The sequence below is a fragment of the Aythya fuligula genome, chromosome 2, assembly GCF_009819795.1.
Source record: "Aythya fuligula isolate bAytFul2 chromosome 2, bAytFul2.pri, whole genome shotgun sequence".
Taxonomy (NCBI): domain Eukaryota; kingdom Metazoa; phylum Chordata; class Aves; order Anseriformes; family Anatidae; genus Aythya; species Aythya fuligula.
Window position 1 is genome coordinate 92,351,404 of NC_045560.1, and position 62,048 is coordinate 92,413,451.

The 62,048-nt window shown below is 44.4% G+C and overlaps 1 protein-coding gene across 1 annotated transcript; it reads right to left on the reverse strand.

Annotated features, from left to right (window-relative positions):
- Positions 1 to 967: 967 nt before the first annotated feature.
- On the reverse strand, positions 968 to 31,339 carry TERT (telomerase reverse transcriptase). Its single transcript, XM_032182159.1, has 16 exons — positions 31,112 to 31,339; positions 28,533 to 30,378; positions 25,725 to 25,920; positions 21,999 to 22,188; positions 18,198 to 18,380; positions 16,717 to 16,878; positions 16,244 to 16,339; positions 14,502 to 14,587; positions 11,310 to 11,423; positions 10,643 to 10,714; positions 9,096 to 9,281; positions 7,742 to 7,868; positions 7,356 to 7,417; positions 5,229 to 5,353; positions 4,734 to 4,871; positions 968 to 1,071 (listed from the first exon to the last, which is right to left on the reverse strand). The coding sequence occupies exons 1-16, from the start codon at positions 31,337 to 31,339 to the stop codon at positions 968 to 970; spliced, it is 3,915 nt and encodes a 1,304-aa protein (XP_032038050.1).
- Positions 31,340 to 62,048: the final 30,709 nt, after the last annotated feature.

Here is a 62,048-nt window from a genome sequence, read left to right on the forward strand (position 1 = left end):
TGCAAGCATTACCCTTTACAGATTTCTTTACGAATTATCATAATAAAATGGCTCTCATTATAACATTGCAAATTCAACATGCAAGCCTGGAGGAGAAAAAAAAAACACACGTGTGGGCTTGAGAGAGCAGTCACTGAGCAAAAGTCAGCCCTGCACAACACACCAAAATCAGGGCTAGACAGTACTTCAGTAGCATTATGGAGTGAAAGATAAGCCTAAATAAAGAACAGGAAATACAAATATACTGAGCAAATTACTCATCTATTATCTAATCAATAACTCTGACTCCTCTTGGTTTTGTAGTTATAAATTCATAACTGCATTAAAATATCAGCAAGCTCTCAAAATAGATTACATATTATACGTAACCAGATTAGATGTAGAAATTTTGGAATGTACTTGTGCTCTCCAAAGCCTAAAATCTCTAATCTGTACATCTTGCTAGGCACTGCCATAAAATGCACTTGCCCTGTGCCAATAAGTGTCTTTCAGGACACAGAACAACTGGGATGAGGAACAAGGTTGGATATGTTGAAGATTACTACAAAATAAAGGTACTGGAGACAAGCATGAATTTTGCAACTATCCAGACAGTTTATTATAAAATAGTCTGCAACACAGCAGCAAAGAACAGTTCTTCAGGAACAATACTCAATAAACAAAGTCAATCTGTTTTTACAGACAACTTAAAGATATCTTCATCAAAAAGATGGAAATTACTGAAGGAAACCAAGACACATTCACAGGCTGTATTTCAACCAGCCTATGAGCTTACAGGAAAACCCAAACACAAAGAAATTAGCAAAATAATCTACTCTTTTAAAGCTGTTGTCTGGTATCTGAGAAAAACACAAAGTTTCCCAGTAAACTTGCTTTCAGTCCACTCTACCAAAATAAACTACAGAAAAGTCATCTAAAAACACAGCATTTACTTTTAAACCTGGAAGGATTATGAAATAAACCTTTATCAGTCCAGGATAGATTTGAAATCTTGACAAATAGATGGTTCTGCCACTGTCTTCAGTAGTGCCTTAGTATCCTTTGGGATCTTCCGGAATAGCCGCGTCATACCTACGAGAAGGGCAGAAATAATACATAATACAATGCAGGTAACTAACAGTTTTTTTCTTAGGCAAAATGTTAGTAAGTCATGAAATGAATATTAACTCAATCCAATAGAAAAGTTGGAATACAAGGATAAAAAGGCCATAGTAAAATGTGCTCTTCTTCTTCTGCCCTTAAACAAGGCAGATAACTGCTAGTAAATAAAAAGGTTAAAAATCATTCATTAAAACATTAACAAACTATGGAAAACCAAGGAGTAAATTCCTCCTAGTATGTCCTTAGAAAACTTGCTTGTATCTAATAATTTTATTTAATTAATTTATTTATTTATTTTGAAAAGTACAAGACCAATTACTCAACAACTATATCCACAAAAAATATCTTTCATCAAAGAAGTGTTAGTCTGAAAGACCCTATTTTAAACAATGCTCATGTCAAAGGACAGGTCATTATCTAGCTGTTAATGTGTATCTACAGGAGGAAGGTATTCCCAAACTGTTTGCTGTTTTTTTTTTTTCCCTGTACTTTCAGATACAGCATGAAAGTAGCCTATGTTTTGAACTAACATATATAAAAAGAGGAAAAAAAACAAATAAAATCATGGAGAAAGCACCTGTTCCTCTAACAGTGACCACAGAGATTCTCCCCCTACGTTCCCTTGTAAGACCAGATATGTTAACTGGGAAGCCGCACTTAAGGTGGAAGATTTTGGAGACTAAACAAGGCTTTTAAATCAGGAACAAATTTTTTACAACAGTACACAGCAGTTTTGAAATAGAGAAGATCATTGAAGGCTACAGTCAATAGAAGTAAAGACAATAAAAAAAGACTTTTTAAAGATTAGAAAGAACATACAAAATCCTAGCAACCTAGCAATCCTGGTTTAGGTCCGTTACCTAAACGGTTGGTGAAATTGTCAATGGTGCAGAAAGGCAGAAGTGCTCAATAAACATTTGCTCTGTATTTAGAAAGGAGATAGATTACGTATTCCTATCTTATCATGAAAAGAAAAGACTCTTGCTCCTTTCCCAACTGGTAATAATAGGAGGGATGTTAAACAGTAACTATGTTTTAAGTGCTTAACTCTGAAGAATGACGACAACTTGTACTGATAAGTCACTGATGTTGATATTTAACAGGTTTTGGAACCCGGGGAAGAACCTCCTCCCAAAAACCCGTAAGCTCAATATTGATTGCCAAGGAGAATAATGGAAATGCATGTGCAGGGACACAAGTAAAAAATTAAGTGTATATCAATTTCCATCAATTGACACGGTCTCACAGGTGCTGTATGTTTTATAAGGCTGATACAACTCCAAAAATGTCATCAAAATGTGTAGTTGTTCAGTCAACACAGGTGCTATTACCAGCCTTAGTTATCTCCGTGCTGAGATCTGTGCCAAACAGAGATACTGAGCTAGCTTCACCTTAGAGGAAGGCACCTGAGAACCAGTGATTGTGCTGTCACGGCTCCTCTGAAATCCACACATGCTGCCTGCTTTCCAGAAGTAAGACAAAACTTTAAAACATGGTGTTTAAAATTAGCTCTAGTATTTCTATACTATGCTCGGCTCCAAATGTCATTACAGCCTGGTGTTCTGATCACAATTACAATGTTATGCAGAAATAAGTCTGATGTAGGCAAAACAAAACTAACCTGTGAGACTGGAGCAGAAAGCTACCTATCAATGTCTTTTCAAGTGTTTTTTTAGTGGGTTCCAGGACATTCAGTATCTTAATAAACTCATTTGGAAGAGTATAGAAATATAAACAACATGTACACTCAGGTGAGTGAAAAATAAGCCTTTAACCTATGATCAGAGTTCTCAGAGACAAAGAGATAAAGATGTACATTCACATCAAGATTAAGCTATGCCTTATCACCACAGATCACAAGGCATCTTTGTACACCTTTGCAGTACCAACACGCTGATGCCTCACCTACTGCTCATCATCAGGTGCCTTCTCAATTATTTAAAAAAAAAAAAAAAAAAAAAGTTTGAAACCTCAACCAGCTCTTCAAGAACGGGAGAAGGAAGGTGGGAAGCAAATAAATACCTGGTCAAAGCACCACTCAATTTGCAGTCACTGGTACGGAAGTATTCAAGCTGCACGACAAGCTGACCCCCAAACAGTAGCCCTCCTGCCCAGTTACCTGGTAGCTCTTCTGGGGGCTTTTCAAATAAACAGCAACTACAGAAGTGTTTCACCAAGCAGTGTACGAACCCTTGCTGCTTAGAAGGTGGAACAGGGCTACTGGAAGAACAGGCAAGACCCCAGGGGGCTATAAGCAAAGGGAGACTTCTCAGAGTTGGCAGACAAGTTACCTGGGCCCCAGTGATCTGCTGACTGATCACAGCAAGTTTCCATCTTACAAGTTCCATAGTAAAACCAGCTCACAACCCACTATCTGTTTAGGTAGCTATTTGGAAAAAATCTCTGAACCCTTTCAGCACAGTCTTTCAGCAGCATACTTAAAGTCTGATATTTCCAAAAGAAACTGTGCCTTGTAGCTACAGAGTTGTTTTGACATTAAGGATGTGAAAAACAGGTTCAGCCTTGGAGAATGTCAGGTTTATGGAAGAACAGGTGGAAATTACTCTTAAGAATGCCACCCCTAGCTTTCCACTTGCCTTTGAACCTTTCCTGCTCCACCTCCACAACACTCAGCAAGTGCATTAAACAGCTCTCTCCAGGAATTTAAGAAACAAGGTCATTCAATTTCTGCAAGGGCAATTCTCACTGCCAGAGGACTGATGGTGATAGATGGTGAGCTTTCCCTTCTTAGGTTAGAACTCCTCCAAACAGAGTGCAGAGGACACATCGATAGCTGCCAGGAACATGCCAGGTACAGTCCCAGCCATCAGCTCGTTTCCTGTGAATGATCCAGTTTCTTTGTCACACTGTTCCACCAAAACCAAGCCTGTGTGCATTCAGGCTTTCCCACAGGCCTTTGGTATAGGAAGGAAATGCCTAAGCAATGTCTCAGAGTGAGAATTATAGTCAGTGCTGAGATGGTCTGTAGCAGTGGCTATACCTGCAGTACTGACCGCTTCACAAAAAGCTTCTGATGTTCACTTTTAATATCTTAGAATTGAAAGTCGCATTATTTCTGTGGCTCACCTGGGTACAGGCTACAGAACTAGTCAAGGAGATGGAGTTGCTCAGAGGCCAGGCACACAGACAACTTCTTTCACCATGTAAAAGGGTCAGAGATTTGCCAGTGCTATGACCATGTGACAGCAAGTGCTTCTGTTTTAAAGCATCCCCAGTGACCTTTTTAGGGGTAAGAGTTTACATCATGAGAGTAAATTTTGTTGGAGTTAATCTACATTTAAAAAAAAATAAATCTGAACCTTTGTATTTCATTTAATTAAGCCTGCTGAGAATAAGATCTACCCAGTAGTATTAAGGTTTTTGAACTGTACAAACTCGATGGACACCAAGTAACAGCAGCTGCCCCTTAAGGCTCTAGAACATCATAACAAAAACATACCAAAATAACTTGCCTATTTAAATGTAACAGATTTCATTAAGATCAGCAAGCTTGTTACTTGTGCATTTTAGAACAACATTTCACTATAAGAAAACTTAGAAATCCATTAGATCACAAGTTTTAGTACAATTAACCAACCACATTTAAACTGTAAAAGCAACTGAATACTTACAGAACTTCAGGGGCTTAAGCAAGCATTTGTAAACAACTTTGTGGTTTGACAGTTTGACAGTGAAGGCATGATAGCAGAGCCACTCTGCTGCCTCAGAAGGGAACATGCCAGATGCACCTCTGTTACCTAAAGTAAACCCTAGAGACAGAACAGGAAGATACTGAAAATTATGTGTATTCAGAAATATGTCTGACCCTCCCCCTTCTTTCTATAAAAAGAAAGTTTTGTTGTTGTTGTTTGTTTATTTACTAAAAGCCTATGCAGTCAATGAAGTGTGCTAGGTCAGCAGAGGACTAAAAACTGAAAGAATTTAGTATCTTTAGAAAATGGAGTAAAAAAAAAAAAAAATGTTTTGTGATCCCTATTATGCACTATATATTTTTCACTATTGATCTTTATCTCAGAATGAAATGATCAGAATACACATTCAAGGCTATCTATTTATCTTTAAAAAAAAAAAAAAAAAGCTACTTCACTGCAATTAACATACTGTACCTGGATTTTTAGCTTTTAGCATAGAATAGCAGCATGATGCATTCTCAGCGATGACTCTGAGGAAGAAATCAGGATTGTTCCTAACTTTCTGGTTGAATGGAAGTTGAATAACACAGGCATGGAACCTGTTTGCAAAAACAGCCTGTTTAATCACAAGTCATTTCCAATTTCAAATGAAATTATGACCATGTACCTTAGGCACTATACAACATTTAAAAGCACCAAATGGCCTTTAGCCAAATCAACATTGTCAGCATATGGAACATCTCCTATATACAAATCCCTGGAGTGTCACATACTTAAGATGTTTGTTTGTAAATTCTGTGCTGAAACAAGAGGTTAAGTCACCTCTTTCAGTAACAGAATTATCTTCTCAACACAACAATTGTCTTATGTGGAGGAAAAGTTAAACGCACATCCTCACCAGTTCCATTACCACAAACCACTCTGCCAGAGAACACACATACAATTTGAGAGAGGAAGGGGAGGAAGGAAAAACAAAACCACCACCACCAAATCCTGTTCTTCAGGAAAACAGACTTCCAAATGATTTAGTGTACCACAGATCAGGATACTCATGCTTGTCTATTTTGAAACTAATTCTAGGGAAATTAATTGTATTGTATGCTCCCTCACACCTTAGTTTGGACATATTTTAAAAACTGTTGGCTTTACATGGATTATTTTGAATAAATACAACACCTTTTTTTTTGTAATTACTCAATGTATATACTCAGGTAATTTATTAAATTAACACAGCAAAAGCATAACTACTTCAAGAAATCTTAAAATGCTTAGGATTTGAAGTGTTTACTTATAAATATTTAAAGGATGAACTGCACTGTGCCACACTGTTAGAATGGCAGATGGTTTTGTAAACATATACTAAGGTAAAGACCTTTGTTAGTGTGTCACTGTAACAGCAAACAGAATTAACTTTAATTAATCATGTGCAACAACTTAGAAAATCTTAAATCAGTCAAAACAGAAGTGTTAAGAAGATTTTAAGGTGTCGCTGCTGCGCTAGATAAGCCCACTTCTTGGACATAGGAATGATACAGATGGGGTGATGCAGACCAAGCTGACTTTAAGAACAAAACTAAAGTGTCACTTCCTAACAAGTACAAGCCTAGCAAAAGAGCAACATGATGTTTGTGAAGAGGGAAACAGCTCTTCTTTTTTTTTGGTGTGCTAAAACAATGAACAATAATTCTTAATGGACTAACTCTTCAGTCACAAATCAGAGGAAACAAGAAACTGACTTTTTCATTGTTTGTCATTCAGAAGCTGATAACAGGCTTAAACTCAATCAGAAAACAGTACAAACACAAGCCTATTACCTCCTGTTGTCACCAACATGGTTGTGTTTAAGCAGAAAAAAAAAAAAAAAAAGACTTAGAGCATAACAATCCCATGGCAACAACATAAGCGTCCACCAGAAAGAGTCTAAATAAAGGGATTTAAGACCTGTGAAGCAGGGCACTACTTGATCTTTATGATACTTTTTAGTCCAGGGATTCTCCTATCTCAGTTGAAGCAGCCACTGAAAAGTTCTTGACACACAGAGATGACTGTTTTCTCCCAACCTGCTTATGAATTGTGATTTCTTTCCCTTCATCCTAGTTCAAAGCATTCATTTCCTCTGCCAGTCAAGAAAAGCTCACAAAAACCAACAACATTTTTATCAGCTAAGAAGTAATTAAGGCATTATCAACATCTAAGAAACTGCAATTAACTTGTAAGGACGAAACTTCACTTAAGGCAGAGCTATATAGGTCGAAGTTCAGCATGATTTTCACAGATAAGAAGTTCTAAATATAAATTGGTTTATAAGTAATATGGCTTCTTATCATCTTCCTGGGGCAAAACAAACTGTTCTTCTTGAGATCAGCTGTAAATATCCTGGGACACTGAAAACTCATTTAGTGAAATGTCACTTAAACACGCATACAAATATAATCCTCTACCTGAATCTTATATTATGTAAGAACAGTCCTGAGACAAGAATAATGTGACTTACTACTAAATTTACCACAGCACATTTTCATGGCATACATTTTGCTAGTCCATAGCTCCTCTATGTGTCAGGAGGGTGTCAAGAAACATTCACAAAACACAGCCACCTACCTGTAAGCCTGAAGTAAAAATATCTTGTAGACGTTAATGAAAACTGTTTTAAGGCTATTGATCTAGAACAGAACAGAAATAGAGCCATGGGAATATTTTTGTGTTACCGTATTATTTGTTCAATAGCAAAAGATGACAGAAATCTAGAGGAAAACATTTTATGCAATACACTTCCATAACGTTTATGATATACCTAAGCAACAACAGCCTCAGAACAGAGGCCTCAGTTCTGGAAAGTGTTGAGACCCCATATGTTAGTTGATTCCAAGACTTCAAAATTATGTGTATAATGTTTTAAAATCAACTCTTGGGTCAGAACTCAAAGCACTTTAATGGTCTTTATCACTGATGAAAATATTTCCAAACATTCACTTCCATAGTCCCACCTGTAAATCGAGAAACAAGCCATGGCATTTCAGTTTAAGGACTGCAAGCAATTTGTGTTTCATGTTTTTCCCAGCTGTTCTGTTTGAATTGAAGGAAAGACTTGATCTGATAGAAGTACAGGAATAGCTAGAAACAAAAGAAAATAATTAGACTCCATAGGCTAACAGACTAAATTAAATTCTGTAAAATGAGGCTCATTTAACTTTTCATCTTACAGAAATTGTCGGGTAATCAATGAGCCAACTGTGGCATCTATTATCTAGGGAATTACTTCAGTGAAGAAAAAATCGCCTTGTTATTTAAAATAAAAATCAATTAAGGTTCATGGGTTGTTTGTTAAACTGGTTTTATTTCCAAAAGATGTGGTCTAGCCAGACCATTATTACTGACTACAGCAATAACCAGGTAATACTCGGTGATCCATGAAATACCAGAGTTTAGGCTGGAAGCTGGCTCAGTTTACCTTTGCCCAACAACCTGTGTTCCGTTTACTTATGTTGAGCTTATCAAAACCAAGGAGACCTTTCTAAGAAACAGCTTCAGTATCCTGTTAAACTTTTTGGAAGACTACTGAAGAACTTCACGACTTGGGCAATGAAAAACGTCCTCTTAATTCCTCACTTAAGCATATTCATGAGCTCTTTATATTAAAAATGGTCAACATCATAACAATATTATCGTTCAGTTTAAACAGCTCTTTACTACTGTCCATCTTTAAGAAATGTCTAACACCAGCAGTCTGTGAAAATGGTCTACAGAGCTCTTCAGCAGAAAACATTCTCCCATCCTGAGTTTTAGGCTGGTTCAGTCAGACTTCTTCGTGTAGATACTCAAGGTTGCCAGTTTAAAGAAGGTTACTTCTCCCTTACACTAACATCCGAAATACATCAGAGGAAAAAACCTTCTGGTGCTGAAAGGATTACTCATCCCTCTGGTGTATAAAAAATTAGTCACAACCATGCAGTTCATGTAATACTTACTACTATTTTTAGTAAGGTACATAAAATAACACAAGTTCAGAACACTAAGTGTGCTTGTGCATAGTGGTGAAAGAAGCTGAACTGAGGTGATCAAACAATTTCTCAGAAACCATGTAGTCACCATACGGTATATGACTACTGTCCACTAGAGACCTGCATCACATTTGATAAGGTTACTTTTTATGTGCATTCCACCAGGATGGAATGAAGAAAATGACAGGCTGTACAGCAAAATAAAACACTTAAGCTGTTGTATAAGAAACAGAATTGTAAAATTTATTTTGCAGTGAATTCAACTACACTACTCACAAGACACTCCCGTATTTCTTGCACTGTGTATAAGACACCGATACTGGAATATACAACTATTTACCTGGAGTAATCGCAGTAAACCTCAAGTGTCTGCGTATCCAATAATAAGCCACACCATGGGATCAAACGACAGTTTGGCAGCTGTTTAAATTCGGAACATTCTGGGATATCGTCAACAGAAAAATTCACCACTGTCTTTTTGGGGTTTATCAAAAATCCATACTCAGGAACGCCCATTGCTAGAGTCCTAAAACAAACACAAACAGTTAGCCTAAGCCCCGACAAAGAAAAAAACAACAAACAAAACCAAAAAAATCCAAACAACCCCCCCAGCATGACGCAAACAATCTTGCATGAAAGGACAGAAAGCCAGGAATAAAGAGAAACATGACCAGCTCTTTAGGTTACTGAACATGGCTAGAAATATTTACCTCCAGTAACTTCAGTTTTGTATAAGTAAACAAAGAGCTTAAGAATATGGGTATAATGGAGAATAAAAGCTTGTATAGGTTAATGCAGATGAAAAACTTAAGCTGTTACATATTTGGGACAACCACACTCACAGAAACCATTGACGTTAAAACTATTAGAATACATGTAAAGACAGATAAAGAGTTAATTGCTTCTGAAAGTACACAAAACCAAGGAGAATCCAGATAACTGGAACCTCATCTGATGAAAAAATCTTGATATTTCTCCACAAGGTTTTGCCCAAGTATCTCTATTGCCAGGAGGCCTGCTGATCACCTATCATATCTTGGGTCAGCAGTATCATCTCATGGACAAGCAGCAGTTTGTCTTACTTGGTGATTTATTCATGTGCAGGCTTTATGCTTTTAAAAGGGGAGAGGAAGAGGTGGGCTCTTATGGTTGCGGAGTAATGGATTTCCCCAGTTCTAACACTACATTAGAAAAACTGCTATTATTTCCTTTGTGGCAGAGAGCTCATAGGACCTGTGAGCAGCTCCAGGAAGAGGTTCTCTCACAGAAGAGGCTGCTTGTCCACAGAAAACCAACAAAGTTGCTGCAGGAGCTGACACAGAACAAAGACACTGATAACTTCAAAGGGCAAGGCAGAGAACATCTGCAATGCTAATGTGAGTTGCATTATGTTGAAAAGCCGTTCTAGAGATTAATAGCGTGAGGCATTCCCCGTGTATTAGTTCTATTATTTCCAGGACTGTAGATCCACACATACCTAGAAATTTCCTTTTGTTCTGAAGAGGAACAAAGGACAAATGAAGTCTTCAAAGCACACTGTTTCACTGTTTAATGCTATTAGTGCTTCAAATCATACTTGATTGATTTCCCCATCGCCTTACAGGTGATCACAAAGCTGCATCCTTCCGACTATGAAAAGCAGGAAGCAACTGACTGCACTGCAGATGCTAAGATTTTCTGAAGTGTCTTCAGTCAGCAGCTAGGTCCAGAATTAAAATCCCAGTAGAAATCTCCAACCATTTGAACTGCAATAGGTTTTTAGTTAAATCAAAAAAAAAAAAGACCAAAAATATACCTATATGTACAGGCATGTATAAAGGAGATCAAAGTGAACGACCCATAAGATGTTAGTGCTTATTACTTTAAAGAATGTCATTAATAGCATACCTTAGAAAAGTTCTTGCATGCGTTAAATGTGGTGTAACCAGCAAAAAGTCATCAATGAGACGGATCAGGACTCTGTAATCAAGAAGAAAATGACATTAAAGTTTTGGATATGTAATCCTTCCAAATCTGTCATACTCTTCAGAGAAATTATTTGCCCATTTTAATTCATACGAACATAGAGGTTAATATGATTTCCAAAAGCAGACCTTATAAAGAAATTCTCAGTTTTGCTCCTTCCCTAAAAAAATAATATATATATATAAAAAAAAAAGAAAGCAAAGGGGCAAGCTACATGAAACATGACAGGAATTTCCAGCACACAGACTGGATTGGATGTACTAAGAGCCACACAGGGGCTTCTAACAAGGTGCCTTTACACCATTCCTAAATGCTGTGCTCTTTTTAAGTCTCCCACCCACAGATCTAGGAAAACTTTTTTCACTTCTTTCCTTTCCAATCTTATGAATAAACACAGGAATTCCCCCACAAAACAGATGCAGGTACACTGAAGCAGCACAGATCTTTATGTGCACCACACTCCTGATGGAGCTGGAAATCCTTGAAATTCAAAATTAAACTTGATAGAAAAGTCTAGCATATATATACACACACTGTACATTATGCACTACTATAAAAGAGCATACAGAGAGCATCCAAATCTTCCTACCCATCCTTCTGTACCCCACTGAATAATTTGTTTTCCATGTCTCCATAGCACAAGCTGCAAAGCAAGGTTGACAAAAGGGAGCCTTGTGGAATTCCAGAGCACTGTAAGTAGTAACTACAAAAGAATAAAAGAAAAAAAAAAAAAAAGGAATCAGAACATGCAACAAAAAGATTTCAATAGCCGTTAAACATTATTTTTTTTCAAGTATAACGTATATTTCAATAATTAATATGCTGAAAGCTTGCTAGTTAACCTGACCTCAATTTTTTTTTCTTTCCCCTAAGAATCTAGATATGGCTCTAAAAGTTAAGTTTAGCAGTAGGAAAACGAACAAAAAAACAACTAAAGCACATTTTTCTTATTAACAAAGTCCAGTAGACAACTGTCATTAAATAAAAGGAATTTACAACTGATCTCAAACCACAAAGCCTTTTCTCCTTTATAAAAAGAAGCTGTGGTGGCACAACTCATCTAAGCTTTTTAACTCTTTTTGTCATTGCTTGTTTTGAAGCTATGCAAGAATTCTTGTACAAGAAAAATAAAGTACACAACAAATCTTTCAAACTATATTTTTAATTATCATCCAAACAGCTCTTAGTAAGTACTCACTAAAAATCTATAGACTGAAGCTCAGTGTACACCTACAACAGGAATTAAATTCTGGTAGATTTTGATATGGAGAAGTTCTAGCTTTTCTTACAAGCAATAGACATCTCCATTGAATTTAAAAATAAATGTTTATCACTATCAAAGCTTGCTAAGTTTTCTTTAAAAAGTTCTTTCAGCCACAGAAGTCAGAATAAGAATGTTTAAACTATATGATATAATTAAAGTCAGGCTGTTTGAGGTGCTTATTCTTGGCTTATACCAGCATAGCATGATCTGGCTCCTGAGAGTCATCATGCAGCACTTGCAGGGGAAGCAGGCGATCAGGCCCAGTCAGCATGGCTTTATGAAAGGCAGGTCATGCCTGACGAACCTGATCTCCTTCTATGACAGAGTGACGCGCTGGGTGGATGAGGGAAAGGCTATGGATGTGGTCTACCTTGACTTCAGCAAGGCTTTTGACACCGTCTCCCACAGCATTCTCCTCAAGAAACTGGCTGCTCTTGGCTTGGACTGGCGCACGCTTCGTTGGGTTAGAAACTGGCTGGATAGCCGGGCCCAAAGAGTCGTGGTGAATGGAGCCAAGTCCAGTTGGAGGCCAGTCACTAGTGGCGTCCCCCAGGGCTCGGTGCTGGGGCCGGTCCTCTTTAATATCTTCATCGATGATCTGGACGAGGGCATCGAGTGCACCCTCAGTAAGTTCGCAGATGACACCAAGTTAGGTGCGTGTGTCAATCTGCTTGAGGGTAGGAAAGCTCTGCAGGAGGATCTGGATAGGCTGCACCGATGGGCTGAGGTCAACTGCATGAAGTTCAACAAGGCCAAGTGCCGGGTCCTGCACCTGGGGCGCAATAACCCCAAGCAGAGCTACAGGCTGGGAGAGGAATGGTTGGAGAGCTGCCAGGCAGAGAAGGACCTGGGAGTGATGGTGGATAGTCGGCTGAATATGAGCCAGCAGTGTGCTCAGGTGGCCAAGAAGGCCAACAGCATCCTGGCTTGTATCAGAAACTGTGTGACCATCAGGGCTAGGAAGGGGATCGTCCCCCTGTACTCAGCTCTGGTGAGGCCGCACCTCAAGTACTGTGTTCAGTTTTGGGCCCCTCGCTACAAGAAGGACATCGAGGTGCTTGAGTGGGTGCAGAGAAGGGCGACGAAGCTGGTGAGGGGCCAGGAGACCAAGTCCTACAAGGAGCGGCTGAGGGAGCTGGGCTTGTTCAGCCTGGAGAAAAGGAGGCTCAGGGGCGACCTTATCGCTCTCTACAGATACCTTAAAGGAGGCTGTAGCGAGGTGGGGGTTGGCCTGTTCTCCCACGTGCCTGGTGACAGGACGAGGGGGAATGGGCTTAAGTTGAGCCAGGGGAGTTTTAGGTTAGATGTTAGGAAGAACTTCTTCACTGAAAGGGTTGTGAGGCATTGGAACAGGCTGCCCAGGGAAGTGGTGGAGTCACCATCCCTGGAAGTCTTCAAAAGACGCTTAGATGTAGAGCTTAGGGATATGGTTTAGTGGAGGGCTGTTAGCGTTAGGTTGGAGGTTGGACTCGATGACCTTGAGGTCTCTTCCAACCTAGAAAATTCTGTGATTCTGTGATTCTGTGGCCATGGAAAAGATTCTTTGCGTGTGTGTGTACATTTATATATGTATTGTATTTTATACATAAATCTCTTTACTTTTAGGAAAATTCCTGATGGTTTAGCCCAATAAAGCATATGAATTGGTTACCTGCATCCCAGCTAGTTTTTTGACCTTTACTGTAGAAAACATTTATCTCCTCATTTAACTTGTCAGGCAGTTAATGCTAGAAAAGTTAACGCTAGAAAAATTTACAAATGCTCTTCTATTTGCATCCTTGAAACCTTTTTTTCCCCTTCCCTCTATCCTGAGAGTTTAATTATTCTAAAGTTTGTCTTTCAAAAGGAAGAAGCTATTCATCCTAATATATCTTACTCTGAGTTTAGAAATAAAAATATTAGTACTTGGTTTCAAGACTTGGTACACATTTGCCACCTAGAGGCAAAATGTAAATAGCAGATCAGCATTTCTAGGAACACAAGAAACCTGCATTACATCCCCCCTCTGTATAGACACCCAACTCCTAATTTTGGAGTTGCCAGATGTTTTAGTTCTTGTTGTTCTTACCTTGTATTTTTATTGCAACTTGCCAAATAGCAAGGCCATGCAGAAAAGGTTTTATTTTGCACTACAGGGAAAGGACTAACAATTCTTTTGCATGATTGCTTGGATGTTCCCTTCCTTCTGGTCACCTCTGTGGATCTCAACTTTTTTTTTTTAAAGTATTTTTCTTTTGAACTATATCTGCAGTTTTAAATGAAGGTTATGGATCAACAGAATGACGCATTTTTGTATAATAACATCATCCACGTGGGAAAGACAAATTTTATTCAAATATAAGTGAGTCCAAACCCCTCCTGCTTTTATAAAGCTTAAATTGATAAATAGATTTCAAATTAACACGAAATAAAAATCTTTAGAAGACAGATATTAAAAATTCCCTGACTCAGTTAAAGGTATCCCATTTAGCAGAAAAACAACAACAACACTTACTCTTTAAACTATTTTTTTCTTACCTGCGCTCAATTTCCAGGATGTTATTACTTAGCATTTGAAGAAAAAAGTTAAATAGACTGGCACTTGTCTCATTGAAAGTTAAGCTCTAGAAATGGGACAAAACAAAACAAGATTTGTACTTTAGAAGTGTGCTGAAACTAAAAATATAGTATAAACTGAAAAGATGCATATTAACCTTCCTGAAAAGTTAGGCTGTAATAGTCGAGTTAAAATCTCTAGGGTAAGAAACAAAGCAAACACCTAAAGTAAAAGTCTGAATATACACCCTAAAAAGCCACTCACATCCAACAGATGAACAATGGAGGTTTTAGTTGTTTTTTTTTGTTTGTTTGTTTGTTTTTTTTAGGAGAAAAGCAGTTTTGATTGGTGTTACTTGGGAACTTAGTCAAATATAACATCTAAAACACTTTTTAAAGTGTTTATTATTGTACTATATTACAGCAATTTATATCTCCCTCTTTTAGTCACTTCGTATCCAGAGGATCATTCTTTTAACTGCCCTGTTCTTTTTGATTCCACAACTACTGATAAACTCACTTGCCAGTTCTGCTGCAAAATAAATCCTTTGCCCAACATTAGCAATGATCCATGCATGACAGCCAACTTAGTATTTATGAAGCCTTCTGTGTTAAAAACATGTAATAAAAGCTTCATTTAGAGCACTTTAACAATGATTTAGATCCCTTTAACAATGATTGCACAAGAACTTAAGCAAAACAACTCCCTATGTGCATAGATTAATCATCTGACAAACGCACCCAGTTTTTGAAAGTTATGTGAGAACACTGTATTGAAATGCTATCACAATGTATTCAGGGCATGGAGATCCATGCTGGCATGGCATTTTTCTCTTAACACTTTTTTATTTTTTAAATCTCACGCACACATATGAAAAAGACAGCTGCTGTTCATTTAATACCTAACATCTAATTTAGATGTCCACTGGAAGGAGAACGAAACAAAATACACATCATGCATACAGCTGGTTTTCATTTTCATCCACGTACTCATTAGACTCTCTGTATTTTGCAGGATCTTGGAACTGTGCACCACTCACACTGTACACTCTAGCCCTACATAGATTGTACACTACCATTTTACTTGTATGTTAGAAGCACTAATTACTCTACTTCATAATTCTCCACTGGCAAGTGAGGACAAATTTGACAGAGTAGCCTGTGAGGAAGAAAACGGTCTGCTCATCTGGGGCTCAGGATGAGCCCCTTATTTTAAAGGGTCTCTTTAAAATAAGCTGATTTTTTAAAGTCATTTTTCTGTTAAGTGAAGTTTGCTATTCAGGGTGCCACATCAGGGTGCCCTTAGTTGCTTAGCTTAGAATACACTTTTCAGTTTCCTATTTCTGTACATTTTGGACAATGCATGCACTGAAGCCTTTCTTTATTTCATTTGAAAATTCTTGCAACAAGAAATGAAATTCAATAGGAAAGAAAAAAAGAAAACGATGGTTTAAATAGAACAGAATCGGACAGAAATGAGAAAATCCGGGAGAAATCCAGAATGACATTTTGTCAGGGTTCTTGCCTCAGGCATCACTTACACTGAAAGCCTGTTGGAAACATCGCATTTTTCTATGGAAAGTGCTTGGTAACCACAAGACAGGTCATGTCACCACATAATATGTACATTCATTTAAACAAGCAAACAAAGAGAAACCCTAAATCCTCCTCTGCTACTTCTGTAGCTTTCCCTTTCAGATGAACAGAAGCCTCCTAATATTTACCTGTTCAACTATTATTGCATCTCGCAATGAGGTACTCTCATGAAGCCGGGACACAAACTGCTTCATGTCTGGCATAAAATCCTTGAAAGTAGAAACCTGTATATTAAATAAATAAATGACAAAAGCAAAATAGAAGATTCATTAGCAGACAGAATGTATTCAGTGAAGATCAAAGACCCACTCTTACTGCATTGTTTTAATCTAACAGATCTGTTACTTTTAAAACGAAATTTCTCCCTCGTGTCTCTCTGTTCCCACAATACATTTTTCTTTATTTATTCTTAGTAACACTGAAGCATAAAAAGCAGTTTTGTTCCCTCCAGAAAATTTCCAACAGTATTAAAATGTTTTATGAAGTAATTACCTATTTCAAGTTTAGACACACACACACACACAAAAAAGCTATAAACAAACATATTCTTTGGACAGAAACATATTAATAGCAGCATGTAGGAGAAAGTAGCAAGTCATACATGTCTCCTATATAACTTCCTGGTTTTTCCACTTCCAGTGATCATAACCACTGCATAGCGCCGTATGCAGTAGACAGTTTTTTTCTCAGGTTTTAAGACCTGTGAAATCACTTCCACAAGTTTATCGTGAGGAATGCTATCAAAAGCCCTGGACACATCGGCCTGAAACAGAAGAAATAGCTTCCATTATGCTCTGTACCTTATGTTCCATATTCACCAATATCACCATAAATGCTGTGTTAGTACAGAAAAAAAAGTTACTGTTGTAGTATACAATCATGGCTGAAGCAACACGTAGGAGTGAAAATACATCATTATTTCCAAATGTGTGACAAAGCAAACACATTCCTTAACTGAAGAATACTTTCCTCAGCCATCAGTGAGTTTTCCCTTGCAATGGATAACCACCAGTTTCAAAATAATCCTCATTATTAGCAGAAGGTAGAGCAGGTCCTACGCTCATCTGTACTGTGTAGCACTTTTTTAGTGATTATATACCAGTGGAGATGAAAGGTAACATACTGAAAGTTGCACACACAGCCCTAAAACTTACACTTAACTTTCAATCATTTAACTGAAGTTTACTGCTAACATTTTTATATGTTTAGATATTTTAAGAAACCTTCCTCTCCATACAGTCGTGAAGATGACATCTTACAGGCTCCTGGAAAGCTGAAAACCTAGATGTTTTGCCTCTTCTAAATCTCATATTGCAATCTTAACTTTGCCTTTTCTTGTCATTGTCACAATTCAAAACCTTCTGAAGAAGCAAAAAAAATGAAAGAACTATGTCAATAAGATGATTTTTTCGTTTGAAAGTTAATGAGACAATTTCTGAAAATAGGTTTAGGACATGACACCCGGAAGAGAAGCCTCACTATATTATCATAGGTCTGTATAGTTTTATATAAGTCACACCAACTCAAAGCTACGCAACTTTTTGTGCTTCAGCTAGTCATTATTTAACACAAGTGTTAATTAAAAAAATAATCTTCAAATAACGAGATGTGACAAGCACTCATTTTTTTCAAGCAGGAGAGTAAATTTGCTGGAGAGACACTAGAGTTAGGGTGTTTATTTTTAACAGACACTGATTGTATGGAGAGAAAAGACACAAGACACTGAATTTATTCAAATACGTACATCTAATCTTTCCCATTTTTCATTTGAGAAAATGTCCCTAAAATCCTATTCAACTTTACATTTTTGTCCCATTTTTGTACTTAAATGTAACTGCAGAAACAGTGTGTGTCCAGAAGTGAGAACTGTTACGTGACAGAAAGATGAGTAGAAAAATATCAAAGTAAAGGAAGCACTACTGCAGAAGAAACAAAGCAAGCAATCTATATTAAGTATGCACAAAAACTGACATAAAAAATAATAATAATTATGCACTTACATCACAGCTATTCTCCGTTGTTAAAGGTCTGCACTAGTTGACTTATAAAATTAGGTTGAATACTGGATTAGAAGAGGCATACCTTTACATAGTAGAAATGAGGAATTTCACCATCTGATTTAAGAACCTTTTTAACAAACGTCTTCCACGTCTTGTAGATATCATCTCTCCCAAACACTGAAGAGCCGATGTAACTGGTGTTTATAGTTCGTTCATAATTTAACACACTAAATAGATTTTTAAGTTGCATGTTGTAGTGATTCATCTAAAGAGATGAAAAAGAATCACCCTGAAGTGGGTTGAAAAATTCTAAATTCCATTCAATACAGACATTTCTCATTTAGATGAAATGAGAGGAAATTTGTGTATTTACTGAACTTTTTTGGTCAAATACAGTCTTCAGAAAGCCTGAATACAGTGGTAGTAACTACTTGGAAGTGACAAAACAGACTTAGGGATGTTTTGGGGGATACATTTAAATCCTTTTTTTTTTTTCTGTACTTAACTCCTGGCAAACAAGGTCTAACAGTCATGTACATAAATGGATGGATTTCAGCAATAAAACCAACACCAATTATAAGGTAACTTTTCTTAATTATCATCCATTCTCTCTCCTGGAGATTACCAGCACCACAACAAGAACATGTGCCTAAGACTTTAAGCTAAATCCATCTGCATCATCTGTTGAGCCTTTGGAGACAATTTATGTGGGTACTTTAGCAAAAAATTTAACTCTCTCAGATATGGGAATAGTGAAATACTAATTTAAGATGAAAAAAGTAAAAAATAAAAATAAAAATAACTGCACACTTGCATACTAATGAATGTTTATAACTTAGGAGAAGTCCTCCAAATTGCGTACACAGAATATAAAAGGTTTCTTAATCTCAATGGTAGTATCGTGATCATGACACAAATGCACTGAAATTACTACACATGGAAGCTTAACAATTCATCTGAAGAAATTTACTTTTGCACTGAAAAAAATCAATTAGAGGCGTCAGTGAAAAGCTGGAAAAGCTAAAGCACATCAAAAATATTTAGTGTGCTCCTGTGTCGTGGTTTAACCCGGCTGGCAGCTAAACACCACGCAGCCGTTCGCTCAGCCTCCTCCCTCCCTCTCTGGGACAGGGGAGAGAAATGGAAAGTGAAGCCCGTGAGTTGAGATAAAGACAGTTTAATAAGACAGGAAAATAATAATAACAAAATAATAATAACAATAATAATAATAATACAATGGTGATAATAGGAAAGTAATAATGTGTACAAACAAGTGATGCACAATGCAATCGCTCACCACCCGCTGACTGATGCCCAGCCTAACCCCGAGCAGTCCGGCCCCCTCCCCCCGGCTAGCCACCCCTATATATTGTTTAGCATGACGTCAGATGTGATGGAGTACACCTTTGGGCAGTTTGGGTCACCTGTCCTGGGTCTGTCCCCTCCCAGCTCTTACTGCACCCCCAGCCTGCCTGTTGGCAGGACAGAGCGAAAGTCTGAGATGTCCTTGGCTTGGTATAAGCACTGCTCTGCAACAATCAAAACATCGGGGTGTTATCAGCACTCTTCTCATCCTAAGCCAAAACACAGCATTCCACCAGCTACTAGGAAGAAAATTAATTCTGTTCTAACTGAAACCAGGACATCCTGTCACTGACTGCAGAACATGATCCAACTTCACTGTTTTGCATAAGGTACGTAGTTATGTTAATTCATTGGCTGATCTTGCAAAATATTTTTGACTAGTCCATAAAAAAAAGACAGCTGAAATTTAAGACATCTTCCTGAATCCAGTGATTCTGGATTTCAGTGATTCCTGAAATTTTGTTCTCTCTTTTCTGGCATAGGGCGTGTTCCTAAGAAAAAACAGCCAGAAGGGTAGAGATATAGCTCAAAGATAAATAGAAGCAGCAAGAACAAATTATCAGAAGTTCCTCTTTTCTTTCTTAATGAGTGGGTCCCAAATGGTTGCTTTAACACCTTTTCACTAAACTGATGGCCATATGGGTGCGTGTGGGTAAATCAGTAAAGGACAAATGAGGCTTTAGAGTTCAAAACCTAGCCTGAACGAGGCCTGAGAGACTTGGAGTCACAGTATTCACAGTGGCTTCTTGCTTTAATGCTGGCAGGAATTGCATCCAGTCTCTCAACTTCCCAGAACAAATCTAATCCACAGAGCTATCAACATCTTTGCAAAGCCTGAGGGTCTGCTAGAATATCTGCAGAATTAAGTAAAAAAATTACATACTCTCAAATTGAACAGATCACTAAGAATCCTCCCCACATCCAGTGCTTCAGGCTTCCCATTAAATATTTATGTGTATATATAGAAATACATATATACACATACACACACACAAAGATTCAAACAGAAAGGGAAGAAGGATGAAAAGAAATTACATAAAACCCTTAAATCAAAACAAAATATACACTGATCTGAGGACAAACTCACAGAACTGGACTTATTTCACCATGTTTTTTTGCAGCCAAGTTCGAGAGCTGCTAAGAGCCAGAAGTTGATTTGCTGGATATTTGAAAGGTTATCACTTGACAATTCATCTTGACGCATTCCAGTGCTGAGCTATGGAAGCTGGCAAAGTCTACCCCTACAATTCCAGACTGGTTTGCAAATTCCAAAGCCGGGAACACTGTCAGATAAAAAGAACCTGAAGCTGGTCTTCCTCCTACACTTTAAACGCCTGGAGAAAACCGGAGAGCAGAGAATAGCTGGATATGGGACAGGATGAAAAACTGGAACAGACTGCAAGATAAGAGGCCATGACAGAAACAAACTGTGCAGCCATGAAAGTTTTGGAAAAAAAAGAAACAAAAAAAACCCACACTACTTCCAGTAGGTTGTAAACCCCAAATTGCTGAATATGTTTTGCACAACACACTTTATTTTTGTGTCTGTCTCTGTCTCAGAAGTGACATAACACTATTACAGCCTTTCTTGGATTTATGAAAATCAGAAAATCATTAGCCATGCTTCATGATGTTCTCCTATGAAGCCACTTGACCAGCTACCATGGTTGACTTTGAACTTTTTTTTTTAGTGCATTCAGCTCTCAGGTCTTCATTTATGCCAGTCTGTTACGGGAGCAACAGAACCTTTTCCAGCACTACAGCCATTCCCAAATTAACCGTGTGCATGCTCTGAAATCTGACAGTGCAATAGCCACAGAAAGACGATGATGAAAGTAACTATTTCAGAGCAGCTTTTAGTTGCTCTCCTGAAAGTACAGTCTGGGATCACACACTGAACTACGAGTACTAAGTAGCCCCTGAACTCTCACCCATCTGAGCAGTGTTTCATCTTGTGCTCTACATGGGACACAGCCTTAAGGAAAAACAACTAATTAAGTCATGGGAGAGAGTGGAATTGGGCTCCCACTGCATCTTGCAGTTAACTGGCTTGTTGAATGGGTTATTTTGTGAACAGCCATCAACATGCACAATCCGCATTCAGGGAAACCCCAACAGGCCAGACTCATCTGTCCTCATCCTTACATGATATCTTTGAGTTTTCTGTCGTTCTACCCCCACGGATGGCCAACATCCACCACAATCAGACACAGTTAGCAAGCTGAGAGAAACAGATGGAAAGAGAAGAGAGAAAACATGCTCACTGGGCAGGCCATGCCACTCTGTTAGCCTCGTCTCCTTACGGCAGGCTTACAAGCAGAAATATGCAGTTCTGGAGTTGGAGACTAATGAAAATTAAGCAGTAGGAAAGGAGAAGCTATGCTCAGTTGCAATGGGTAGGCACATTCTGTCCTTCTGATTTCAGTGTCTCAGTTCACCACTAGTTTTATATTAACGACAACACAAAAACCAACTCACGTCTAACAAACCCACATAAAACAATCAGAAAAATAAACACCTTCTTTGCTCTGCTTTCCTTGCTCAACGTTTGTGCTTCAACAACACCGCTCATTCTGACGATGGGTCTTAGTCCACTGACTTTGGGAATGAAACGGAGCTTTGATGCCATCGGAAGGTATTTTTTTTGATGGATCGCTTCCATCTCCTCTGCAGTTAAAGGACGTAGCTGTACTTTGGAAAAATGCTTTCTAAAATACAAATACGCATTGAGTGTAAGCAATAGGGAATGCAATAAAAGCTAAAACGTTTCATCTCTTAATGGTAATTGAACCCAGACATTTTACTAAGAAGATAATCACAAATTTCTAATGAAACTGCCATGGAAATCTGAATTTCTGAACAGTTCCATGGTTACCTTAATGACAATGTAATATAATAATAAAAGAGCATATATTTCTTCGTGAAGAAGATTAAGGTAACAAAAAAATAAACACACCTAAATTAACACAAAGATTTATCCACAAATCAGGCAAGTATATTTGAACGTTATGATTTTTTTGTAATATAAAACTACAGACAGACATTTTACATGGTTTCAAAAGCTTGAAAGATATAAACCAAGTTGAATAGGACTTTTTGAATACTGTGTAAAGAGAGACCCATGGCAGGACTTACAGAGTGTAATGAGCTGTTCTACTCCTGACATTTAGGAGACCTACTACCTATTAAAAGATATTGAGAACTGAGATACTAGATAAAAAAATGAGGGCAAAAATGAGGGTAACAGGATTCAAAAGAATTGACCTGATGAGCAGGCATCAGCTAAAAGTAACCAGCAGAAAACAATAAAGAAGTGAAGACTCCCAAGTCACAAATTTATCTTACTGGGAAATGTGCTTGCCCCTCACAGCCACCCCCTCAGGATTTACAGCTCGGCGTAGCTTAGTCCAAACCAATACTCTCCTCCCATGCAGTAAGGCAGGAAAAGGAGGTGACACAACAACCTTGCTTTTACTTAAGATGGTTAAAGTGCCCTATCTGCCACAAAAAAAAAAGACTTGGATCAGTGTCCTACACTGCTTGTATTATTCAGAAGGAAAGGATGTGCCATTTCACAAAGCCCTACAGCCCAGTTGTTAGGATACTCCCCTGGGAAGTGGAATGAGAATTCAAATCCCTGAAGGGCAGAGGATGCAACTCTAAATTTGCATTCATATTTTCCATATCCCACATAAGCCCACAGGCTGCTTTAGCAAAAGGAGGCCATGCTATCACAAAAGATGGTGGATGGATGGTGAAAAACTGGTAAGCATGCTCTAGGAGGCATCTGAGAAGCCAAGCATGCAGGTGAAGCACACAAATATTTTTCTCTTGTGCATGCCAACACAAGCCACATATAAGCCAAAGATCCAGGTGCTCGAGACTGTCAGGGTCCAAGTGACGCAGTGCATGCCAAAGGGGACATAGAGGCATCCTGGTCCAGCAAGCTGAGCAAGTGTTTTGGATTTGTATTCAAACTTGGAATAAAATTCCCAAAGTACAGAGGCACTTTGAGAGAGTACATACAATAGTATTAGCTAGATCACCAAGATAAAATAAACAACACCAGTTCAACAGAAACGATCAAATCATCAAACCTTCATCCCTTTGCATTTAAGACACCAGAATGCAGAAGAAAGAAAGAAAAAAAAAACACACCACAAAATCCACCTCTTAAAAATATGACTTCCTCTGAAAGTGAAGACCATGGCCAGTTATTCACAGATCTTCAACATTACTGCCTCTGGCCAGTTGTGGAGCTTGATGTCATTTTGCCTGCATCAACCCCCATTGCTTATTTCATGGCATTTATGGCAGGGCTGGTGATTTTGAACATGCACTGATGTAGTGGCCACTGAACCATCCCTAGTTCGTCCTCACAGCACTGCTAGGGATTTATCCTCTGAAGAAAACACAATGCAAAGGCAAACCCATGAGTGAAGTCCTGGTCTGTTTCATCCTTCCTCTCTCCTCCAAAGGAGGACAAAAAGAAGTGGGAAGGCATCAGTGGCTATGCCTGGCTTCCTGACAGCAATCTGACCATGAGCAGCTCCAGCTGGAGAGGAGGAAGAACCAAGACAGCTGCAGAGCAGTCATCAGGGAAACAACTGAAGCCAGATACTCTTTCCTCCAGGGAAAATGGAAGCAGCTCAACAGCCTGTGGCACTCAATCATCAGAAGCTCCTGAAAATGCTGCTTGGGAATGAGGGGATGGTGCCCAGAGAGTCTAGAAATGGTCAAGGCAACACAGGCAGCCCTAAACAGCTGTTTCCCAGCATCTCTAAATCCCAAATTTTCTCCTCCCACGTGAAACAGGCAGCTTGCCACCTGTCTGAACGCACTCAGCTGGATCAGTAACCTCATGTTACACAGCACGCTCTGAGAACAGAGTGCTGAAGTGCTGGTTCCTGCTTGGTGGAAATACTCAGGGCAGAAATAGGAAGATGCAGGATCAGCCCAGATTAGGGTCCCTTGTGGTCAGAGCACCTTGTCCTTATGCACTGGGTTTCTTTTCAGGGAGGGGGAGGAAATTGGTGATAGGAAAGAAAGGGCCAAAACCAAAACTACTCGTTTTCTTTTAACCATACACCCCATTAAAAAGAGCATTATACCTAACCCGTAAGATTTATTGCTAGGTGGCACTTTACACAAAAAAAAATTAGCTTGTAAAGTACATTAAAACTACATAAACCACTCATTACAACACTAATGCTGTTAGTTTGAAGACAGGACAAACAAAGTATTCCAGGTTGAAAACTGTGTTCTGCTGCTGTTGTTTAACTCGCTTATATGGGCTGTAACTGCAAACAGCTCCAGGGCCCCATGAAGTGCAAACACACAGGCAAGGCAGTTGCACGGGAGAGATACCAGCGTCAACCTCAAGCAGCACAGAGATTGTAAAAAGAATTACAAATTACCAAAAACCACAGACAAAACTGGAGATCAGCAGACCCCGCCAAATGTAAAAGCTGCACCATTTAAAATGGCAGAACACAAGGCATCGGGCGTGCTCATGTCCAGCAGTTCCAGAGCTCTCCTGGACACCAGCAATTTACCATGAAATCCCAAGGGATGTAAACTCTGGAGATGTACACGTAATACTGTTCATTAAAGGTGTCTTTTGATTTTCGTTATTTTTAATTCAACTGCTTAAGATTTGGTCTTAAATAAGGTGCTAACTTAAGCACACACACATTTAAGACCAAAAAAAAGCAGCATGGAATTCTACAGCTGCACTAAAAAAAAGAAGCTGCAGCTTTTAAACCCTTCAATCTTATAGTAATTTAAAAAAAAAATCCCCATAAGGCTACTGTCTGAAATAATGGACAGAGTATTGCAGCAGATTTCGTTTTTGTAATTGAAGCAGTTAAAGAAAATTCAGCGTTTTTTAAATTAGCTTTCCCAAGGTTACTTTGGGATGCTGCCACTATGCTTTACTGATGGTTAAAAGGCGTAAAAATTTGATGTATCAAAACAAAATCCTCCTCATAATCGATTTTGTTATTGCAAAGGTCTCTGTTCTCCTACCAAAGACATTCCAATTTGCCTAAGTTTTCTCACACAACACATTTATGGATCTACAAGCCATGCATATTACCAATACAGGTTGACTCTTCCTTTGGAAAATTAAGCAAATGGGAGGAGGATAAAGGGGCAGTAAGTAAAAGCAGAGTTGTAACTTTACAGTGCAAAACATGAGACTTCCATACATTTCATTAAAGTTTGATTAGTTTTCTAATTTTACCTAATTCCAATGTCCTGTAACTTGCTCCAAATACACTTTCGGTAGTAGAAGAGCATGTTTTTCTGGAACATGGTCTCAGTGATATAGAAAAATGATCTGAGCAACTCAACAACATACGTATCCATCAGCCAGTATAGGAATTTAGCCAAAATTTCTTCACGGTAACGGTGTTCAGAGGCAGGAACAAAGTGATTACCTTCAACAAACAATTGAAAGGTAGTTATAGCAAATAACTACTTATATTTGTAAATAAATAAATAAATAAAATAAACAGAACACACACACACTCATTTCTTACCATGAGGTTAATGGAAAGGAAAAAAAAAAAAGCAAGAACAATTCCACAGATGCAGCTCTGATTTTTCACTAGTATTAAATAACATGACCCAAGCTTAACGAATAAAGATGGAAACTAATTAGCAGTGATAAATGGATGCACATAAAACAAATACATGCCACCAGCAGCCCGAAGACTTACTTTCATTGCTTGTGCAAGATCTTTAATGCACAATGACAGGATCATTTTGAAGGGAAGGATAAAATGGAAATAAAGTCTATTAGAATATATATATATGTATTTAATAAATATGCAAAAGAATGAGAATTCTTAGGTATATTGTAAGAATAATTGAGAGAATAATTGAAAGAATAATTTCCCCTGGGCTGAGCTGGGGAAAGAGGTATTTCAGACAACCTATATAAAACATTGCTGCAGTCAAAAAAAATCAGAGTAAGTCTGTCAGCTCTCATAATATTTAGATGGCATGAAAATTACGAGGCTAGAACATTTCTAGCTGCTATCAAATTTAAGCCCACAGGCTTTTTTTGTGATGTCTAAATGCAGGCAGGCCAAGTGTAGAGTAAAATTCTACCCTACAAATTCTGAATTTTTGCAACTTCTCACTGATACTTTTCTAATTAAAAGTAGAATTTGGCATAATGCAACAGGGTAGTTTAAAGAGACTCTGCAGAAACATCAATTAGCTGCACAGCACAAATCATGATTACTGCACAAATGTGTTAAAAACAGCCAAATTTGGACACGAGAGAGCTGAGGATTAAGACTGAAACTTAACAAAGGGAAATAAATTTCCAGTCCTCTACCCTGCTTGATTTTTGTGCTCTTCGGGGCGGAGACACTTTCATGTATATACGGCACCTACAAAAAGACTGCCACAAAGAGATGAAAGTGTTCACTTCAGCAGAAGCCAGAAAACATCAATGAAGAACTCTATGGCTCTTAGAAGATTCAACTGAAAAGTCATAACGTGCAGGCCACAAAATACACAAATTAAATCAGCATGTTAAATAGCTGTACTGGAACTACATCACCAGCTTTCTGATGTTTTGACAGCAGCTGTCAATTCCCTGAACTGTAGTCATGATTTACAAGAAACCACCACCACTTCTTTTGGAAAAAAAAAAATGCCTGCAACGCAGCAAAGCAATTAAATGTGCTTTTAAACTTCAGGCACATGGGAGTAGTTTAAAAAAATAATAATAATAAAGTTAAGCTTATGTGTTGCTTTTCCTGGAACCAGACCACTGAGTAAGATGGTATTAATTTTTTTTTCAAAGGTAACGCATTCCAAGTAACTCCAAACCCAATGCATTTTTACTGTAAAAACCCTTTTGAAGTATGAAACTCCTCAGCATTTTGAAAAGCACATATCTGAGCCAAAATTTCCGTGTCTGTGTATTTGGAGTATTAGCAGTTTCTTATAGACGTGTACCTCCCCGACTTTTGACATCAGGTCTCAAATACCAGGCTTTATTTTCCTCCTTCATTACGGAGGACCTGGAGTAATTTCAGAACCCAACTGCACCTTTCTAAAAAGGAATACCGTTTTCATCCCTCGTTGCTGCAGGATCCAAGTATATTGCTAGGTAGGAATAAATTCTGTAAACGTAGCAGTTAAGGAAGTGCACTCCACATTTCACAGATGAACAGAATGTGATAGATGTAAAAAGAAATAAACTACAATATCCATGAGATCCCGCAGCAATCAATCACAAAATCACAGCTTCAGCCCAGAATTATGTCCTAGGACAGTGGCTTCAGAAAGGCTTCTTCAGGGAAGCAAAATTTACCTCTCACCACCTGCAATGACTGGACAGGAGGGATTCATACAGAACTCAGGGCAATCAGCTGGCACTTCCACCCTCCTGGGAAGGTGGCCAGCCCTGATGACAGCTGCACCACCCCCTGAAAGCTGTGATTAATAAGGGTCTCCTGTTCCCAGAGGAGGACTCTAAAAAGGTAACTGATGGTGGGCAACCACGGGCATTGCCTAGGTCCCATACCCACGTCTTTTTCACAAGGTCGATGTGAGGGAGAAAAAAAAATGCTGTGGGATGATGGTTTACTCCCAGAGATACACGTGACTCTACAGGCATCTGGATTTGCTTTTAGCACTTTTTTATCACTTATAGTAATGAAAAGGTAGACTGCATTTGCTCCTTACATGCTTAGGTGACAGTTATTGGTAATGTGGGGAGCAGAAGGGAAGGAGTTTTGCTGTAGGTCCTGGTTCTAAATTCTAGTTTCTGTCTGAAACTGTCATCCGATTAAACACAAACAAAAATAATGAAAACTTACATTTTCAGCATACAGAAGACAGGTTTAAGTATTCCTCCACCATCAGTTAATGGCAAACACTATGAGGTTTGCTCTTGCAGCTCCATCAACAGATGCTAATAAGCAGTGAACCCAATGACTCCGCACCCAGATTCAATGCCCTCCCCTCTGCACCTTAGACCTGACCAACCACCCGACCCCCCAACCCTTAATTTTGCAAGGTTAAGTACCTTTGGCCAGACGAAGCCACATGCAGTCATTTACTCTCATCTTCCACATCAACACCTGCAAGGAAAGCTTAGCGTACTTCCCCATGGAAATGAACGCTTTCACGTTCTTGAAGAACTGGCGCTTGTTATGGTTTGAACCCCAGAGCTCGGCGGGGATCACCCGCTCCACACACTCCCTCACAAAGAGGTACACCTGGAAGTGGCTGCAGTGCTCCTTGAGAAGCTCCCTGAGGACTGAATCAGACGCCTCTGCAGGGATCTGCTCCTCACCCCCTGGCTCCCCGCACGCAGATGCTGCGAGAGGAGCGCGTACGCTGCTGGGCACGTTGGTGTGACCAGATTCGCATCTGCTGCTTGCCACACGCTCAGCAGGCTCCTTCCCAAGCTGTTCTGCTTGCTTGCGAGCCTCTGCTTGCCCAGGCAAAGGTGCCCGACTGAGCAGCTTGGCTTTTTCCAAAATGGCATCAGATATCCGAAGAGGGCAATTTTGTCTCAAGAAAGCTACGTAAGGAAACTTTCCATGATTCTTTAAGAGTTTTTGAAACATACTTCTCATTCTCCAGAAGCGTTTGGGAAGCTTCTTCTTTCTCCATTTTTTCTGTGGCAGGCCTTGGTTGCGCTTTTGCCCAAACGGATTTGGGCTTAAGAATATTGTTTCTATTAGCCGCTTTACACCTGCCTCACTACCCTTCAGGCGATTCAATAGGAAGGATTTTGAGAAACGTTCCCCCCAGTACCTGCGAGAATACAGAAGAAACTTCCTGTCAATGTATATTGTAGATGGCAAAACCCTATTTGGTACCTCCTCTGCCAGATGAGCTAGGGGACTTTCCTGCTTTTTGTGTCCTGAAGAACTACTTTCTGTCGGTTCGATTGGTATCCAATCCAACCGAGGTATAGGCCTGCGTGTCTCTACTCCCTTCCTGCTGGATCCTGCTTGCATTTCAATGCTGGGCTTTGAATGTCTGTTACTCTCAGCTCCTTGCAGGAAAGAGCTTTTGTCTGCCACAGACTTCTTCCCGTGATGAGAATTGTGAACTAAAGAAGGACAAGACATATCACTGTTACTTCTTTGAGAAATGTTTTTTTCTTTAATAAGACTTACAGAACGTGATGCTACACAGCTGGTTCCGTACCTCTTGGGAATACTCTGGTTTACATTAGGAGCGGTATTACAAGCCTGTTCCTCCCTCTCTTTCTCTTCTAATCTTGCTCTCTTAGCCGTGACTTCCAGTTGTTCCCTAGCAAGCTTCCTTTTTAAGGATGGTGCTGTAGCTGACAAACCTACATTGGAGCTACTCTGTTTTTCCAGAGCAGCGGACCCTAGGCTTTGTATAGTATTGCTGGTTTTATTTCTCATGCTGGAGACATTAGCTTCAAGTCTTTGCCTGCGTTTCGACTGACGTGACTTTGAAAGATACTGTCTGTGAAACATTAGCCTTTTCTGTGTATACTTAAACAAGCTACTACATTTGTGCTTTGAAAGCCGTTGTTTAACAAACGCTGAGGCTGATTCTACATTTTGCGAAATAAGTTCATAAATTGGTTGCCCACAGACTTGGTAACAGTTACTAGGGGGAACCAGCATAAAGATCGCACAGTGTTCCAATAAATACATCATCACGTCATCCCCGATCCTGCTCAGCAGCGTTTCCCAGAGGCCACTGATCCGCATGGTTTCTGTTGCGGTGTTGGGCAGGTAGCTGTACACGTTTGAGAGCGGCATGATTTGGAAGTGAGAACTGTTTTCATCCAGCAGGGAGTATCCATATGTGAGGATGTTCTTCTTCTTTTTCCCACACAGCCTCTGCATGACTCTTGAGATGACTTCGCTCTGACTAGATAACTGAAGAAAGAAAGAAAAAAAAAAAGGAAGATTAGTTTTTAATCAACGACTCTTCTACAAATGACGGCGCGTGCTTTAAATAGCCAGGCACGCCAAATGCACGCAGCCCCCAGCCTTCAGCTTCAGGTTAAACCTTTTCAAAGGAGCGTTTCCGATTCGCAAGCACAAGACTGAAGTCTACGGCAAGGTGTTTACGTACAGTCACCTGAGGCGACTGCTTTCAGGAAGTCTTTTTAATGCCTGCCCTTTTGATCCAGGCTTTCGTGCCCAGGAAGCACCCGACACTTTGCCTCTTTGCGCTCTCAGCAACCCAGGCTCAGGGCTTTCGGCTCTCTCTGCCCCTAACCCTGCGCTGGCGCAGGCTCTACCACCAGGGCTGAGGCCTGCGCTTCCTTTTACGCAAAAATAAAGGAGTTTTAGCAAAACAACCCAGCTCACAGCTTCACAAAAACACCCCACAGCCGGGCACGGACCGCACCGCGCCGCCCCGCTCGGCAGCGCGGCTCTGCTCACCCCCGCGGTGCCTCCCAGCACTTTGCTCCTCTCCCAACCACTTCTCCTGCCCCAAGCACCGATTTATGAAACACTCAAGGGCAGAAAAGCGGCCTTTCTCCTTCCTAGCTGCCCCGCGGAGCCACGCTTTGCTCTTCCACACCCGACCCCACAGCAGGGGCAGGAGGCGCCCCATTCCCCGGGGCAGCCCCGCACCTCACCCCCTGCCTCCCCCCCATACCTGCTCCAAGCTGAAGGGCCGGGGGATGTCGCGGGCGCCGTGGGGGACACACACCACGCACTGGGACACGAAGGTGCGGTAGCAGGCGGCGTCGTCGTCCCGCACCACCTCGGCTTCCTCGGCGCCGCTCTCCCCCAGCCCCCGGACGAAGGTCTCCAGCGGGGCCGCCTGCGCGTAGCAGTCCCGCAGGGCGCCCAGCACGGCGCCGAAGGGCTCCGCGCCCGCCATGTTGCGGTGGGGACGCCCGCCACCAGTGCCACCAGTACCACCAGTGCCACCAGCACCGCCATCACCAGCACCACCACCACCAGCAGCAGCAGCACCTGGGGCGGCCGCCGCCGCTCCCCTCCCTTCGCCCTCCCGCCTGCCCTCCATCGCCGCCCCCCTTCGCGCTCCCCCGGACGGAGGGCTACGGCCGGACGCCAGCTTTTTAAAGAAGGCGTAGCGTGGAAAAAAAAAATAATAATAAAAATAAATAAATTAAGAACGCCCTCTCTTCACAAAGGAGCCCCCCGGGCGGCGTGCTGCGCTACCCCAGCGTGGTCGAGGAGAGGCGGAGGCCGGGGCGGGGCGGGTCGGGTCGGGTCCCGGAGGGATGGAGGCTGCTGTCCAGCTCCCCAGTGCCTCCCTCCACCCTGCCTTCCCCCACAGGCACCAGCACTGGCTTTCCTGCCTGCCTTCCTTCCTCCAGCACCGGCCTCCCGACCCCCGGTCTGAGGGGAGATATTGTGGGGAGACACTGTGGCGAGATGCTCAGGGAGGATGCTGAGGGAACTGCTGAGGGAAATGCGCTCCCTCAGTGATTTCTCTCCTTCTGTGCCCAACAGGCACATCATCACAGCCATTCTCTCCCTCAGGAGGCTGAGGGACCCCTGGAAGAGATGTGTGCTTTCCAAAGCATCCAAGGGTGCCGTGGAAATGTGCTGCGAGCACCGCGCGTGGCAGGGTGGGTGCAGCAGACCATGGTCGACACGGGAGGTTGCGAGGCAGGAAACCAGCCCTGGTTTCGGTACAAACGCGTGTCTGGCACAACGTCTGGCCAGGCACTTCGGCTTTGATTTCTCAAGCGGCTAAGTGGCGTCTTCTTGGTGAATAATTCATGCTGCGTGTCTTGGGGATTGCCTGAGCTACAGTCGACATGGGTGTTGAAGACCAAGTTTTTGATTGAGTCTTGCTAGTGTATTAAGGTAGATTTCCTGTGGATGAAATCAGGAGGATTCACATCCAAGGAACCCCTCTTAGGATCTGCACTTGGTAGAGGGTCTGTCTGAAATTAGAGTAATTGTAGAAGAGGTTATGATGGAAATGAGCAGAGTAAACCCTAAAAGCAACCAAATGGCTGGTCCCGGGGTCTTGTCAAACTCTGGAATGAAAGATCTGAATTGCTCATGGTAACGTAACCTACTCAAAACTTTTCTTGGTATCTAAAGGCTTCACGGTGACAATATTCACACAAAACCTTAAAGGAGGGTTGCGGTGAAGTTCTGGAGAACTGCAGGTCTCTAAGCCTGATGCTTATTTCATGTAAAGTAGTAGAAATAACAGAATATATGACTAGTAGACGCTGGGAGAAATGCCAGTTGATTAGTCAATGTTGGTGCTATTAAAAGGAAGTCCTGCCTTAGAAAACTCTTGGTGCTCTATGAAGGGTTGAGAAGACATGGAAATTACAGTGATCTGGTTGGTATATTTTACCTGAATTTCCAAAAGCCTTTGTAAGGAAATGTTGTAAAAGAAGAGAAAATAAAAAAATAATAAAATAAAATAAAATAAAATAAAATAAAATAAAATAAAATAAAATAAAATAAAATAAAATAAAACACTAAAAAGGAAGGTGCTGATATGGATATATTACTGTTTAAAAGGTAAGATACAGAGGTAAGGATAAATGGTCAGTTCTTTCAACCGAAGCAGGTCACTGCTAAAGTTTCATGTCAGTCAGCACTGCATAACTTTCATAAATGATAACCCAGAAATACTGTATGTAAGTGGTAAGCAGTAAGATTTGCTGATGGGATGAAGTTATTTAAAGTAGCAGGGACACAAGCAGACTAGAAAAGTGTAGAAGAACATCACAAGACTAAGTGATTGAGAAATTACATGGCAGATGAAATTAAATGCTGTTAAATCTAGTGTGGTGTAGAGGTGAAATGCACTTCTAGGTTTGTATGTAAACTGGTGGGATCCGAGCTGGTCGGTACCACTCAGGAGTGAGATCCTGAGGTTCCATAAAAGAAGTCAACATTGCACTCAGCAGCAGACAAAAAACAAACAAACAACAAAAACAAACAAACAAACACAAAAACTAAGGAATGATAGGACACCATTATGCCATTGCATTGGAAGGGCAACAAGCCGCTGGTATGTAAGGAATTTGGGCGGCTATTGCTTGTCATTAGTATTGTTGACAGCAGCAGAGTGCAGAGTAAATTTAGTCAAGTCTTGGGCTGCAGTGTGAACTCCCAGTAACCTGAATGTGGTATGTAGTGGTGATTGAGCAGCTCTGAGAGGCATTGTGCTAGGGTTGGATGGAGACAGGGGGACTGCTGACAGGGAACTGCGCTGGATGAGAGCCATAACCAGCAAGTAAAAGAAACCATTCCACCCCACAACAAAGAACTGCCGATCTGATAGAGCATGGTGTACATGTGCCAGCAACTGATGGGACTATAGCTGATGAAGCAAAGTTTGTACGGGTATGAGAACCCAGAGGAAGCCTCGAGCAGGTCCATACTTGGAGGTACCCAACATGAGCTGATCTACAGATACCCTTAAATTCTCACTGCTTTAAACAAGAGACGGAATTCACGAGTGAATTCCAGATGCCTGGGGATAACCACACTGCTAGGGGAAACAACAGGATCCCCTAACAGCATAAATTCATGGTTCACCTACACCTTGAATGCAGTTGTGCTCTTCTGGCCTCTGTGTCTCACGAGGGATGTACCAGAATTAAAAGAAGTTCAAAGAGGGACAGTCAAATGTGTGGGACAGTGGGCATGAAGATGAGAAGGACCACCTGTGAGGTCTTGGTAGTTAGCGTGTCCTTGAAGAGGTGAGTATTGGCCCACACCTTTCACTTTGGGGGTCTTCCTTGGGAGGTGCAGCCCAGGACCAATGTACAAGGGAGCAGTGGGACTGTGGTGGTACCACAGCTGAGAACATGCTGGTTGCAGGGAAGGTTACAACTCTTTGTCCCTATGCTCCGGCAGCAGCAGAACCATGTTGTCAAAGCTGGTTGACATGCACGTGGGAGATGGTTGTGGGTATTGCTGAGATTCTGAGGAGGTCTTTGGGCCATCATTTACCTTGACCCTTTCTACCAACTGTTGGTAAGTGCCTAAGTAGGTGATGCCTCCTGCTGATGCCTTCTTGGTGACAATGACTACAGCAGGGTTGTTTTTTTTTTTTTTTGCGGGGAGAAAGGGAGAAGAGGAATACTAATGTGGCCAAACTAACAAGGTCTCTTTTCTCCTATTTCTTTCCATAGGTACCATCCTGCTTTTCTGTGTGTCTACGATTGCTCGAGAGAGAGAATTCAGGAAAGAGATGGGGAAAGTAACATGGAATAGAAGTTATTTTTAGGAGGATGAATTAGGAAAAGAGTAGAATCATAGAGTCATGAACAGAGTGAAGAACAGAATCATTAGTCTCTTCCAGCTAAAGCTAAAGCTGGAAGAGATCTATGGAGGTGTCTTAGTGCCATGTCTTACCAGGTTTTAAATATCTCAAAGGATTGAGACACCACTACCTTTCTGCTCGAACTTGTCCAGTGTTTTACCACCCAAAGAGTAAAAGGATTATTTTTGTATGTTTAAGTATAATTTCCTGGGCTCACTACCTCTTTTTCCTGTCCCTGGATACCACTGAGAAGAGTTTGGGCCCGTCGTGTTTACATTAGCTATTTATATACTTTGATAAGATCTCCCCTGAGCCTTTCCTTCTTGAAGCTAGACAATCCCAGCTACCTCAGCACCTGTATCAGATACTCCACTTGCTTAATCATCTTAGTGGCCTGTAGTGGCATGTTCTAGGCTCACTCCAGTATAACTATCACCCTTGTACTGGGGAACCCAGATCTGAATGAATAATGAAGTCATAGTTCTCCTCAACAATCTTCATCCTTCAGGGCACACTTAATCTTATCCACATCCTGCTTTTTGACAAGCCTCTCAGAAAGGAAGTTACCCTGGGAACAGCAGATTGTAGTGCAGAGATAAAAACAAAATGCCATTTCTACAGCCCAACATTGAAGTGAAAGGAAATAAAAAGTAATGTTTAGGTCTAGCTTCAGTAATGACTATCTAAAGACACAAGAGATGTTTACTGCAAATGTGTATTTATCTCTTTTAAAGCCCCCTTTGAAAAGGCTTTAACAAAACTGTTGTGAGAAGTGCCATTAGGAAAAGAGAGTAAAATGGCTTTCAAAAACATGAAGCTGTAGCAAAAAAAGAAAAAAAAAAAAAGAAAGAAAAAAAAAGAAAAGTAAAAAATAAAATCAGAATAGTTGCTGATATTATTCCCAGTCTCACCCTCAGGCTACTGCTTTAGCTAGACCCATACAACCCCATACTGTTAGCCAAGGATGTCCTTCCAGGTAAACCAGCTAATGAGTATCAATAACCATTTTTAGGGCACCCATCATCTTTTATGGCTTTAATTTTACGTGAATGAAGCCTGCTGTGACAGTAACTTGTTCTGTTCTTTGCTGGGCTGCAGCTGCAGCCTTGGTTTTCTTTACGGTGGTCTGGGTAACTGGGGGTGACGTTTGCTTCTGTAGCTGGCTTCCTGTACTACAGAGCTCGTCTTGCACTGGGACAGAAGTGCTGTTCCTAGCACCATTATTGTTCCTTGTTATCACCAGCCAGACTTGCGTAGGTCTGTCTCTTCCCATGTGTTTCCATCCCAATCCTCTGGAGCAGGCCTCTCCATGAGAGTTCCAGTCGTCGCTTCTCTACCTTTTAATTATTGTTTTTATTTTATTATTTTTTTTTTCAGGCCACCATGTGTCTCCTACCATATCTGATGCTTCCTCAATGGCATGTCTCTGTTCTCATGTGAGACACGACCTTTCTATCTGATTCAGCTTCTCACTACTTGCTCACTGCTCCTTAAAACAGATGTTTAGCCCTTCCTTCTCCTCCTACATCTGGCTCTTCAATGTCACGGACTTTACTGCATGAGCTACAGCCAGCTCTGGCCAAACTTTGAACATTTCAGTTCTGTTTAATAAATGTTCAGTGCTGCTTTTCACCCTCCAGTCCCAATATTTTCTCCACAAGCTCTTTGATCCCTTTAAAAGACGCTTGGCTGACAAACAGCCATGTCCAACTGCCTCACATCTTGCTCTTTCTCAGGCACATTCTTCACCACTTTTCCACACTGCCTTTCAGTATTAGAGAGTGTATTGGGCTCATGTAGCAAGGGTTCAGTACCAGGGAAGTTGCAGGGGTGGTCTCTGTGAGCAGAGCCAAGCAGCTGCCCCATGTCAGAGCGGAGCAAGCTGCAGCCTGCTTCAAAAGGGACCTGCTGCAGGCCAGAGCTGAGCCAGGAGGCAACACTGCATGGGCTCTGGGAGAGCAGGTTTAAGGAAGGGGTGGAAAAACCCTGCTGGGGAAGAGCAGGTGGGAAAGAGGAGTGACAAAATAAGACAGAACCAGCCTGCAGACCCCAGGGGAGTGCAGCAGGAGGGCAAGAGGTGCCCGAGGCAGGCAGCAGCAGTTCCCCTGTGGGCTATGCAGGGAGAGGCCCCTGGTGGAGCAGGCTGTCCCCCTGCAGCCCATGGGTGCCCCATGGAGCAGATGTCCACGCTGCAGCCCCCCCGTGGGTGGAGGAGCCCCCGGTGGAGCAGGTGGATGTGGCCTGGAGGAGGCTGCGGCCCGTGGAGAGGAGCTCCCGCAGGAGCAGAGGCTCTGGGGGGAGCTGCCGCCCAGCCACGGGGGACCCGTGCTGGAGCAGTTTGCTCTTGGGGGATGGATGGATGGATGGATGGACCCTGTGGGACGGAGCCGTGTGGGAGCAGTGCTTGAGGAGCTGCTGCCTGTGGGCAGCCCGTGTGGGATCAGCTGGGGAAGGACGGCATCCCGTGGGAGGGACCCCACGGGGAGCAGGGGCAGGGAGGGACCGTGAAGGAGCGGCAGAGAGCAAGCATCAGTCAGGGACTGACCGCAGCCCCCATTCCCCCATTTCCCTGTGCTGCTAAGGGGGAGGAGGTGGAAGAGGGCAGATGGGGAGAAGGCGTTTTTGCTTTCTTTCCTTTGTTTCTCACTTGTCTAGTTTGTTGGTGGTAGGCAATAACTCTTACTATCTCCCTACGCTGAGTCTGCTTTGCCCGTCACGATAATTGTTGAGCGATCTCCCCGTCCTTATCTCAGCCCTTGAGCCCTTTGCACCGTATTTTCTCCCCCTTTCCCTTTGAGGAGGGGGAGTGAGAGAGCGGCCGTGGTGGAACTCGGCTGCCCACCCAATTCAGACCACCGCAGTTGCAAAGGACTGGAAAAGTTTTCCGAAGAAACAAGATGTTTAACAAGGAAATGCATAGTTTCCTTCTTCAGGCTTCCTGGAGAATTGGAGTTCTTTCATATTGCCAGCTCGGAGGAAGAGAATTGTTGATGTCCCCTTCTTTTTTCTTACATGGAAATCAAAGGTGAACTGCTCTCCAAGTACGGGCAACGTATCGGAATCAAGCTCTTGTTGTCTGTAATCCTTTCTCAAGGAACAGATTTATCCCACACCTTCCACAGACGTAGGGGAGCAGAGAATAATTTGGGAACTACTCTAATTAAAGTCAGTGTGGGCATAGTGGTACTTCTCTAGCTGTTGCTGAGACATACGCATTAGCTACAGGGAGTGTTGTGCCGTCATTGCGAGGCGCCTGCGGTGACGACTTCAGAAACAGACCTGAATTATGTCACCACAGCACTTTGGGAACAGCTGCCTCTGTGCACGTTTAGCTGGGAGGGACAGAGAAGGGTGCTGGATGTGACGAAAGCACGTGAGGATTTGTGGATCTCCCCTTGAGGTGCACAGAGAGGGCCCATGCCCTTCTGTAAGTGTTTTGATGCTTGGCTGAGGAAAAAAGTGTGTTTTTTGTTTTGTTAAGCATAAACAAGAGGCTTAGGAGTACCCCTGTCACGTTCAAATTCAGGACAGCAATGGACTTCATCACATGGGCTGGCCTGTCGAGTAGTGTCTCAGGATGTGGTGTATGAAGATGCACTCCATCTGCTTTCAGGCTAGCACTTGCAGTAGGCAAGCTGCCTGACCTTAACATTTTTCATTTCATTTTTCACATGAGTTTTGCTTGTTCCCCACAATTCATCCCTTCTCGGTCTAGGAAAAAAAGAAAAAAAAAAAATAAAAAAAAAATAAAAGGATTTCCTTTCCATTAATTCCATGTTCTTAACTTGACAGCTTTGGTTCTTGACTTGGAAGGCAAATATCTGGGCAGACTGCAAGACGTATGCTCGCAGCGTGGGACAGCTCTTGTAAAGGTGATTCAGGGTAGTTTCTGGAAAACAAGACATCAGATCTCCAAAGCAGCTTTCTTTGTGCTAATGTAGGAAGGGCGAGTAAGAGTAAAGGTGAGAGCCCAGCTACCGTAAGAAGCAGCAAGTGTGAAGGAAACTTCCTTCTGGCTGATACAGCTCCATATCTAGTTGTCAAGTATGAAGAGAGCGGTTCTAAGTTTCTTGGGGAGAGGTAGAAAAGAAGAGACTGTGAGACTGGAAAAAGAAAAAGTGGGATTAGCTATTTCAGGAAATCATAGGAAGTGGAACTAGAGATTGGAAGAGTGCTTTAAGCCAAGACAGAAACGTATCAAACCTAAAACCTAGGAGTTGGATGAACCAAGAAACGAACACATTTTGATTATGGAGTTGTGTCCAGTGTTATCTTGGGAAACATGGTTTCCACCTAAAATGTATCTGGTGCTTGAAGTTTTCCTAAGGCCCTTCTCTGTGTATTCCCTACTGTTTGGTAAGCGCTGAGGTCACACTGCAGACAGCAGCACGTCCTCTCCCCACCACTTAGCTGTCTGTCTTCACAACATGTCTAGCAACAGAATGGCTTGGACACAACTGCGCCTATGACCGAGTTCATTCAAGCTGGTGGACAGCATAAGCTCGAAGTCCTGTTTCTGTTCGTAACAGGCTGGTACAGTAACATGTCACATTCGATGGCTTTGCAGCATAGATGTCAGGAGTGCAGCTTGGGATCACCTCCTTCTACTTGGAGTTCAGTTTGAAGGGATGAGCAAGTAATTTGTCCTGGGTTGACGGAAATCTGTTTCAAGGCTGTTTTCTAACACTCTTACAGACACTTCTGTGTCCATCGGCCTGTCCTGCCAGCTCTGGTGTGAGTGTGAAGCTGTGGCAAGAGGGGTTTCCCATTCCTGTTTGACCTGGTGGACACCAGCTTTCCTAGGAAATTGCTGATGTTGCTGAGGAGGCAGCAGTACCAAAGGCCTTGTTGGTGAAGGTACAACAAGCTGGGGAGGCTTTGGCATTTCTGCACAACGCTGCTCCCTGACTGTCACTCCAGACTCAGATTCGGAAAGAAGCAAAGCAAGCTAGAGGAAAACTGGATGTCCAGGTAATTCTCGTTTATTTATTGTTTCGTTCTTCACTTGGAAGAAAATCTAAGTCTTTAAACCGTTTGTTTGAAAGCACAGCTTTATGGAAATGCTTCTGGGTGTGCTCCTTCACCTTGTTTGGAACCTGCTTCACCTCGCTTCAGCTAGAGGACACCTACGCTCAAATGTATGCTTCCCATGAGAAAGCGGTGTGCTTTCGGTATCCTTTTCGGTGATGGTTGCAGGTGAGGTTGACAAGAGTTGTCAGTACGATTCTTCGTTTCCTTTGCAGTATCCAAAAGTCCGTATCGCAGCGGATCTTCTCCTCTGATCCGAAAAGCTTCACAGGCCAAAAGAGAATTGAGATGAAGAAGGCAATAGAGAATGCAGACCAATACTTCCAATTGCCACCCGTAAGTTTTGTGAAGGAATCGGGTGCAGTTCTGTAGTGGTAGAAAGTTAATACAATCATGATCGTGCACTTGAAGGCAAGCAATGCTCTAAAAACGAAGAATGCAAGGCCCTGGTTAAGGACAATCTTCAGGCTGCTTCTCGATCAGCAAGAATCTTATTTGCTTCTTCCACACCCTCATCTCCACTTGCTTAGAAGTTGTGAAGGTCGGAAGCGCACTCCGTGTTTTTCATCCCCTCTGTGTATCTTTTCCCTGACAGCAACTTCTGTCTTGGCTCTTCACATCCAGCCAGAGCAGTTTCTTTGCCTGCGGAACCTGCAGGCTGTCCTCGCGTGTGTACCCGTGCTGGACTGAGGGTAATGCTTGTAACGCACACAGATGCTGTATTCACTGTGACTTTGAGAAAAGAGAGCAAGAAGCTAACCTGCGCAGCAGTTTCTTAGGTTTCTGTATATCTATCTATCTATCTCTCTGCGTATATATTTCATTACTTATTTACTTCTTTAAAGATCCTTTAAATAGAATAGATACTTTAAGAAAGCTTACTTGTTCTTCTCCTTTACTTGTTTGTAACGTTTACTTTTCTAACCAATCCTTAATGTTACAGCCTTGGATTTATTTAGTTCTCAGTTCTTAGAAGTTCTCCAAGCACATCAGTGATTTCTATATTTCTCAATCTTTCCATCTGCATTGAGACCTCTTATCTTACTTTAGGTATGAGGTGAAGAAGAACACTGCAACCAGCTGAAGCCGTATCGGACACATGCTTCTGTTCTGCTAGGAAGTAATCCAGAGTGATTCCACGGTGTACTTTAGACAGATTTCCTCTGGTCCTCTGGACTCAGCATCCCTAAGGGGTATTTCAAAGCTCTCTGAAGGCCCTGTCAGTATCTCTGACACCGCAGTCTCCATTAGGAAGGGGTAAATATTCCTTGCCCTTGTGGAAAGGAACTACTCAGTTAGCTGTTTCTAACCCCAATCTCTTTGTTGTCTTCTATTGACAGACAGCAGCCGGCTAGCCAAGCTAACCCATTGAAAATGGAAGTAGTGGGACTACTTCCAAACCCTGCTGCCGCTTCTAAGCAGGACTGCGCTGTAGGTGGGGACCCAGCAAGAGGACACGTCCAGGCCAGGCTGGAACTGAAAGGCACCTGTCTGAGCCACAGAACCAAGTCAGCGATTCCCACTTGGAGACTGTTGCTCGACCAGTGACACAGCAGCTGGAGCGCTTCTGGTTGCTGCTGCTGGGTTCCCGTGAATCAGCCAGGGATAGGAGCTATGAGAACGACTGAAGCGATCTGAAGTTACCTGAAAGAAAGAAAGAAGAGAGGAGAAAAGAAGACAAGAGGGGAGGGGAGGGGAGGGGAGGGAATAAAAGGAAAAGAGGGAAGGGGAGGGAAGGGGAGGGGAGGGGAGGGGACGGGATGGGATTGGAAGGGGTTTGGAGGGGATTGGAGGGGATGGGATTGGAGGGGTTTGGAGGGGACTGGAGGGGATGGGATTGGAGGGGATTGGAGGGGATTGGAGTGGGGGGGAGGGACAGGGAGGGACAGGGAGGGCAGGGGAGGGCAGGGGAAGATAGTGTAGGGGAGCGTAGGATAGGGTAGTGTAGCGTAGTGTAGCATAGTAGAGGGGAGGGGAGTGTAGGAGAGTATAGGGTAGTGTAGGGGAGCAGAGTTTAGGGGAGTGTAGGGTAGGATGGGGGAGGGGAGTGTAGGTGATCGTAGGGGAGGGGAGCATAGGATAATGTAGGGTAGTGTAGCGAAGGGAATGTAGCGAAGGGGAGTGTAGGGGAGGGGAGTATAGGGGTGTGTAGGGTAGTATAGTGGAGGGGAGTGTAGCAGAGTGTAGGGACAGGGAGCATAGGGGACGGGAGGGGAGGGGAGGGGAGGGGAGGGGAGGGGAGGGGAGGGGAGGGGAGGGGAGGGGAGGGGAGGGGAGGGGAGGGAAAAGAGGGGAGGGAAAAGAGGGGAGGGAAAAGAGGGGAGGGGAGGGGAAAGAGGGGAGGGGAGGGGAGGAAAAAGAGGGGATGGGAGGGGTGGGGAGTGCTACCATAAATAAAATTGCCAAATACATGACATTTTGGATCTGGAGCCAAATATTTGCGTTGCTGAAGGGATGCAAGACACGGACTCCTGATGGCTCTTGAACAGGAGGCGTTTATTGCCCTTTTTCACTCCTACATGTCCTCTCCCCGTAGCCCCACGTGCTGTCCACGCGCCCGAATCTATCCCACAGTTGGTCAGAGACCCTCAGGCACGCGCCTGGAGCCAGCCAGCAATTGCCCACTGCCCAAAGGTCCTCTTTAACACTGTAGCCAATTCTTGATCTCAGCCTTGCTCAAGTTTGTGTTTCTCCCGCTTGTTTCCTCATTCTCTCTAACTCAGGCACCTGCGAAACAGCGCCAAGCCACCTGCAAATTCCTTCCCCACACGTTGCCATTCATTCCACAACCTGACTTATCGCTGCCATCCGTGCCTTGCACAGTGCCATGAAAGGTTTGGCGTGCACAGAGGTGGCTGAGGATTTTCAGAAATAACTTTCCTTAAGAACTGCATCAAGACTTTTGCTGGAAGGCAAAAGATCGGCTGATTGATTAACATCGGGATGGCAGCTGAGCAAGGGAAGCATCTTCCAAACTTCCAAATATTGCCTGTATACAGAACTACAACTCCTCTGCTCTCCGGTTAGGAGTTTCTGTCACCTGCTTAGGAAGCAGAAGCAGTAAAATGGGATTTAGAGGATCCAGCTGAAGCATCAGTGCCAGTCAGAGGAAACCATCAATTTACGGGCTTTGAAGAGAGTTTGACCGGTTTTCCAAGGAACACGTCCTAGTGCTGCATATGTATGTATCTAAATATCTCTACAGCTGGCTTGTATCAGAACTAGAGTGGCCATCAGGACTAGGGAAGCGGTTGTCCCTCTGTGCTCGGCTCTGGTGAGGCCGCACCTCGAGCACTGTGTTCAGCGAAGACCTCGAGGTGCTGGAGCGTGTGCGGAGAAGGGCTCTGAAGCTTGTTAAGGGTTTAGAGAACAGGTCTGGTGAGGAGCGGCTGAGGGAGCTGGGGTTGTTCAGCCTGGAGAAAAGGAGGCTCAGGGGAGACCTTCCTGTGCTCTACAGTAAGCTTAAAGGAGGCTCCAGAGAGGTGGGGATCGTTCTCTTCTCCCAAGCCCCAAGTGACAAGACAAGAGCAAAAAACCCTTAAGTTACACCAGGGGAGGTTTAGGTTGGTTATTACGAAAAATTTCTTCACCGAAAGAGTTGCTCTGGTGGCTTTACGTGGCAAGGTTTTGGTAGCAGGGGGCCATAGGGGTGGCCTCCGTGAGCAGAGCCCAGCAGCTGCCCCATGTTAGGTAAGGGCTCCACTGCTGGCCAGAGCCGAGCCAAGCAACTCTGTCGTTTGTTCCTCTGTGAGAGCGTAATTAAGAAAGGAGAAAAAAAGAACCAAAAAAAGCTGCTTCACAGGGAGAAAGAGAGGAGAAGCAGCCCTGCAGCCGCCCAAGGTGAGTGCAGCAGGAGGGCAGGAGGTGCTCCAGGCAGGCAGCAGCAGTTCCCCTGCGGCCTGTTGTTATGTATGGAGTGGTAATTTGTGTCGAGAAAATGGTTGATATTAATAAAGAAGGGGGAGATTTGGGAATGTGGCCATGGGGGTGGGTCGGAAAGCCCCGTGGTTGAGATAACATTCGACTCTTAACGCTGAGGCCATCAGGAATATAAAAGAGTTTAGAGGGAAGAAAGAAGGGTGATTCAGGAGACTCCATGCAGTCTCCGGTTGGTTTCTTGTTCTCCAGCCCTTAAGGCATGGACGTTTCTGGGTGTTTACTGTTGTTGTTATATTCAAAGTTGTTTGACCAATGAAAAGTTGTTTTGAAAAGAACTGCTGTGGAGAGAAGGGTATAAGAGGGGAGCCTGCCCTCAAGACAAGAAAACAAAAGAAAGGCAAGACGATGTGTTGAAGTTATGTCATCAACAAAGAAGCAGAAAGAAGGAATGAAAAGGAACAGGCTAGCAGAACGGAGACCAGGACGAGAACAGGCACATTGATCGCCTCGTGACGATAGCTTCGGGCAGACTCAGCAAACCGCTCAGAGAAGCTCGTCCAGAAAGTCACTGGAAATGGGCGCACGGGAGCTGGAGAGAAGCTCGAGCTGAGAGAAGTGTAGCCGTGCACACAACTGCCCTTCGCTGCTAAGCAGCTGCGCATTATGGGGAATCATATAGAAGTCTAAATATTACAAAATTCAGATTGAGTTGAGACTTCATTTATAACCCTGTGGAGAGGCCCCTGGTGGAGCAGGCTGTCCCCCTGCAGCCCATGGGTGCCCCATGGAGCAGATGTCCACGCTGCAGCCCCCCCGTGGGTGGAGGAGCCCCCGGTGGAGCAGGTGGATGTGGCCTGGAGGAGGCTGCGGCCCGTGGAGAGGAGCTCCCGCAGGAGCAGAGGCTCTGGGGGGAGCTGCCGCCCAGCCACGGGGGACCCGTGCTGGAGCAGTTTGCTCTTGGGGGATGGATGGATGGATGGATGGATGGACCCTGTGGGACGGAGCCGTGTGGGAGCAGTGCTTGAGGAGCTGCTGCCTGTGGGCAGCCCGTGTGGGATCAGCTGGGGAAGGACGGCATCCCGTGGGAGGGACCCCACGGGGAGCAGGGGCAGGGAGGGACCGTGAAGGAGCGGCAGAGAGCAAGCATCAGTCAGGGACTGACCGCAGCCCCCATTCCCCCATTTCCCTGTGCTGCTAAGGGGGAGGAGGTGGAAGAGGGCAGATGGGGAGAAGGCGTTTTTGCTTTCTTTCCTTTGTTTCTCACTTGTCTAGTTTGTTGGTGGTAGGCAATAACTCTTACTATCTCCCTACGCTGAGTCTGCTTTGCCCGTCACGATAATTGTTGAGCGATCTCCCCGTCCTTATCTCAGCCCTTGAGCCCTTTGCACCGTATTTTCTCCCCCTTTCCCTTTGAGGAGGGGGAGTGAGAGAGCGGCCGTGGTGGAACTCGGCTGCCCACCCAATTCAGACCACCGCAGTTGCAAAGGACTGGAAAAGTTTTCCGAAGAAACAAGATGTTTAACAAGGAAATGCATAGTTTCCTTCTTCAGGCTTCCTGGAGAATTGGAGTTCTTTCATATTGCCAGCTCGGAGGAAGAGAATTGTTGATGTCCCCTTCTTTTTTCTTACATGGAAATCAAAGGTGAACTGCTCTCCAAGTACGGGCAACGTATCGGAATCAAGCTCTTGTTGTCTGTAATCCTTTCTCAAGGAACAGATTTATCCCACACCTTCCACAGACGTAGGGGAGCAGAGAATAATTTGGGAACTACTCTAATTAAAGTCAGTGTGGGCATAGTGGTACTTCTCTAGCTGTTGCTGAGACATACGCATTAGCTACAGGGAGTGTTGTGCCGTCATTGCGAGGCGCCTGCGGTGACGACTTCAGAAACAGACCTGAATTATGTCACCACAGCACTTTGGGAACAGCTGCCTCTGTGCACGTTTAGCTGGGAGGGACAGAGAAGGGTGCTGGATGTGACGAAAGCACGTGAGGATTTGTGGATCTCCCCTTGAGGTGCACAGAGAGGGCCCATGCCCTTCTGTAAGTGTTTTGATGCTTGGCTGAGGAAAAAAGTGTGTTTTTTGTTTTGTTAAGCATAAACAAGAGGCTTAGGAGTACCCCTGTCACGTTCAAATTCAGGACAGCAATGGACTTCATCACATGGGCTGGCCTGTCGAGTAGTGTCTCAGGATGTGGTGTATGAAGATGCACTCCATCTGCTTTCAGGCTAGCACTTGCAGTAGGCAAGCTGCCTGACCTTAACATTTTTCATTTCATTTTTCACATGAGTTTTGCTTGTTCCCCACAATTCATCCCTTCTCGGTCTAGGAAAAAAAGAAAAAAAAAAATAAAAAAAAAATAAAAGGATTTCCTTTCCATTAATTCCATGTTCTTAACTTGACAGCTTTGGTTCTTGACTTGGAAGGCAAATATCTGGGCAGACTGCAAGACGTATGCTCGCAGCGTGGGACAGCTCTTGTAAAGGTGATTCAGGGTAGTTTCTGGAAAACAAGACATCAGATCTCCAAAGCAGCTTTCTTTGTGCTAATGTAGGAAGGGCGAGTAAGAGTAAAGGTGAGAGCCCAGCTACCGTAAGAAGCAGCAAGTGTGAAGGAAACTTCCTTCTGGCTGATACAGCTCCATATCTAGTTGTCAAGTATGAAGAGAGCGGTTCTAAGTTTCTTGGGGAGAGGTAGAAAAGAAGAGACTGTGAGACTGGAAAAAGAAAAAGTGGGATTAGCTATTTCAGGAAATCATAGGAAGTGGAACTAGAGATTGGAAGAGTGCTTTAAGCCAAGACAGAAACGTATCAAACCTAAAACCTAGGAGTTGGATGAACCAAGAAACGAACACATTTTGATTATGGAGTTGTGTCCAGTGTTATCTTGGGAAACATGGTTTCCACCTAAAATGTATCTGGTGCTTGAAGTTTTCCTAAGGCCCTTCTCTGTGTATTCCCTACTGTTTGGTAAGCGCTGAGGTCACACTGCAGACAGCAGCACGTCCTCTCCCCACCACTTAGCTGTCTGTCTTCACAACATGTCTAGCAACAGAATGGCTTGGACACAACTGCGCCTATGACCGAGTTCATTCAAGCTGGTGGACAGCATAAGCTCGAAGTCCTGTTTCTGTTCGTAACAGGCTGGTACAGTAACATGTCACATTCGATGGCTTTGCAGCATAGATGTCAGGAGTGCAGCTTGGGATCACCTCCTTCTACTTGGAGTTCAGTTTGAAGGGATGAGCAAGTAATTTGTCCTGGGTTGACGGAAATCTGTTTCAAGGCTGTTTTCTAACACTCTTACAGACACTTCTGTGTCCATCGGCCTGTCCTGCCAGCTCTGGTGTGAGTGTGAAGCTGTGGCAAGAGGGGTTTCCCATTCCTGTTTGACCTGGTGGACACCAGCTTTCCTAGGAAATTGCTGATGTTGCTGAGGAGGCAGCAGTACCAAAGGCCTTGTTGGTGAAGGTACAACAAGCTGGGGAGGCTTTGGCATTTCTGCACAACGCTGCTCCCTGACTGTCACTCCAGACTCAGATTCGGAAAGAAGCAAAGCAAGCTAGAGGAAAACTGGATGTCCAGGTAATTCTCGTTTATTTATTGTTTCGTTCTTCACTTGGAAGAAAATCTAAGTCTTTAAACCGTTTGTTTGAAAGCACAGCTTTATGGAAATGCTTCTGGGTGTGCTCCTTCACCTTGTTTGGAACCTGCTTCACCTCGCTTCAGCTAGAGGACACCTACGCTCAAATGTATGCTTCCCATGAGAAAGCGGTGTGCTTTCGGTATCCTTTTCGGTGATGGTTGCAGGTGAGGTTGACAAGAGTTGTCAGTACGATTCTTCGTTTCCTTTGCAGTATCCAAAAGTCCGTATCGCAGCGGATCTTCTCCTCTGATCCGAAAAGCTTCACAGGCCAAAAGAGAATTGAGATGAAGAAGGCAATAGAGAATGCAGACCAATACTTCCAATTGCCACCCGTAAGTTTTGTGAAGGAATCGGGTGCAGTTCTGTAGTGGTAGAAAGTTAATACAATCATGATCGTGCACTTGAAGGCAAGCAATGCTCTAAAAACGAAGAATGCAAGGCCCTGGTTAAGGACAATCTTCAGGCTGCTTCTCGATCAGCAAGAATCTTATTTGCTTCTTCCACACCCTCATCTCCACTTGCTTAGAAGTTGTGAAGGTCGGAAGCGCACTCCGTGTTTTTCATCCCCTCTGTGTATCTTTTCCCTGACAGCAACTTCTGTCTTGGCTCTTCACATCCAGCCAGAGCAGTTTCTTTGCCTGCGGAACCTGCAGGCTGTCCTCGCGTGTGTACCCGTGCTGGACTGAGGGTAATGCTTGTAACGCACACAGATGCTGTATTCACTGTGACTTTGAGAAAAGAGAGCAAGAAGCTAACCTGCGCAGCAGTTTCTTAGGTTTCTGTATATCTATCTATCTATCTCTCTGCGTATATATTTCATTACTTATTTACTTCTTTAAAGATCCTTTAAATAGAATAGATACTTTAAGAAAGCTTACTTGTTCTTCTCCTTTACTTGTTTGTAACGTTTACTTTTCTAACCAATCCTTAATGTTACAGCCTTGGATTTATTTAGTTCTCAGTTCTTAGAAGTTCTCCAAGCACATCAGTGATTTCTATATTTCTCAATCTTTCCATCTGCATTGAGACCTCTTATCTTACTTTAGGTATGAGGTGAAGAAGAACACTGCAACCAGCTGAAGCCGTATCGGACACATGCTTCTGTTCTGCTAGGAAGTAATCCAGAGTGATTCCACGGTGTACTTTAGACAGATTTCCTCTGGTCCTCTGGACTCAGCATCCCTAAGGGGTATTTCAAAGCTCTCTGAAGGCCCTGTCAGTATCTCTGACACCGCAGTCTCCATTAGGAAGGGGTAAATATTCCTTGCCCTTGTGGAAAGGAACTACTCAGTTAGCTGTTTCTAACCCCAATCTCTTTGTTGTCTTCTATTGACAGACAGCAGCCGGCTAGCCAAGCTAACCCATTGAAAATGGAAGTAGTGGGACTACTTCCAAACCCTGCTGCCGCTTCTAAGCAGGACTGCGCTGTAGGTGGGGACCCAGCAAGAGGACACGTCCAGGCCAGGCTGGAACTGAAAGGCACCTGTCTGAGCCACAGAACCAAGTCAGCGATTCCCACTTGGAGACTGTTGCTCGACCAGTGACACAGCAGCTGGAGCGCTTCTGGTTGCTGCTGCTGGGTTCCCGTGAATCAGCCAGGGATAGGAGCTATGAGAACGACTGAAGCGATCTGAAGTTACCTGAAAGAAAGAAAGAAGAGAGGAGAGAAGAAGACAAGAGGGGAGGGAGGGGAGGGGAGGGGAGGGAATAAAAGGAAAAGAGGGAAGGGGAGGGAAGGGGAGGGGAGGGGAGGGGACGGGATGGGATTGGAAGGGGTTTGGAGGGGATTGGAGGGGATGGGATTGGAGGGGTTTGGAGGGGACTGGAGGGGATGGGATTGGAGGGGATTGGAGGGGATTGGAGGGGGGGGGAGGGACAGGGAGGGACAGGGAGGGCAGGGGAGGGCAGGGGAAGATAGTGTAGGGGAGCGTAGGATAGGGTAGTGTAGCGTAGTGTAGCATAGTAGAGGGGAGGGGAGTGTAGGAGAGTATAGGGTAGTGTAGGGGAGCAGAGTTTAGGGGAGTGTAGGGTAGGATGGGGGAGGGGAGTGTAGGTGATCGTAGGGGAGGGGAGCATAGGATAATGTAGGGTAGTGTAGCGAAGGGAATGTAGCGAAGGGGAGTGTAGGGGAGGGGAGTATAGGGGTGTGTAGGGTAGTATAGTGGAGGGGAGTGTAGCAGAGTGTAGGGACAGGGAGCATAGGGGAGGGGAGGGGAGGGGAGGGGAGGGGAGGGAAATGAGGGGAGGGAAAAGAGGGAGGAAGAGGGAGGGAGGGAAAGAGGGGAGGGGAGGGGAGGAAAAAGAGGGGATGGGAGGGGTGGGGAGTGCTACCATAAATAAAATTGCCAAATACATGACATTTTGGATCTGGAGCCAAATATTTGCGTTGCTGAAGGGATGCAAGACACGGACTCCTGATGGCTCTTGAACAGGAGGCGTTTATTGCCCTTTTTCACTCCTACATGTCCTCTCCCCGTAGCCCCACGTGCTGTCCACGCGCCCGAATCTATCCCACAGTTGGTCAGAGACCCTCAGGCACGCGCCTGGAGCCAGCCAGCAATTGCCCACTGCCCAAAGGTCCTCTTTAACACTGTAGCCAATTCTTGATCTCAGCCTTGCTCAAGTTTGTGTTTCTCCCGCTTGTTTCCTCATTATCTCTAACTCAGGCACCTGCGAAACAGCGCCAAGCCACCTGCAAATTCCTTCCCCACACGTTGCCATTCATTCCACAACCTGACTTATCGCTGCCATCCGTGCCTTGCACAGTGCCATGAAAGGTTTGGCGTGCACAGAGGTGGCTGAGGATTTTCAGAAATAACTTTCCTTAAGAACTGCATCAAGACTTTTGCTGGAAGGCAAAAGATCGGCTGATTGATTAACATCGGGATGGCAGCTGAGCAAGGGAAGCATCTTCCAAACTTCCAAATATTGCCTGTATACAGAACTACAACTCCTCTGCTCTCCGGTTAGGAGTTTCTGTCACCTGCTTAGGAAGCAGAAGCAGTAAAATGGGATTTAGAGGATCCAGCTGAAGCATCAGTGCCAGTCAGAGGAAACCATCAATTTACGGGCTTTGAAGAGAGTTTGACCGGTTTTCCAAGGAACACGTCCTAGTGCTGCATATGTATGTATCTAAATATCTCTACAGCTGGCTTGTATCAGAACTAGAGTGGCCATCAGGACTAGGGAAGCGGTTGTCCCTCTGTGCTCGGCTCTGGTGAGGCCGCACCTCGAGCACTGTGTTCAGCGAAGACCTCGAGGTGCTGGAGCGTGTGCGGAGAAGGGCTCTGAAGCTTGTTAAGGGTTTAGAGAACAGGTCTGGTGAGGAGCGGCTGAGGGAGCTGGGGTTGTTCAGCCTGGAGAAAAGGAGGCTCAGGGGAGACCTTCCTGTGCTCTACAGTAAGCTTAAAGGAGGCTCCAGAGAGGTGGGGATCGTTCTCTTCTCCCAAGCCCCAAGTGACAAGACAAGAGCAAAAAACCCTTAAGTTACACCAGGGGAGGTTTAGGTTGGTTATTACGAAAAATTTCTTCACCGAAAGAGTTGCTCTGGTGGCTTTACGTGGCAAGGTTTTGGTAGCAGGGGGCCATAGGGGTGGCCTCCGTGAGCAGAGCCCAGCAGCTGCCCCATGTTAGGTAAGGGCTCCACTGCTGGCCAGAGCCGAGCCAAGCAACTCTGTCGTTTGTTCCTCTGTGAGAGCGTAATTAAGAAAGGAGAAAAAAAGAACCAAAAAAAGCTGCTTCACAGGGAGAAAGAGAGGAGAAGCAGCCCTGCAGCCGCCCAAGGTGAGTGCAGCAGGAGGGCAGGAGGTGCTCCAGGCAGGCAGCAGCAGTTCCCCTGCGGCCTGTTGTTATGTATGGAGTGGTAATTTGTGTCGAGAAAATGGTTGATATTAATAAAGAAGGGGGAGATTTGGGAATGTGGCCATGGGGGTGGGTCGGAAAGCCCCGTGGTTGAGATAACATTCGACTCTTAACGCTGAGGCCATCAGGAATATAAAAGAGTTTAGAGGGAAGAAAGAAGGGTGATTCAGGAGACTCCATGCAGTCTCCGGTTGGTTTCTTGTTCTCCAGCCCTTAAGGCATGGACGTTTCTGGGTGTTTACTGTTGTTGTTATATTCAAAGTTGTTTGACCAATGAAAAGTTGTTTTGAAAAGAACTGCTGTGGAGAGAAGGGTATAAGAGGGGAGCCTGCCCTCAAGACAAGAAAACAAAAGAAAGGCAAGACGATGTGTTGAAGTTATGTCATCAACAAAGAAGCAGAAAGAAGGAATGAAAAGGAACAGGCTAGCAGAACGGAGACCAGGACGAGAACAGGCACATTGATCGCCTCGTGACGATAGCTTCGGGCAGACTCAGCAAACCGCTCAGAGAAGCTCGTCCAGAAAGTCACTGGAAATGGGCGCACGGGAGCTGGAGAGAAGCTCGAGCTGAGAGAAGTGTAGCCGTGCACACAACTGCCCTTCGCTGCTAAGCAGCTGCGCATTATGGGGAATCATATAGAAGTCTAAATATTACAAAATTCAGATTGAGTTGAGACTTCATTTATAACCCTGTGGAGAGGCCCCTGGTGGAGCAGGCTGTCCCCCTGCAGCCCATGGGTGCCCCATGGAGCAGATGTCCACGCTGCAGCCCCCCCGTGGGTGGAGGAGCCCCCGGTGGAGCAGGTGGATGTGGCCTGGAGGAGGCTGCGGCCCGTGGAGAGGAGCTCCCGCAGGAGCAGAGGCTCTGGGGGGAGCTGCCGCCCAGCCACGGGGGACCCGTGCTGGAGCAGTTTGCTCTTGGGGGATGGATGGATGGATGGATGGATGGACCCTGTGGGACGGAGCCGTGTGGGAGCAGTGCTTGAGGAGCTGCTGCCTGTGGGCAGCCCGTGTGGGATCAGCTGGGGAAGGACGGCATCCCGTGGGAGGGACCCCACGGGGAGCAGGGGCAGGGAGGGACCGTGAAGGAGCGGCAGAGAGCAAGCATCAGTCAGGGACTGACCGCAGCCCCCATTCCCCCATTTCCCTGTGCTGCTAAGGGGGAGGAGGTGGAAGAGGGCAGATGGGGAGAAGGCGTTTTTGCTTTCTTTCCTTTGTTTCTCACTTGTCTAGTTTGTTGGTGGTAGGCAATAACTCTTACTATCTCCCTACGCTGAGTCTGCTTTGCCCGTCACGATAATTGTTGAGCGATCTCCCCGTCCTTATCTCAGCCCTTGAGCCCTTTGCACCGTATTTTCTCCCCCTTTCCCTTTGAGGAGGGGGAGTGAGAGAGCGGCCGTGGTGGAACTCGGCTGCCCACCCAATTCAGACCACCGCAGTTGCAAAGGACTGGAAAAGTTTTCCGAAGAAACAAGATGTTTAACAAGGAAATGCATAGTTTCCTTCTTCAGGCTTCCTGGAGAATTGGAGTTCTTTCATATTGCCAGCTCGGAGGAAGAGAATTGTTGATGTCCCCTTCTTTTTTCTTACATGGAAATCAAAGGTGAACTGCTCTCCAAGTACGGGCAACGTATCGGAATCAAGCTCTTGTTGTCTGTAATCCTTTCTCAAGGAACAGATTTATCCCACACCTTCCACAGACGTAGGGGAGCAGAGAATAATTTGGGAACTACTCTAATTAAAGTCAGTGTGGGCATAGTGGTACTTCTCTAGCTGTTGCTGAGACATACGCATTAGCTACAGGGAGTGTTGTGCCGTCATTGCGAGGCGCCTGCGGTGACGACTTCAGAAACAGACCTGAATTATGTCACCACAGCACTTTGGGAACAGCTGCCTCTGTGCACGTTTAGCTGGGAGGGACAGAGAAGGGTGCTGGATGTGACGAAAGCACGTGAGGATTTGTGGATCTCCCCTTGAGGTGCACAGAGAGGGCCCATGCCCTTCTGTAAGTGTTTTGATGCTTGGCTGAGGAAAAAAGTGTGTTTTTTGTTTTGTTAAGCATAAACAAGAGGCTTAGGAGTACCCCTGTCACGTTCAAATTCAGGACAGCAATGGACTTCATCACATGGGCTGGCCTGTCGAGTAGTGTCTCAGGATGTGGTGTATGAAGATGCACTCCATCTGCTTTCAGGCTAGCACTTGCAGTAGGCAAGCTGCCTGACCTTAACATTTTTCATTTCATTTTTCACATGAGTTTTGCTTGTTCCCCACAATTCATCCCTTCTCGGTCTAGGAAAAAAAGAAAAAAAAAAAATAAAAAAAAATAAAAGGATTTCCTTTCCATTAATTCCATGTTCTTAACTTGACAGCTTTGGTTCTTGACTTGGAAGGCAAATATCTGGGCAGACTGCAAGACGTATGCTCGCAGCGTGGGACAGCTCTTGTAAAGGTGATTCAGGGTAGTTTCTGGAAAACAAGACATCAGATCTCCAAAGCAGCTTTCTTTGTGCTAATGTAGGAAGGGCGAGTAAGAGTAAAGGTGAGAGCCCAGCTACCGTAAGAAGCAGCAAGTGTGAAGGAAACTTCCTTCTGGCTGATACAGCTCCATATCTAGTTGTCAAGTATGAAGAGAGCGGTTCTAAGTTTCTTGGGGAGAGGTAGAAAAGAAGAGACTGTGAGACTGGAAAAAGAAAAAGTGGGATTAGCTATTTCAGGAAATCATAGGAAGTGGAACTAGAGATTGGAAGAGTGCTTTAAGCCAAGACAGAAACGTATCAAACCTAAAACCTAGGAGTTGGATGAACCAAGAAACGAACACATTTTGATTATGGAGTTGTGTCCAGTGTTATCTTGGGAAACATGGTTTCCACCTAAAATGTATCTGGTGCTTGAAGTTTTCCTAAGGCCCTTCTCTGTGTATTCCCTACTGTTTGGTAAGCGCTGAGGTCACACTGCAGACAGCAGCACGTCCTCTCCCCACCACTTAGCTGTCTGTCTTCACAACATGTCTAGCAACAGAATGGCTTGGACACAACTGCGCCTATGACCGAGTTCATTCAAGCTGGTGGACAGCATAAGCTCGAAGTCCTGCTTTCTGTTCGTAACAGGCTGGTACAGTAAAATGTCACATTCGATGGCTTTGCAGCATAGATGTCAGGAGTGCAGCTTGGGATCACCTCCTTCTACTTGGAGTTCAGTTTGAAGGGATGAGCAAGTAATTTGTCCTGGGTTGACGGAAATCTGTTTCAAGGCTGTTTTCTAACACTCTTACAGACACTTCTGTGTCCATCGGCCTGTCCTGCCAGCTCTGGTGTGAGTGTGAAGCTGTGGCAAGAGGGGTTTCCCATTCCTGTTTGACCTGGTGGACACCAGCTTTCCTAGGAAATTGCTGATGTTGCTGAGGAGGCAGCAGTACCAAAGGCCTTGTTGGTGAAGGTACAACAAGCTGGGGAGGCTTTGGCATTTCTGCACAACGCTGCTCCCTGACTGTCACTCCAGACTCAGATTCGGAAAGAAGCAAAGCAAGCTAGAGGAAAACTGGATGTCCAGGTAATTCTCGTTTATTTATTGTTTCGTTCTTCACTTGGAAGAAAATCTAAGTCTTTAAACCGTTTGTTTGAAAGCACAGCTTTATGGAAATGCTTCTGGGTGTGCTCCTTCACCTTGTTTGGAACCTGCTTCACCTCGCTTCAGCTAGAGGACACCTACGCTCAAATGTATGCTTCCCATGAGAAAGCGGTGTGCTTTCGGTATCCTTTTCGGTGATGGTTGCAGGTGAGGTTGACAAGAGTTGTCAGTACGATTCTTCGTTTCCTTTGCAGTATCCAAAAGTCCGTATCGCAGCGGATCTTCTCCTCTGATCCGAAAAGCTTCACAGGCCAAAAGAGAATTGAGATGAAGAAGGCAATAGAGAATGCAGACCAATACTTCCAATTGCCACCCGTAAGTTTTGTGAAGGAATCGGGTGCAGTTCTGTAGTGGTAGAAAGTTAATACAATCATGATCGTGCACTTGAAGGCAAGCAATGCTCTAAAAACGAAGAATGCAAGGCCCTGGTTAAGGACAATCTTCAGGCTGCTTCTCGATCAGCAAGAATCTTATTTGCTTCTTCCACACCCTCATCTCCACTTGCTTAGAAGTTGTGAAGGTCGGAAGCGCACTCCGTGTTTTTCATCCCCTCTGTGTATCTTTTCCCTGACAGCAACTTCTGTCTTGGCTCTTCACATCCAGCCAGAGCAGTTTCTTTGCCTGCGGAACCTGCAGGCTGTCCTCGCGTGTGTACCCGTGCTGGACTGAGGGTAATGCTTGTAACGCACACAGATGCTGTATTCACTGTGACTTTGAGAAAAGAGAGCAAGAAGCTAACCTGCGCAGCAGTTTCTTAGGTTTCTGTATATCTATCTATCTATCTCTCTGCGTATATATTTCATTACTTATTTACTTCTTTAAAGATCCTTTAAATAGAATAGATACTTTAAGAAAGCTTACTTGTTCTTCTCCTTTACTTGTTTGTAACGTTTACTTTTCTAACCAATCCTTAATGTTACAGCCTTGGATTTATTTAGTTCTCAGTTCTTAGAAGTTCTCCAAGCACATCAGTGATTTCTATATTTCTCAATCTTTCCATCTGCATTGAGACCTCTTATCTTACTTTAGGTATGAGGTGAAGAAGAACACTGCAACCAGCTGAAGCCGTATCGGACACATGCTTCTGTTCTGCTAGGAAGTAATCCAGAGTGATTCCACGGTGTACTTTAGACAGATTTCCTCTGGTCCTCTGGACTCAGCATCCCTAAGGGGTATTTCAAAGCTCTCTGAAGGCCCTGTCAGTATCTCTGACACCGCAGTCTCCATTAGGAAGGGGTAAATATTCCTTGCCCTTGTGGAAAGGAACTACTCAGTTAGCTGTTTCTAACCCCAATCTCTTTGTTGTCTTCTATTGACAGACAGCAGCCGGCTAGCCAAGCTAACCCATTGAAAATGGAAGTAGTGGGACTACTTCCAAACCCTGCTGCCGCTTCTAAGCAGGACTGCGCTGTAGGTGGGGACCCAGCAAGAGGACACGTCCAGGCCAGGCTGGAACTGAAAGGCACCTGTCTGAGCCACAGAACCAAGTCAGCGATTCCCACTTGGAGACTGTTGCTCGACCAGTGACACAGCAGCTGGAGCGCTTCTGGTTGCTGCTGCTGGGTTCCCGTGAATCAGCCAGGGATAGGAGCTATGAGAACGACTGAAGCGATCTGAAGTTACCTGAAAGAAAGAAAGAAGAGAGGAGAAAAGAAGACAAGAGGGGAGGGGAGGGGAGGGGAGGGGAGGGAATAAAAGGAAAAGAGGGAAGGGGAGGGAAGGGGAGGGGAGGGGAGGGGACGGGATGGGATTGGAAGGGGTTTGGAGGGGATTGGAGGGGATGGGATTGGAGGGGTTTGGAGGGGACTGGAGGGGATGGGATTGGAGGGGATTGGAGGGGATTGGAGTGGGGGGGAGGGACAGGGAGGGACAGGGAGGGCAGGGGAGGGCAGGGGAAGATAGTGTAGGGGAGCGTAGGATAGGGTAGTGTAGCGTAGTGTAGCATAGTAGAGGGGAGGGGAGTGTAGGAGAGTATAGGGTAGTGTAGGGGAGCAGAGTTTAGGGGAGTGTAGGGTAGGATGGGGGAGGGGAGTGTAGGTGATCGTAGGGGAGGGGAGCATAGGATAATGTAGGGTAGTGTAGCGAAGGGAATGTAGCGAAGGGGAGTGTAGGGGAGGGGAGTATAGGGGTGTGTAGGGTAGTATAGTGGAGGGGAGTGTAGCAGAGTGTAGGGACAGGGAGCATAGGGGAGGGGAGGGGAGGGGAGGGGAGGGGAGGGAAAAGAGGGGAGGGAAAAGAGGGGAGGGGAGGGGAAAGAGGGGAGGGGAGGGGAGGAAAAAGAGGGGATGGGAGGGGTGGGGAGTGCTACCATAAATAAAATTGCCAAATACATGACATTTTGGATCTGGAGCCAAATATTTGCGTTGCTGAAGGGATGCAAGACACGGACTCCTGATGGCTCTTGAACAGGAGGCGTTTATTGCCCTTTTTCACTCCTACATGTCCTCTCCCCGTAGCCCCACGTGCTGTCCACGCGCCCGAATCTATCCCACAGTTGGTCAGAGACCCTCAGGCACGCGCCTGGAGCCAGCCAGCAATTGCCCACTGCCCAAAGGTCCTCTTTAACACTGTAGCCAATTCTTGATCTCAGCCTTGCTCAAGTTTGTGTTTCTCCCGCTTGTTTCCTCATTATCTCTAACTCAGGCACCTGCGAAACAGCGCCAAGCCACCTGCAAATTCCTTCCCCACACGTTGCCATTCATTCCACAACCTGACTTATCGCTGCCATCCGTGCCTTGCACAGTGCCATGAAAGGTTTGGCGTGCACAGAGGTGGCTGAGGATTTTCAGAAATAACTTTCCTTAAGAACTGCATCAAGACTTTTGCTGGAAGGCAAAAGATCGGCTGATTGATTAACATCGGGATGGCAGCTGAGCAAGGGAAGCATCTTCCAAACTTCCAAATATTGCCTGTATACAGAACTACAACTCCTCTGCTCTCCGGTTAGGAGTTTCTGTCACCTGCTTAGGAAGCAGAAGCAGTAAAATGGGATTTAGAGGATCCAGCTGAAGCATCAGTGCCAGTCAGAGGAAACCATCAATTTACGGGCTTTGAAGAGAGTTTGACCAGTTTTCCAAGGAACACGTCCTAGTGCTGCATATGTATGTATCTAAATATCTCTACAGCTGGCTTGTATCAGAACTAGAGTGGCCATCAGGACTAGGGAAGCGGTTGTCCCTCTGTGCTCGGCTCTGGTGAGGCCGCACCTCGAGCACTGTGTTCAGCGAAGACCTCGAGGTGCTGGAGCGTGTGCGGAGAAGGGCTCTGAAGCTTGTTAAGGGTTTAGAGAACAAGTCTGGTGAGGAGCGGCTGAGGGAGCTGGGGTTGTTCAGCCTGGAGAAAAGGAGGCTCAGGGGAGACCTTCCTGTGCTCTACAGTAAGCTTAAAGGAGGCTCCAGAGAGGTGGGGATCGTTCTCTTCTCCCAAGCCCCAAGTGACAAGACAAGAGCAAAAAACCCTTAAGTTACACCAGGGGAGGTTTAGGTTGGTTATTACGAAAAATTTCTTCACCGAAAGAGTTGCTCTGGTGGCTTTACGTGGCAAGGTTTTGGTAGCAGGGGGCCATAGGGGTGGCCTCCGTGAGCAGAGCCCAGCAGCTGCCCCATGTTAGGTAAGGGCTCCACTGCTGGCCAGAGCCGAGCCAAGCAACTCTGTCGTTTGTTCCTCTGTGAGAGCGTAATTAAGAAAGGAGAAAAAAAGAACCAAAAAAAGCTGCTTCACAGGGAGAAAGAGAGGAGAAGCAGCCCTGCAGCCGCCCAAGGTGAGTGCAGCAGGAGGGCAGGAGGTGCTCCAGGCAGGCAGCAGCAGTTCCCCTGCGGCCTGTTGTTATGTATGGAGTGGTAATTTGTGTCGAGAAAATGGTTGATATTAATAAAGAAGGGGGAGATTTGGGAATGTGGCCATGGGGGTGGGTCGGAAAGCCCCGTGGTTGAGATAACATTCGACTCTTAACGCTGAGGCCATCAGGAATATAAAAGAGTTTAGAGGGAAGAAAGAAGGGTGATTCAGGAGACTCCATGCAGTCTCCGGTTGGTTTCTTGTTCTCCAGCCCTTAAGGCATGGACGTTTCTGGGTGTTTACTGTTGTTGTTATATTCAAAGTTGTTTGACCAATGAAAAGTTGTTTTGAAAAGAACTGCTGTGGAGAGAAGGGTATAAGAGGGGAGCCTGCCCTCAAGACAAGAAAACAAAAGAAAGGCAAGACGATGTGTTGAAGTTATGTCATCAACAAAGAAGCAGAAAGAAGGAATGAAAAGGAACAGGCTAGCAGAACGGAGACCAGGACGAGAACAGGCACATTGATCGCCTCGTGACGATAGCTTCGGGCAGACTCAGCAAACCGCTCAGAGAAGCTCGTCCAGAAAGTCACTGGAAATGGGCGCACGGGAGCTGGAGAGAAGCTCGAGCTGAGAGAAGTGTAGCCGTGCACACAACTGCCCTTCGCTGCTAAGCAGCTGCGCATTATGGGGAATCATATAGAAGTCTAAATATTACAAAATTCAGATTGAGTTGAGACTTCATTTATAACCCTGTGGAGAGGCCCCTGGTGGAGCAGGCTGTCCCCCTGCAGCCCATGGGTGCCCCATGGAGCAGATGTCCACGCTGCAGCCCCCCCGTGGGTGGAGGAGCCCCCGGTGGAGCAGGTGGATGTGGCCTGGAGGAGGCTGCGGCCCGTGGAGAGGAGCTCCCGCAGGAGCAGAGGCTCTGGGGGGAGCTGCCGCCCAGCCACGGGGGACCCGTGCTGGAGCAGTTTGCTCTTGGGGGATGGATGGATGGATGGATGGACCCTGTGGGACGGAGCCGTGTGGGAGCAGTGCTTGAGGAGCTGCTGCCTGTGGGCAGCCCGTGTGGGATCAGCTGGGGAAGGACGGCATCCCGTGGGAGGGACCCCACGGGGAGCAGGGGCAGGGAGGGACCGTGAAGGAGCGGCAGAGAGCAAGCATCAGTCAGGGACTGACCGCAGCCCCCATTCCCCCATTTCCCTGTGCTGCTAAGGGGGAGGAGGTGGAAGAGGGCAGATGGGGAGAAGGCGTTTTTGCTTTCTTTCCTTTGTTTCTCACTTGTCTAGTTTGTTGGTGGTAGGCAATAACTCTTACTATCTCCCTACGCTGAGTCTGCTTTGCCCGTCACGATAATTGTTGAGCGATCTCCCCGTCCTTATCTCAGCCCTTGAGCCCTTTGCACCGTATTTTCTCCCCCTTTCCCTTTGAGGAGGGGGAGTGAGAGAGCGGCCGTGGTGGAACTCGGCTGCCCACCCAATTCAGACCACCGCAGTTGCAAAGGACTGGAAAAGTTTTCCGAAGAAACAAGATGTTTAACAAGGAAATGCATAGTTTCCTTCTTCAGGCTTCCTGGAGAATTGGAGTTCTTTCATATTGCCAGCTCGGAGGAAGAGAATTGTTGATGTCCCCTTCTTTTTTCTTACATGGAAATCAAAGGTGAACTGCTCTCCAAGTACGGGCAACGTATCGGAATCAAGCTCTTGTTGTCTGTAATCCTTTCTCAAGGAACAGATTTATCCCACACCTTCCACAGACGTAGGGGAGCAGAGAATAATTTGGGAACTACTCTAATTAAAGTCAGTGTGGGCATAGTGGTACTTCTCTAGCTGTTGCTGAGACATACGCATTAGCTACAGGGAGTGTTGTGCCGTCATTGCGAGGCGCCTGCGGTGACGACTTCAGAAACAGACCTGAATTATGTCACCACAGCACTTTGGGAACAGCTGCCTCTGTGCACGTTTAGCTGGGAGGGACAGAGAAGGGTGCTGGATGTGACGAAAGCACGTGAGGATTTGTGGATCTCCCCTTGAGGTGCACAGAGAGGGCCCATGCCCTTCTGTAAGTGTTTTGATGCTTGGCTGAGGAAAAAAGTGTGTTTTTTGTTTTGTTAAGCATAAACAAGAGGCTTAGGAGTACCCCTGTCACGTTCAAATTCAGGACAGCAATGGACTTCATCACATGGGCTGGCCTGTCGAGTAGTGTCTCAGGATGTGGTGTATGAAGATGCACTCCATCTGCTTTCAGGCTAGCACTTGCAGTAGGCAAGCTGCCTGACCTTAACATTTTTCATTTCATTTTTCACATGAGTTTTGCTTGTTCCCCACAATTCATCCCTTCTCGGTCTAGGAAAAAAAGAAAAAAAAAAATAAAAAAAAAATAAAAGGATTTCCTTTCCATTAATTCCATGTTCTTAACTTGACAGCTTTGGTTCTTGACTTGGAAGGCAAATATCTGGGCAGACTGCAAGACGTATGCTCGCAGCGTGGGACAGCTCTTGTAAAGGTGATTCAGGGTAGTTTCTGGAAAACAAGACATCAGATCTCCAAAGCAGCTTTCTTTGTGCTAATGTAGGAAGGGCGAGTAAGAGTAAAGGTGAGAGCCCAGCTACCGTAAGAAGCAGCAAGTGTGAAGGAAACTTCCTTCTGGCTGATACAGCTCCATATCTAGTTGTCAAGTATGAAGAGAGCAAGCAGTTCTAAGTTTCTTGGGGAGAGGTAGAAAAGAAGAGACTGTGAGACTGGAAAAAGAAAAAGTGGGATTAGCTATTTCAGGAAATCATAGGAAGTGGAACTAGAGATTGGAAGAGTGCTTTAAGCCAAGACAGAAACGTATCAAACCTAAAACCTAGGAGTTGGATGAACCAAGAAACGAACACATTTTGATTATGGAGTTGTGTCCAGTGTTATCTTGGGAAACATGGTTTCCACCTAAAATGTATCTGGTGCTTGAAGTTTTCCTAAGGCCCTTCTCTGTGTATTCCCTACTGTTTGGTAAGCGCTGAGGTCACACTGCAGACAGCAGCACGTCCTCTCCCCACCACTTAGCTGTCTGTCTTCACAACATGTCTAGCAACAGAATGGCTTGGACACAACTGCGCCTATGACCGAGTTCATTCAAGCTGGTGGACAGCATAAGCTCGAAGTCCTGTTTCTGTTCGTAACAGGCTGGTACAGTAAAATGTCACATTCGATGGCTTTGCAGCATAGATGTCAGGAGTGCAGCTTGGGATCACCTCCTTCTACTTGGAGTTCAGTTTGAAGGGATGAGCAAGTAATTTGTCCTGGGTTGACGGAAATCTGTTTCAAGGCTGTTTTCTAACACTCTTACAGACACTTCTGTGTCCATCGGCCTGTCCTGCCAGCTCTGGTGTGAGTGTGAAGCTGTGGCAAGAGGGGTTTCCCATTCCTGTTTGACCTGGTGGACACCAGCTTTCCTAGGAAATTGCTGATGTTGCTGAGGAGGCAGCAGTACCAAAGGCCTTGTTGGTGAAGG

Coding starts and splice junctions, on each gene's coding strand:
- TERT (XM_032182159.1), bottom strand. CDS start 31,339: ATGGCGGGCGCGGAGCCCTTCGGCGCCGTGCTGGGCGCCCTGCGGGAC. Junction 7,418..7,741: donor GCTTGTTTCTCGATTTACAG/GTGGGACTATGG, acceptor GTTCTGTTCTAG/ATCAATAGCCTTAAAACAGT. Junction 5,354..7,355: donor TTTTTACTTCAGGCTTACAG/GTAGGTGGCTGT, acceptor TTTTGCAAACAG/GTTCCATGCCTGTGTTATTC.